Consider the following 72,089-nt stretch of genomic DNA (forward strand, 5'->3'; position numbering starts at 1 on the left):
CTGGCAGCCTCACCTGGCTCCAACCTGGAGGCAGTTCATTAGCTGGGCAGGTGTCTCTTTCTATTGGCTCCTTGAAGAGTCCTGAATTCAGTGGAAGAGGACTGTCCTTTCCAGAGAGAGGCTGGGCTTTGAGACAAGGATATATAGATATTGCCAAGCCTAATAAGCCAGTTCTTCCTAATTTCTAGACATTTCTACTGTTATATAATTTCCAGCTTCTGATATAATTAACACATGACCTTGTTTTTTTCATTCTCCCTATGTTTCACTATCCACCTCCTCATCAGAATGACTCAGCCTGATCCTTTTTATTAAATCTCTAGAGAGAGAGAGAGGTGTCAGTTTTTTTTTTTTTTAAAAAAAGATATTCCAGGCAATGTTCTTAGATGTGTTCCTATTTCTTAATCTGACCTCTATCACACTATTTTAAAATCAACTTCTTATGATATTTCCCATGATTCAGTTGGTGTTCGGAGATTTGATACTGAAGAAAAATAAAGAGCTGGTGCTTTCCCTCCCTGCCCCAACAATAAGCTTAGATCTCGAAAAGAAATTGCCTTGGTCCGGTGTAAGAAATTCGCTTTACAAAAGAATTATATAATTTCTAATTATATTCCTTGAAGTTATGAAAGGAGCTGGGAAAAAAGCTATCAGTCAATAAGCGATGGATATTGACCCAAGGCTAAAAATACTGCATAGCTGGATATTATTTTCAATTTGCCCTTCTGGTGGGCACAGAGCACAAAACAGAGAGAGCTCAAGGTAACAGCAGTAGGAGGCCCCCGATTCCAAAGCTGCTGAAGTCCAGTAATCAGAGTGAGCGATCAAGACCAACTTCTGCCTGAAGCAGTATTTTTATTTCAACAAAAGGAAAGAAGTCTTCCCTTGTGAATCCGCCCCATCCCAAGCACCTTGATCTCGCCTCCAGGAGCACAAAACATATTCAGAGCTACTGTTTCACAGATTTTAGGCGCAGATGGGATGTAAGTCCTCCAGCCACACCATGTGCTTATGCCTGAGGGGCTTTTGGAAGCTGGCTCAGCAGATATTTGTCACTGCTGTGCAATGACTGACCTCCTACCAAGTACAGACATTACTTAGATGTACCTGGCATGAACTACTTCACCTGCTTCAGATATGAATGCAACCACTTCTGTTATTTTTCCAAATGGATGCAAGGCTGTATATGCCCTGTGTGTATCTGCGTGTTAGTTGCTCAGTCATGTTTAGCTCTTTGTGACCCCACAGACTACAGCCAGCCATTCTTCTCTGTCCATGGAATTCTCCAGACCAGAATACTGGAGTGGGTAGCCTTTCCCTTCTCCAGGGGATCTTCCCAAACCAGGGATGGAACCCAGGTCTCCTGCATTGCAGGTAGATTCTTTGCCATCTGAGCCACGAGGGAAGCCCTAATTAGCTGTAAATGAAGCATTTTACTGTTCAGTCCATAAGACTAAACCTAGTTCCACACAAGCTATCTAAATTTCTCTATCCCGAGAATGTCATCCAGTTCCCAAAGTCCTACTTCCATTGTTGTGAAAGGCGCTCAATCGTGTCTGACTCTTTGCAACCCCATGGATTGTATGTAGCCAGCCAGGCTCCTCTGTCCATGGAATTCTCTGGGCAAGAATACTAGAGTGGGTAGCCATTCCTCTATAGGGGATCTTCCCAACACAGGGATGGAAACCAGGTTTCCCACATGGCAGGCAGATTCTTTATTGTCTGAACTGCCGGGGAAGCCCATTGTTGGACCACAACAAAAGAACTAAACTTCCAATCAGACCAATAGTGCCGTGTCTGTTTCTGCCACAAGGGATCGCTGTTGAACACTGGTGCTGCATCTTCCGCTGGAGGCTTCATTTACTGCTGTACCCAGATCCTGGAGGCTCAGACGGTAAAGAGTCTGCCTCCAATGTGGAAGACCCAGGTTTGATCTCTGAGTCGGGATGATCCACTGGAGAAGGAAACGGCAACCCACTCCAGTAGTCTTGCCTGGAAAACCCCACGGATGAAAGAGCCTGGCAGGCTAACAGTCTATGGGGTCGGAAAGTGTCAGACATGACTGAGCGACTTCTCTTTCTTTCTTTCTTTCCAGATCCTGGCCAGGACCATCTGGTACCCCATGCTCACAATCCAAGTTCATGGCTGCTGGGTCACAGTCATATTCTTTAGCAACGCTTCCCAACCACACCCTTTACACTGTGTCAGAATGAGCTCTTCTCTGCAAATACTCAGAGGTGGGCAAACCTCATGGCCTCAAGAAGCACTAAGAGAAACTTAGTTATAAAAATGCAGATTTCTGGGGTCTTCCTCAGAGTTTTGTGATTCAGTGTGTTGGAGATAACACATGAAGCCTGTGGGTGCCGGTTCTGTACAGATCGCCCTTTGAGACCCTTTGAGGAGCTTTTCCTGCCTGGGGCCTGGTGGGAGCGCAGTTTATAGTCCAAATGTCCTCTCTCAGCCTGAGTGAGTGACTCAGATCCAGGCCTGGTCACCTCCTGGATGCCACCCACAGTGGTGCCACAGGAGAAGGGAGCCCTGGAGGGTCTCGTGCCAGAAATCAGAGGCATAGCCAGGAGGTGACACAGCCTTTCTGCTCACAACACAGTGGCCAGAATGGGGCCAATGACCCCACTGGGACTGAGGCTGTAGACTATTTGTTACAGCAGCATAATCGAGCCTGTCCTGATGGATGACGCACCCAGAGGGTCAGGAACTCAGTCCTGCAGAGTAGAGAGTGGGGCAGGGTTAAGATCAGGCGGCAGCAATCGGTCCAGGTGACAGAGACAGGATGGGCTGTCCCTGAGTCACAGGCAGCCAGATGTCCAAAGAGTGCATGCAGACCAGGGTCCCATAGAGACCCCCTGTTTCCTGCACTCTCTCCAGCTGACCGTCTCTGCCTTCGATCACCATCCAGGCTGGCCCTACCTCCATAAATCTGCTCCCTTCTCCCTGGGGACCCCCATCGGCCCTCCTTACTGAGTCCTTTGAGGATCTGTGTTTTGGAGAATCACCGAACAGGCAGCTCCAAAGTCAAGCTCAATGGGGTTGACAACAGTCAGTGGTCCAGGGTTGAAATGCTGATGCCTTCTGGTTGCGTCTCCCTGCCCTGGCCTCCTAACTTGAGTCACAGTCACTCTGCTCTGGGCGGAATAAGAGGTCCTGGGGGAGGTTGGCTGGTTCTCAGCCCATTGCTCCCTTCTCCCACCTAGGTTGTCTGTCTCTCCTACTTCATTCTGTCCTACCACCTCCAGGAAACTGGGGTTTTCACATTCTCTTTCTTTTCACATTTTCAAGGCTCTACCAAGTCCTCAGACCTTACACTCCAGCCCTCATCTTTCTCTGGAGCAAAAATCGGGCCCATCAGTCTAACTCTCACAGTCACTGCAGCCAAGCTCAGCAAAGCACCTGGATCTCAGAGGAGCCTTCTGAAGGAGCCACGACTTTGTTCCCTGGTGGGTTAGGGGCCCAGGGCACAGACAGGCCTGAGCATCCCTGTGGGCGCTGCCCCCTACAGGCCACTCTGGGCATAGCAAGCACATGTTAGGAACATCCTCTTTCACTTTTAAAAAATTAATTCAGTTCAGTTCAGTTCAGTCACTCAGTCATGTCTGACTCTTTGCAACCCCATGAATCGCAGCACACCAGGTCTCCCTGTTCATCACCAACTCCCGGATTTTTACCCAAACTCATGTCCATTGAGTCGGTGATGCCATCCAACCATCTCATCCTCTGTCGTCCCCTTCTCCTCCTGCCCCCAACCCTTCCCAGCATCAGAGTCTTTTCCAATGAGTCAGCTCTTCGCATCAGGTGGCCAAAGTATTGGAGTTGCAGCTTCAACATCAGTCCTTCCAATGAACACTCAGGACTGATCTCCTTTAGGATGGACTGGTTGGATCTCCTTGCAGTCCAAGGGACTCTCAAGAGTCTTCTCCAACACCACAGTTCAAAAGCATCAATTCTTTGGTGCTGAGCTTTCTTTATAGTTCAACTCTCACGTCCATACATGGCCACTGGAAAAACAATAGATTTGACTAGATGGACCTTTGTTGGCAAAGTAATGTCTCTGCTTTTTAATATGCTGTCTAGGTTGGTCATAACTTTCTTTCCAAGGAGTAAGCATCTTTTAATTTCATGGCTGCAGTCACCATCTGCAATAATTAATTAATTACTGTTTTTTGGCTTATTTTTATTTATTTTTTAACTGAAGGATAATTGCTTTACCAAATTGTGTTGGTTTCTGCCAAATATCAACATGACTCGGCCACAGGTATACGTATGTCCCCTCCCTCTGGAACCTCCCTCCCACCTCCCACCCCACCCCACCGCTGTAGGTGGTTACAGAGCCCCAGTTTGAGTTCCCTGAGTCATACAGCAAATTCCCATTGGCTGTCTATTTTATATATGGTAATGTATATGTTAGAAATGCCCTCTTTATTCTGCCTCCATGGTCCACAGAGTTCATCCGTGAGTATAAGCTGTGTTTCCTCAATAATTTACTAAAGCCATGCGCAGAGCAGGCTCATCAGACGCTAGTCAAAAGAGAAGGTTTTCTTTCCTGGTTTGAAGAAAATGTCAGGAAACCCATGGCTGGCTTCCTGCTAATACCAGACTCAAATGCATTTCTCTTCAGCCCTGGAGGAAGCTTTCTGACTCTTTCTATTTAAACCAGCATCAGGGACAAGAAATGCTGAGAAATCCCAAGGCCCAGTGTTGCAGGAGCTCACTGAAGTAAGTAATAAACTCCTCTTCCTTTAAAAAAAAATGTAGTTTATTCCTTTGTGTTATTCAGTAGCTTTTAAAATTCTACTTAAACACCCGTTTTCATTACAAATACCCTCCTTAGAAGTCAAAGAAATTACAGCTCATTATCTGGCCTAATTTGCATGCTTTCCAATTATATACCTAGCAATGTAGAACACAAGAATACAAACGTTTAGTGGCAAACAATGATTTAAGTCTGGAATAAACAACTTCCTTTATTTTTACCACCAATGTAATTCTCTATTTTGCTGCCAGACACAAACAGGAGTGCAGATCCATTTTGGACAGGGGGGTTATAGATAGGCCTTTGCGGGGCTGTTTTATCCCTCAAAGCTTCACACCAGTTAAAAGGCATTTAGACAAAGACAAAACTCAGGCCATAAAAAATCCTTCTGTGTTCATCGGAAGTTCAGGTTGCTCTGTTGCAGAAAGTTTTTTTTCCTTCTTGGCAGGCTCTCTGTTTCCAGCCCTGCAGCCCTGCAAATTCTGGAATTTGAGGGCCAAGGGATGTTTTGCTGGTTTGAGCCAGGCATTAGCTGAAAGAGTAAAGGAGTCAGTAGGGTAATTGCCACTGAGCAGCAAAGCAAAGGGGGAAAAAAATGCCTGAATTGTACTCCCACCCCCTGGCCGCCATGTTGAACTTGGGAAGCTGGCTCTGACCCTCCCCCATCCCCTCTCCCCTACAGGAAGCCCCAGCTCACATCCCACTTTCACGGCCTGGCCCCTGCACGCAGGTCTGCAGAGCCAACTCCCTTTTGCTTCTCCCCAGTCCATCTCGCCAGTCTCCAGCTCCAGAACATTCCAAGCATCTGTGTTCCCCAGGCTGGCTGCCCAGGTAGAAGCCGCTTGAGAGAAAATGACTCATTCCCAGGGTCGCTCACACCGACAGCAGTGTCTGGTTTCCTGTCTCAGCTGGGTCCTCAGGGCTGCTTGGCAAATTGTCTTCCTCATTCTTCTTCATCATTCTTTTTGTTCCTCAACACTGTAACTCCAGACAGTCACCGTGTGAAGGGCTAAACAGGTGTATTCATTTCCTAGGATACAGTTGGACCAAGTCACCGCATACCAGGTGGCTTAAAACAACATGAATGCATCCTGTCATGGCTCTGGAGGCTGAGAGTCCAAAATCAAGGTGTCAGCAGGGTGGACGCTTTCCGGAGACTCTGAGGGGGCATCTGTTCTGTGCTTCTCTCCTAGGCTCTGGGGGCTGCCAGCACCCCTCCCTGGCTGGCAGATGCATCACTCCCATCTCCACCTCTGTGTTCACATGGCTTTCTTCTTTATCATCTCAGTGGGTGAGCCCAAAGGTCCCCCTTTTTATAAGGACACACTCCCTGGGTTTGGGCCATCCTGGTCTAGTTAGAGCTTCCCAGGAGGCATGAGCGGTAAAGAATCCACCTGCCAACGCAGGAGACACAGGAGACACAGATTTGACCCCTGAGTCGAGAAGATCCTCTGGAGAAGGAAATGGCAATCCACTCCAGCGTTCTTGCCTGGAAAATCCCATGGACAGAGAAGCCTGGCAGTGTACATGGAGTTGCAAAAGAGTTAATACAGTATATTAATGTATATATATGGAATTTAGAAAGATGGTAACGATGACCCTATATGCGAGACAGCAAAAGAGACACAGATGTAAAGAACAGACGTTTGGACTCTGTGGGAGAACATGAGGGTGGGATAATGTGAGAGAATAGCATTGAAACATGTATATTACCACATGTGAAATAGATCACCAGTCCAGGTTCGATGCATGAGACAGGGCGCTCAGGGCCGGTGCCCTGGGATGACCCTGAGGGATGAGATGGGGAGGGAGGTGGGAGGGGGTTCAGGATGGGGAACACATGTACACTCATGGCTGATTCATGTCAGTGTATGGCAAAAACCACTACAATATTGTAATTAGCCTCCAACTAAAATAAATTAATTAATTTTAAAAAAAGAGTTGGACACAACTTAGCAGTTAAACAGCAACAATCCAGTAAGACCTCATCTTGACTTGATTAGATCTGCAAAGACCCTATTTCCAAACAAATTGGTATTCACAAGGACCAGGATTCAGATATATTTTTTGGTAGGGGTAGGGGTGGGAACACAACTCTACCCACTATAATAGAGATCTGCTATTTAGAAGCATTTAAAGCGGATGATAGCTTTCTTTTCAAGAAATCATCATCTAACCCCTACACACATCAGATCATTTGCATTTTCCTCCCTAGAGGGAAGACCATGAAACATGGAATTCTCAGCCTCCTCCTCCTCACCCACGTCATCACATCCTCTACTCCCACGCCACAGTACCCAGGCCTGCCCTCACCTGTGTATCCAAGGCTGGCTGTCCACCACTGCCTCCCCTTTATCCCTAATTTACTGACTCCACTGAAAACTGACCTGGCGTCTCTTTGATTAAACGTCCCCTGAAGCACCCCTTGCTTCAAGGACACATCATTCCTCTAGGAACTGCTGACGTGTGCCCTTCTTGGTTCACCAGCTTTCTGCTCCCACATGGAGACCATCTTCAGCAGTTTCCCCACGCATGCAGAAGCTCACCGCTCCTCTTGCTGATGACACTTCACAAATAAATTGCTGTGAAGGTCCATTTTTCCAGCACCTGACGAATGTACTGGAAGAATGGCTTCTTCTTGGAGAAGCTTTACTTCTAACTAGCTTTGGGGGTTATTTTAGCATGCTGCATTCCTTGGCCATTTCTCCAAGAACCACTCACCAACACTCCCTTGGAGTGGGTAAAGTCTTCTAGGCCCCTGGTCTACCCTGTTTTTCACAAGCATTTAGGCTACAGTTAATGTTTTTTGTTGTTGTTCAGTGGCTAAGTAGTGTCAGACTCTTTGTGACTCCATGGACCGTATCCCTTCAGTCTCCCCTCGCCTTCACTGTCTCCTAGAGTTTGCTCAAACTCATGTCCATTGAGTCAGTGAGGCTATCCAACCATCTCTTCCTCTGTCATCCCCTTCTCTTCTTGACCTCAATCTTTCCCAGCATCAGGATCTTTTCTAATGAGTTGGCTCTTTGCATCAAGTGGCCAAAGTCTTGGAGTTTCAGCTTCAGCATCAGTCCTTCCAATGAATAGTCAGGGTTGATTTCCTTTAGGATTGACTGGTTTGATCTCCTTGCAGTCCAAGGGACTCTCAAGAGTCTTGAAGAGTTTGAAAGCATCGATTGTTTCAAAAGCACCACAGTTCAAAAGCATCAATTCTTCGGCACTTAGGCTTCTTTATGGTCCAACTCTCACGTTCATACATGACTACTGGTAAAACTATAGGTTTGACTATGTGGACTCTGTATAAAATTGTCAAGCAGCTTCCTTTGGGTTCTAAAGGCTGTGGAAGTGATCCTGAAGATGGGAAGTACTAGGTTTGCAAAGATGGTCAATAGAGAGCTTTAGGTGGACTGTGGGCTAGGGTCATCCTTAGAGCAGTGCAGAGACCAAGGATAAAAAGCAGACTGCCAATCAGCAACTGTCATTGTTAGTTCTCCTAAAAGGAAAATAAGGGGAGTTTTTGCAAACTGTAGCTCAATGAGCTTGGCATTGATTGTGGAAATAACTCTATAATGTACTATGGAAAGGGTAGTTCATGATCCCAAAGAAGGAAACAAGGACAGGCTTGTTTCATTTTCTTCTGTGATGGGGTTGGTAGGGTCTTTAAAGGAGGAGGTGAAGCGGCCCTAGACTCACTGGCCTTCATCCTGCTATGTCCCCAGATGTCATTCCAAGTGCCCTGCAGTTTCCATTCAGCACCTTTCATTAAGGACTACTGGGCTAGAGCTCAAAACTGGACAGAACACACTATGGATATGGTCTCATTACCTCCCAAGGTAATTCATTTCATCTTTCAGCTGCTCAGAAGACAAGAAAATGTCTTTTTCCTCCTATTAAGCCAAAATTAGGCACCCTGAGGCATCTACTTATGGCTATTAAGTATTTATAAGTCTATCATGTCAAAGCCATCAGTACCTGCATCCCAATGCTGCACTTCTGTCCACTTAGTCTGACATCAGAGGGGCTGGCAATGACCTCTCTCCATCAACCCCCCCCGGGAGCACCCCTCTCACCTAAGCACCAAGGCTGCTGACACGCAGCAGTAGCTGAGTTGTGACACCACATCTGGAGTGTATTGTTGGTGTTCTTGTTCAAGGCAGGACGTGACATCCTCTGTGTTGATTTTTCTCATATTCTGTTCTGTTTTGAGCTCCAGCTCAGTCGTTTTTAGTTAAGGAGCAATGCTGGAGATGTTCTTAAAATACAGATGTCTGGTCCTATCTGTAGACTATAGAGGCTGTGTACTAGTGGTAAAGAATCCACCTGCCGATGCAGGAAACACAAGAGACTCAGGTTCGACCCCTGGGCCAGGAAGACTCCCTGGAGTAGGAAATGGCAATGCACTCTAGTATTCTTGCCTGGAAAATTCCACGGACAGAGGAGCCTTGTGGGCTACAGTCCATGGGGTCATAAAAGCATCTGACATGACTCAGCAACTGAGCACCCATACACAGGAAAGAGAGATTATTTCCTCCATTTGAAGGACCAAGGGACACAGAACACAGGCAGCGGCCTGAACAGATGGCTGCTACAGATACACAGAATGTTCTGAATGAAAGGGCCTGTTGGGTCTGAGAAACACAGTTGTATTACAGTTATTGCCATCTTATCATCATCTTTAAGCAGGCACGTTTCTCAAAAGCATGGGCTATGAAAATTAAAAAGCAGTCAACAAACTAGGGAACAACATTTGCAATAACTGTAAGAGACAAAGCTAGTATTTTAATACACTCTGAGTTCATAAATGTCAACAAGAAAAACAGTGGGAACCCCAGAGGTAAGCATGCTAATGATGTCCATAAAGAACTGATGAAAAGGGAACTAGAAATGATGAAAAATATGGCAACAAGGTCACAGTGTGTCTGGTGCTCAAAGGAACAGAAGTTTAAGCAACACTGAGTTGGTGTTCAGAGTTGTTCAATGTTCTCCAACGCTGCTTCTGAAAATGGACCAGCAGTCGTTTCAGCTACGGCAAATCCACCATAAAGAAGGAAAATCGCGTTCCAAAAATGTATGCTCCAAATATTAATTTTAATAACATTTCATAGCTTTTTTAATCATGGAAAAATGGAAGTAATCTACCTGACCAATTGTAACCAAAAGTGGGGTCCAACTGCTTGCTGCTCAAAAGCCAATAAAGAGGCCAGGTTGGTGGAAGGCAAAGTTTGCTTTATTTTGAATGTGGAGGAAGACTCCTGTCCAAAGGCCAGCTCCCCACCCCCCACCCCGACAACCAGGGGACAACAGCTTTTATAGGCGGGGGGGGGGGGGGGGGGGGCGGGGGGCTGCCTGCGGAAACAGCACAGTCAGCTCCGACAGTCATCGTGAAATAGGTCATGCAGTGGTCAGATCACTGCCATCTTGATTGTTTTAAGCACAGTCAGTCTTCACTTCTGGATCGGTTTGTTTCCATTTCTTGAGACCACTTCTTGGAGTTGTGACAGCTTCTGTCACGGGTGAATTCTGGTCATCAGCAGTTAGCGTCTTCCACCTGGTAGGGGTTTCAGCATCCATAAGGCAGCTCACAGGACCTGGCTCAGAATATCATCAATCGTCCTTGAGAAGAAACTAAGGGTCTGTGACTTCGCTTAATGACTATTATTATTTGATCCCCTTTGGCTGTTTTCCTTTGTTTCTGCATGTTCACGTGTCTTTGATTAACCTTATTATTTGGCTAAAGTTTTCCCATGGACAAAAGGCAGGCAGAGGACATGGACGGTGACCATAGAGTCCTGCTCCGTTTCACAACCTGAGGCTGTGTAAATCACGGCCACCGCCTGCAGAAAGCTATCTGCGTTTCCACCTCCCCTGGGAGCTTGCAGGGTTTCCCGTTCAAATCTCTCACATTCTCAACCTTAGGACACTGTGATTGCGTGTCTCAGCACCATCTGTGAATTCCTCAAGGCAAGGATGCTTTCTGTTTATCTTTCTGTCCTCACTACCAGCCCAGTGATGACCAGATACTCAGTAAATCTAACCCACCATTCCTTCAAAAATAAAGTAGCCCAGGGGTTGATGATATCAGGAAAGATCACAGGTGTGTGTGTTGGGGGTGGGGGAGGGGATTACAAAACTTTGGGGATTTGTACATGTACAGATTTTGAAAGTTTGGGAATATGAAGCCAACAATATACCTTAAAAATATCAAATAAGGAAGCACAGAGATTTTTTTTAAAAACCTTATACTGTCCTAAGAGACTCATAGACTGATTCCTTCCATACAATATTCTCGAAAGATGAGCTATAACAGAAGTAATGATTTTGAGTACACAAGTATATGAAAATGTCCAAGTCAATAAGCAAGTTCAATTAATCAATAGAGTTAAACAACCATTAGACATAATTTGCATTTTTGTATGAAATCCATACAATTTCAAATATCAAGCCTTTCTTAAGCAAAATACTAAGTGGCTAGCTGTCTGTCATTGTAAAAAAAGAGGGAGTTTTATTCATTAAATGAATAAGAACAAAAATACATATGGAATACCCTATAACTGTTAAAATAATGTCTAAGTATGTCATATAATAAAAAAATACTTATGTGAGAATAAGTAGAAAAAAATCAGGGTTCTTGTGGTCATAATCATGAAAGAGCTCATATTTATTAAGTATCTTCTCTGTTAATTTCAATATATAAGATGCATATATTATTTCTTTTAATCCTTGCAATAATCCTTTGAGGTTCCATCTAATTTTTTTTTAGTTTAATATTTTTTTTTAGTTTAATTAATGTAGTTTAATGTAGTTTTTTAGTTAAACATAGATAGCATTTTTATCCCTACTTGCTGATTAAGAAGTCAAATCTTGGGGGTTAAGGAACACAGTCAAGATGACCCTCCTAGGAGGTTACCTGGACACATACCCAGGTTATCTGAGCCAGGTGGCAGCCTCTTAACCACCAGGCTCCCTATCTCTAGACCTGCCCCGGAAAAATACTGTACAAAACTTATCAAACTTTTCACCTCATTGTCTCTACTTCGTAGGACTATAGGGGAGTTCATGTTTCTTTTTAAAAAATCTTCTATATTGTCCCTGTATGACATTTACCATGGGAAAAATACTTAAAAAAAAAAAAAGGAGTGGCACTTAGTGGATATGTATTGACTGTGAAGGGGCTTCCCAGGTGGCGCTAAGTGGTAAAGAAAAGAACCTGCCTGCCAATGCAGAGAACGTCAGAGACTCGAGTTTGATCCCTGGGTTCGGAAGAGCCCCTGGAGGGCATGGCAACCCACTCCAGTATTCTTGCCTGGAGAATCCCATGGACAGAGGAGCCTGGCAGACTGCAGCTGGACACAACTGAATTAGCATGCACGCACGCACGCATTCACTGGGAAATGAGAATCTGGCTTACAATCCACCCAAAGGTTCTCCTTTGCCTCTGTTAGTTTGTCAGAGCTGGGTTACCAGGTGGGCAGATTTCCTCTCTACTTGGGGCACCAACAGAGCCAATAGAAGATTCTAGCTTGAGCAACTTATGCAAAAGTCGGAAAGTCTCAGAAGAAGTTATTTGATTGTCGCAATGTACGTGAGCTTTGCTGTGTAGTCTGGTGTACCTTTAGTGTCCTGAGATCAGGCATGCAGGGACTTCCTGTGCTCGAGGTCTCTAAATGACTTTACCTGGCCAGCTCAGAGATGAGCATTCTGCCAAGGTGAGTCCACAGAATGGGCTTTGAAGAGAGTTGCCTGTCCCAGTATAATTTCAAATTAAAAAACTCAGACCTAGATTGTGCAGACAATCATAGAAGGGGATTGAGTTAGGGGAGGTCTCTGGTCAAGTGTGGCCACCTGATGCGAAGAGCTGACTCATTTGAAAAGACCCTGATGCTGGGAAAGATTGAAGGTGGGAGGAGAAGGGGATGACAGAGGATGAGATGGTTGGATGGCATCACCAACTCAATGAACATGAGTTTGGGTAAATTCCGGGAGTTGGTGATGGACAGGGAGGCCTGGTGTGCTGCAGTCCATGGGGTCGCAAAGAGTCAGACACGACTGAGCGACTGAACTGAACTGAACTGGTCAAGTGTTCAAGAGGTCACGGCACAGTGCCACTGGACTTTTCTCTGATGCTGTTAATTGAGGGTGCCGGAACTTGCCTTTCAAAATGCATCACGCCAGGGAGTCAAATTCAAAGTCATGTCAGCAGGATACAGCTGCACGGGCTCCGGGGTGGCCGGGTAGCTACTGAACGTGACATAAGTAGTCCTGTTGGTATTTCATTGTAATTTACCATTAATTTCAAGCTGATGCCAATGAAATAGGACACTGTGACAGGCTAATGGTTTCCTGCCCCCTGCTGATGGCAGCTGGAATGTTTATTTTCCTAGCTGGAGACACTGATCCCGTGACCAGGGGTCAATTACAAAGACTACCCAGTGAATTGTGACTAATTTAAAAATATTTTGTGAAAATACAGTTGGGTTTGACGAGAACGTGATAAATGTTCACTGAGTGAACACTGAGAATTCTCAGTAGGACAGTAGGAATAAACAGTGTTTCTGGCAAACAGAGAGGAAAATGAGCAATTTTCTAGAGCCTACCACAAACTTTAATGACTTATTTGGGATTCGGTAAGATGGAGACACACTTTCACTTATTTTGTTAACTTTGACTATGGAGATACAGAAAAGAACCAGGATGAAAGATGGGCCGTAAGAAGGCCCAGGTCTCAAATATCTAGGTCTTTCTTAATGAGATCCTTAACCAATAACGGATGTGAGAGAAGAAGAGTTTAAAATGATTCATTTCTTTTACTGCCCATTTAAAAACATTATATGAATTAAAATTTCACTCTCTCACTAAAATATTTAAAACCTCTTCCAGCCCAACTTCTGCAGTGTCTTTCTAGAACTGCATAACCACTCTGCCCATCCTGGCTCCCTCCCACGCTCTGTGTCCGCACCGCATCACAGGACACTCTTTTCTGCTGAACATCTAGACTGCCAGGGAGTGCTCCCGACATACTATTTATAGCCACAGAACTCGAGCAAAGCGTCCTTTTGTTTGGCCACATCACAGGATTTCCTGGCTTCTGATCTGCAGATCTTTTTCTATCATGTGATTCCTGCAAACTGACCCATTATACCTCAATTTAACTTGTAAGTATTTTGAAGCCCAAAGCCAATTTCTTCTTCTTGCATCTTCTGTCCCACTGGTATTGCTTAAAGAAATTAAATGAGTTATTGCAAAAACAGTATCTCCTTTTCTTTCAAAAGGTGCAGCCAGAATATTTGCATGACCCATGGACTGTGACTGTTGAACATCATTTTAGCAATAGAGCTATATTGACATGTCTTGAGCAATCAGAAGTCAATCTTATTATCACATGTTATTACATCATGTTGTACATCATTCATAATAGTCAAGACATGGAAACACCCTAAGTGCCTGTCAGCTGGTGAATGGATGAAGATGTGACAGATGTTTGTATCTGTATCCCTCTATATATAACACGATGGAATATTATTAATAATTCAGCCATGAGAAAGAAGACAATCCTGCTATTTGCAACAACATGGATGGATCTTGAGGGCATTATGCTAAGTGAGATACCTCAGACAGAGAAAGAGAAATGCTATATGATATCACTTACTTTTGTTGTTGTTCAGTTGCTAAGTCATGTCTAACCTTTTGTGACTCCATGGACGGCATCGCACCAGGTCTCCCTGTCCCTCACTACCTCCTGGAGTTTGCCCGAGTTCATGTCCATTGAATTGGTGGTACCATCCAGCCGTCTCGGCCTCTCTCACCTCCTTCTTCTTCTGCCTTCAGTTTTTCCCAGCCTCAGGGTCTTTTCCAGTGAGTTGGCTGTTCATATCAGATGGCCGAAGTATTGGAACTTCAGCTTCAGCATCAGTCCTTCCAATGAATATGCCAATGAATACTGATTTCCTTTAGGATTGATTGGTTTGATCTTCTTGCAGTCCAAGGGACTCTCAAGAGTCTTCTCCAGCACCACAGTTGGAAAGCATCAATTCTTTGGCACTCAGCCTTCTTTATAGTTTACCTTTCACATATCACTTACTAGTGAAATCTAGAAAACAGATTACTGAACTTACAAAAACAGAGTAGAATGGTGGTTTCCAGAAACTGGAGAGTGGAGAATTGGGGAGACGTTGTTTACAGGTGTAAATTGGAAACAGTAAGTCCTGGAGATTGAATGCAGAGCATGGTGACTCTAGTCAACAACGCTATAGTTTAAACTTCCAAGTTGCTGAGAGACTAGATCTTTAATGTTTCCACTACAAATAAGAAATGATAATTATGTGATGTGATAGAGGTGTGTACGCTATGGGGGGAATCATACTGCAGTGTATAAAAGTATCAAATAAGCATGCTGAACACCTGAAACTTACACAGTGTTATGTCAGTTACATTAAAAATGTAGTAGAAAAGCAACTGATTAAAGAAGAAAAGAGCCAGACTGCCTCAAAATTACATTTATCCTGAGTGTTTGCTACTGTTGTCTTTAACCTTCCAAAGCCCCCAAATGAGCAATGAAAAGATTTTAATTGAAATGAAATTACAAATACACATTTTTCTTTTCATATTTTCCACCTCCTGCTCCATCCTAACTCCCCTTAGAGCAGATCCATAGCCTTGAGCTACAGAAGAAGAATGTGACAGGGTAAAAAATCATCAGTTCACAAAGCTGATATGAATCAAGTTTCTCTTTAAAACTCAAAGCCCTAAGGACACCAGAAAGGGTTCAGAGCATGGATCAAATGCTTGAGAAAGATGAATAGGGCTTCCTCAGAGGCAGGAAAGATCCTTCTGGACTGGGGGCAAAGGGGATGGGAAGAAGCCAAGGGAGTTCAAATGTGGGGGTCTCAAGAAGGGCTGTCTGAGGTCCAGCCATGGGGGTATCTGTGCCTTAAGGTGGCTTCAAAACAGAAGCCCACTTCTTTCCCCTGTGTCAATGCCAAGAGCCACACTGAAGGAGTCAGCTGGGTAGACAGATTAAGTCATGGGAGCAATGTCAGTGCCCTCCGGCCAGACCACCAGGAGCGCACATGTGGCTGAACACAGCTGGCTTTGCTGATGCTTTGCCATGTGTGGAGGAACCACGGGACCCCTCTGAAAGAGGTGCTGGAAAGGATTTATTCTAGAATCTGGGTGTGTGTTGGGTGATATGGGGGACGTTCAAGGACGTGGGGCTTCTATCTGGATGGGGATGCTCCAGGAAACAGGTGCAGTTCTCTGAGTGGGTGTCTCTGTGTAGAAGTGGGGGAATGCAGGGGTCCCAAGCTGTAACTGGCCAAGCAGCAGTGGTCAGGCACGTCAGCCACCAGAAGGGATGTTTGGTCATTTTGTGGCTTACACAGTGGCCAGGGTTTGTCTGTGTTCAGAGTGATTATGACCAACCTAGACAGCATATTAAAAAGCAGAGACATTACTTTGCCAACAAAGGTCCATATAGTCTAGGCTATGGTTTTTCCAGTGGTCGTGTATGGATGTGAGAGTTGGACTATAAAGAAAGCTGAGCACTGAAAAATTGATGCTTTTAAACTGTGGTGTTGGAGAAGACTCTTGAGAGTTCCTTGGACTGCAAGGAGATCCAACCAGTCCATCCTAAAGGAGATCAGTCCTGGGTGTTCATTGGAAGGACTGATGCTGAAGCTGAAACTCCAATACTTTGGCCACCTGATGTGAAGAGCTGACTCATTGGAAAAGACCCTGATACTGGGAAAGATTGAGGGCAGGAGGAGAAGGGGATGACAGAGGATGAGATGGCTGGATGGCATCATCAACTCGATGGCCATGGGTTTGGGTGGACTCTGGGATTGGTGACGGACAGGGAGGCCTGGCGTGCTGCGGTTTATGGGGTCACAAAGAGTCAGACACGACTGAGCGACTGAACTGAACTGAGACGTGATTATGGAGTAGACTTGTCCGATGGTCACAGAATGACCCTTGGGTGGTACTGATGCAATCAAATGATATTCAACAGACACGAGGGGCCAGCCACGAGAAACAGGCCACTGACAGCACCAGGCCAGCTCCCTTCACCAGCGGTCACCTGCGCACATCAATCCCCTGGCTATTCGAAGGCATACCTGCCCACGTTGATGGCCAAAATCTAGAGAGCTGGGTCCCCCACCCTCAGCTCCACCGAGACCACCAGGATCCAGGTGACTCACCCGGCCTAGGGACGCATCAAGCCCCCTTCCCAGGAGAGGGTACTGTCCTTAGGACAGAGACCACATTCAATTGTATGTGGCTGGGAAGTGTGTTTGCGGGTGTATTTGTGCATATAAACAGTCTGCATGAGAGAGAGAGACAGAGACGGACAGAGACAGGCGAGGCGGACGACGGACCACTTTAGCATCAGACGGAAGAGGTAAATGATCAGGAGAGGGTCAGTATCAGTGAGAGAGATGACTGGCTGCCCTGCATGCTTGACTCTGGAAATGATGGGGATCAAGGGCAAGGCGGACTTGCCAGCTTGACCTCAGAACACAGTCCTGGTCCATGAGCAGTCGTGGTGGCTGCAACCAGGACTCAGGAGAGTGAAGGAAGAGAAAGAAGGTGGAAGGAGACCAGCTGCTCTTGTCAAAGGTGGACACTGGGTCAGCTATTAGAAAAGAGGCGGGAAGAATAAAGGACATTTTCCCACCTGTCCTTGGTCTCCAAGTGTGCTCAAGCCGACTTCAGGTGGGCAGAGCACCTGCTGATAATGGACTTGGCTGGCAACACTGCTGGGCTCACTTAAGCTTGCTGCAAACATACACACACCATATTATTAATACACACACACAACTCAACAACGCACACCCCTCATTCACAAAATATACCCCTACACTGCACACACCGTACCCTCATACACATGTGCCATGCACACAAACATTTGTTCCTCAGTTTTCCTCTGGGTCTTTGAATTTTCTAGACCAAACCCAGCCTCTGTTTCTTCAGGAGCCCCGTAGAGCTAGGGAGCCAGAGAGAAAAAAAAATAGGCTTGCTTCTCTCTGTTTCATTTGTCTTTATTGTAAAAGTTCATGGAATGATGTCCTATTGAATAGAGAATAATCAGGGCTGGGTGTGGGCAGCGCAGAGGACTGTTCCCAGCCCTGTAGACTCTGGGAAATCATTGGTAATTGACAGTTTAGGCCAGCAAGCTTTCTAAGCATCTTTGTAGCCACCCCTGTTTCCGAGGTTGTGTGCTCCTCATTCTTAGCTCAAGAGTTAGGGTTCTTCTGACGTAGGTCAAGCCTGCCTCCCGGTAACAACTGCACAGAACATTCTTCTGCTTGCTTGACCCTGCACGGTAAGACCTGGCCAGACCCTTGTGCTTTGCTTATAGACATGACCCCTCTCCCTCCAGCTGGACGAGCATCCCTCATTTTTCCCTATGCTTGAAATAGTGGCGACAGGCACAGCAACTCCTTCCTCTACACAAGCAGTTAGTAAAGAATCAATAAAGGGGTCAGCGCGTGGATGTGCACCCAGGATTGCTCCCCTGGATGGGTCCTGAGGCTGTGTCTGCTTTCCGAGGCAAGCGCCCCACTTCTCGTGCTGTGAGAACAGAACATCTCTAAAAACTGGGTTTATGGCTCAGGAAGCCTCGTCCTGGGTCTCCAATGCTTTTCAAAATATTCACAGACTCCTCCTCTCAGTGGAGTGGCAGAAACCTACTTTTAAGATCTCCCAAATCCTTCCCGTAGGAAGTATCCTGAGAGCAGGCTTCACGGTACTTCCAGAGCTCAAGCAGCATGCAATGCCATGTGAGTGACACCGGATTCAGCTACTGGAATATACACAAGCTGAGGGGGTTCAGAAGGTCAGAGTAGAGCCACCAGGCTCCTCTGTCCATGGGATTCTCCAGGCAAGAATGCTGAAGTGGGTTGCCGTTTCCTCCTCCAGGGGATCTTCCCCACCCAGGGATCGAACCAGCATCTCTCACGTCTCCTGCATCGGCAGCGGGGTCTTTACCACTAGAGCCACCTGGGAGGCCCTCAAGCCCAGGAGTTGCGCATTTTTCTACACTGATGCATTTGACCTTTACCTGGACCTGTTCACGCGGACAAGGTTTTGGGCCAGCCTCCCTGTTCCGCATGCCTGAGAACTTCCGGCAGCATTTTATTCACTGTGTGGACAGGTACTAACTGTCAGCCCGTGCCTGAGTTTGGGGTCCCCTGAGGGCAGACTCAGTCACAAAGACTTGAGTACAAGGAGATGACTCAGGAGGTTGGGGAGGGCAGTGGGGAAGGTCATAGAGACACGAAAAAACCAAGAAAAGGCGCATGGAGGCAGTGTTACCTCTGCAGGCAGCTGGGGACCAATCCCACATCGTCATGTGGACCATCCTTTCAGGGAGCCCCTCCCCTCAACCCATGGGGTTTGTCCTGAAGGCTTTGGATGCCCAGAATTTCTGGGGTCCCTGAGTTTGAACTCAGCAAGGCCCACATTGCCAAGCAACATAGTGGGCAGGACACAGCTAAGAAGCTATCAGCAGGCAGAGACCTGTGTACTATAGCTCAGGGACATTCAGGGGTGTGTGTGTGTGTGTGTGTGTGTGTGTGTGTGTATCTCAGGCGGGAGCTGGGTGGGGTGTGTGTGTGTGTGTGTGTGTGTGTGTGTGTGTGTGTGTGTGTATCTCGGGCGGGAGCTGGGTGGGGTGTGTGTGTGTGTGTGTGTATCTCGGGGGGGAGCTGGGTGGTGTGTGTGTGTGTGTGTGTGTGTGTGTGTGTGTATCTCAGGCGGGAGCTGGGTGGGGTGTGTGTGTGTGTGTGTGTGTATCTCGGGCGGGAGCTGGGTGGGGTGTGTGTGTGTGTGTGTGTGTGTGTGTATCTCAGGCGGGAGCTGGGTGGGGTGTGTGTGTGTGTGTGTGTGTGTGTGTGTGTGTGTATCTCAGGCGGGAGCTGGGTGGGGTGTGTGTGTGTGTGTGTATCTCAGGCGGGAGCTGGGTGGGGTGTGTGTGTAGGTGTGTGTGTGTGTATCTCGGGCGGGAGCTGGGTGGGGTGTGTGTGTGTGTGTGTGTGTGTGTGTGTGTGTATCTCAGGCGGGAGCTGGGTGGAGTGTGTGTGTGTGTGTGTGTGTGTATCTCGGGCGGGAGCTGGGTGGGGTGTGTGTGTGTGTGTGTGTGTGTGTGTGTGTGTGTATCTCGGGCGGGAGCTGGGTGGGGTGTGTGTGTGTGTGTGTGTGTGTGTGTGTATCTCGGGCGGGAGCTGGGTGGGGTGTGTGTGTGTGTGTGTGTATCTCGGGCGGGAGCTGGGTGGGGTGTGTGTGTGTGTGTGTGTGTGTGTATCTCGGGCGGGAGCTGGGTGGGGTGTGTGTGTGTGTGTGTGTGTGTGTGTATCTCGGGCGGGAGCTGGGTGGGGTGTGTGTGTGTGTGTGTGTGTGTGTGTGTATCTCAGGCGGGAGCTGGGTGGGGTGTGTGTGTGTGTGTGTGTGTGTGTGTGTGTGTGTATCTCGGGCGGGAGCTGGGTGGGGTGTGTGTGTGTGTGTGTGTGTGTGTGTGTGTGTATCTCAGGCGGGAGCTGGGTGGGGTGTGTGTGTGTGTGTGTATCTCAGGCGGGAGCTGGGTGGGGTGTGTGTGTAGGTGTGTGTGTGTGTATCTCGGGCGGGAGCTGGGTGGGGTGTGTGTGTGTGTGTGTGTGTGTGTGTGTGTATCTCAGGCGGGAGCTGGGTGGAGTGTGTGTGTGTGTGTGTGTGTGTGTGTGTATCTCGGGCGGGAGCTGGGTGGGGTGTGTGTGTGTGTGTGTGTGTGTGTGTGTGTGTATCTCGGGCGGGAGCTGGGTGGGGTGTGTGTGTGTGTGTGTGTGTGTGTGTATCTCGGGCGGGAGCTGGGTGGGGTGTGTGTGTGTGTGTGTGTGTGTGTGTGTGTGTGTGTATCTCGGGCGGGAGCTGGGTGGGGTGTGTGTGTGTGTGTGTGTATCTCGGGCGGGAGCTGGGTGGGGTGTGTGTGTGTGTGTGTGTGTGTGTATCTCGGGCGGGAGCTGGGTGGGGTGTGTGTGTGTGTGTGTGTGTGTGTGTGTATCTCGGGCGGGAGCTGGGTGGGGTGTGTGTGTGTGTGTGTGTGTGTGTGTGTATCTCGGGCGGGAGCTGGGTGGGGTGTGTGTGTGTGTGTGTGTGTGTGTGTGTGTGTGTATCTCGGGCGGGAGCTGGGTGGGGTGTGTGTGTGTGTGTGTGTGTGTGTGTGTGTGTGTGTATCTCGGGCGGGAGCTGGGTGGGGTGTGTGTGTGTGTATCTCGGGCGGGAGCTGGGTGGGGTGTGTGTGTGTGTGTGTGTGTGTGTGTATCTCGGGCGGGAGCTGGGTGGGGTGTGTGTGTGTGTGTGTGTGTGTGTATCTCAGGCGGGAGCTGGGTGGGGTGTGTGTGTGTGTGTGTGTGTGTGTGTGTGTGTGTGTGTATCTCGGGCGGGAGCTGGGTGGGGTGTGTGTGTGTGTGTGTTTGTGTGTGTGTGTGTGTGTGTATCTCAGGCGGGAGCTGGGTGGGGTGTGTGTGTGTGTGTGTGTATCTCGGGCGGGAGCTGGGTGGGGTGTGTGTGTGTGTGTATCTCGGGTGGGAGCTGGGTGGTGTGTGTGTGTGTGTGTGTGTGTGTGTGTGTGTGTGTGTGTATCTCGGGCGGGAGCTGGGTGGGGTGTGTGTGTGTGTGTGTGTGTGTGTGTATCTCGGGCGGGAGCTGGGTGGGGTGTGTGTGTGTGTGTGTGTGTGTATCTCGGGCGGGAGCTGGGTGGGGTGTGTGTGTGTGTGTGTGTGTGTATCTCGGGCGGGAGCTGGGTGGGGTGTGTGTGTGTGTGTGTGTGTGTGTATCTCGGGCGGGAGCTGGGTGGGCCACCAACAGCGTCTACCTCAGCTCATTGGCATCAGTTCACAGAGCACCTGGTTAGCGTGTTTACGCCGAGTGTGTTTATCGCATTCAGAGTGATAGAGAAAATACCTCTTGGGTGGGTCAGGAAAATAGGATTTTCTAAATTAAAAACGAAGGAAAACAGGGCTGCTTTTATGTGCCACCTTTCTTCTAACTTGAACTTAATGACGCTGCCTTTTAGGATGCTTTGGGCTTTTATCCCTTCTCTGGTCCCCTGCCCCAGCAAACCAGGGATCAGAAAGATGAGCATACCCTGGAATGTTCTGAAAGCATCTTTTTCTTCTGTCTTTTTTCTGAGCACAATATCCTTCTGTCTGGCTCCCAGAGAGAGGGGCATGAGTAGGGTTGGAATTAACATGAAAACAGCAGAAAACCAAAGAGAAAAAGGTAATTTCAGCTTATGAAATTCAAAATAGGCTTTCGTGGGACTAGGGCACTCCACAGCCCTGAGTGATTGCGAGAAAAGATTAGCATCCCTTCCTGCAGCCTGGCTGGGTCCGCTGGGCACGGGCTGGCCTGGGAGGGGAGCCCACCCCTTGCTGCCTTTGGAGCCTGGGAGGGCACAGGCAGTTTCGATTTCCCTTTCCCAGACCTACCTGCCAGGGGAGGGCTTGTCTGCTGAAGCTAGACAGTCTTAGAGAAGCTTCCTGGGCAGAGGAGTCCTGGCTCTGATCGCTTCTGGGGACTCTGGGCCCCAGACATGGCTCAACACAGGTCAGAAGCCTGGGGCCGTGCTCAGAGGGAGTGTGATAGGTTTGGAGTGCGCTGGGTTTGAATGTTTGAGCCTCTCTGTTACCAAGGCCAGCAGGTCTGCTGCAGGCCCCACCACCGTGGCCTGAACAAGACTCCTCCAGGTCACGGAGGACAAGGCAGAGACTCGGGGAAGGGGGATGCCACGTGGGAAAAACAGAGTCCGGATGAGCTGGCAGAGAGCCTTCAGCACCAGAGATCAGCAGAGCACGCAGAGAGGGGACAGAGACATCCTTATTCTAGGGGACGCCAGACCTCAGGTGGGAGCGGAGACCCTGCCCTCCACCACCAGGGGGCGCCCGCGGCCTTAGAGAGGCGCCAGTGGGGGCAGGGCTCCAGAAATAAACAGGGACTTTCAGTTTCAGTTAATCACTCAGTCCTGTCCGACTCTTCGCGACTCCATGGACTGCAGCAGGCCAGGCTTCCCTGTCCATCACCAACTCCCAGAGTTTACTCAAACTCATGTCCACTGAGTCAGTGATGCCATCCAACCATCTCATCCTCTGTCATCCCCTTATTCTGCCTTCAGTCTTTCCCAGCATCAGGGTCTTTTCTAATGAGTCAGCTCTTCGCATCAGGTGGCCGAAGTATTGGAGTTTCAGCTTCAGCATTAGTCCTTCCACTGAATATTCAGGATGGATTTCCTGATGGACTGGTTGGATCTCCTTGCTGTCCAAGGGACTCTCAGGAGGCTTCTCCAACACCACAGTTCAAAAGCATCAATACTTTGGCGCTCAGTATTTATCCCCCAAAACTGAGCTCCTCCTACAGTGATTCTTTTAGATCTTGAATTAAACAGTTTAAAGGTAGATTAGACAGACAGTCAAGAATCTGCCTGCAATACAGGAAACCCAGGTTTGATCCCTGGGTTGGGAAGATCCCCTGGAGGAGGACATGGCCACGCACTCCAGTATTCTTGCCTGGAGAATCCCATGGACAGAGGAGTCTGGTGGGCTACAGTCCATGGGGTCGCAAAGAGTTGGACACGACTGAGCAGCTAACACACACATACACACACACTCATACAGATGTTTAGTGCGGGTGAATCTAGTTTTCCCAGTTAAATGCTTTGAACTGAGTGCTGTCAGAAAGTGGTTGGATATTTTCAGTACAAGAAATTGTGTCTAGACTGAGCAAGGCTAAAGCCGAAAACGGCAAAGAGAAGGCAGTCTCTTCTATTAGCCAGGTTGCGGGGCCAGAGGGGGTGCCATTCTTGTGGTTTGGACAACGTGCTCCTTCTCACCTATCCAGATGCGACCACGGAGAGGTCTTGGTCTTGCTCCACCAAGGTCACAGACGGGCATTGTCTGATGGTGATGTCCTCACATGGAGAAGCCCAAGGTCAGCTGTGTGTGCCTGGTCAGCTCCCAATGTCAGGGGCTGCTCTCCAACGAGACTCTGTAATAAAGGGACAGTAATGACATTAGCTGGGTAAGGATGAGCCTATCAACGTAGTACATTAGGGAGTGCACAAGCCAACTTTACTTTATAAGAAAATGTAATCTCTTAGGAAGAAGAAACTATGAATCAATAGAAATGAAATCTTTTTTTTTTTTTAATCAATTGGCTTCTTATGATTTTTAAAAAACGAAAAACAACATAGATCCAGACTTCGTAAAATCCTGCACAATGTATTTCAATTAGGTTAGAGAAGTTTATTGGAGAAGGAAATGGCAACCCACTCCAGTGTTCTTGCCTGGAGAATTCCATGGACAGAGGAGGCTGGCAGGCTACAGTTTATGGGGTCGCAAAGAGTCAGACACAACTGAGCGATTAACACACACACACACACACACACACACAGAGAAGTTTATGTTTAAAAGGTCTAAGCATTAACAATTTAGAAATACACATTAAAAATATTTCTCTAACCCACACTTATCACACAATTTTCCAGGTTTAGATACTAGAGTTTATCTCAAAGACAGTGATCAATACAGTTGAATCCATCAAATTCAAATCATATGTGTCAAAACACAACACAAATAGAACTGAAAGTCAGACATCTAATTTTAAAAAGCGTTTCAAACAAATATGAAAACTGGAAACATTATTAATATCTAAATATCTCATACACATCACTAGAAAAGCAATAAAACTTCAATAAAATGAACAAATGTGTGGTCAAATATATACAAATTATGACAAATGAATGATTAGTAAAGATTTGATAAATGTCTAGCTGTGTTAATAACCAAAGTAATTTAAACAATGAGAATACACAATTATAAACAATCACATAATAATAAGAGACACTGCTTTGCTGACAAAGGTCCATCTAGTCAAAGCTATGGTTTTTCCAGTAGTCATGTATGGATGTGAGAATTGGACCTTAAAGAAGCTGAATGCCAAAGAATTGATGCTTTTGAACTATGGTGTTGGAGAAGCCTCTTTGGAGTCCATTGGACTGCAAAGAGATCAAACAAGTCAATTCTAAAGGAAATCAGTCCTGAATATTCATTGGAAGGACTGATGCTGAAACTCCAATACTTTGGCCACCTGATGCAAAGATCTGACTTATTAGAAAAGACCCTGATGCTGGGAAAGATTGAGGGCAGAAGGAGAAGGGGATGACAGAGGATGAGACGGTTGAATGGCCTCACTGACTTAATGGACATGAGTTTGAGCAAACTCTGGGAGGTGGTGAAGGACAGGGAAGCCTGATGTGCTGCAGTTCATGGGGTCGCAAAGAGTTGGACATGACTGAGTGACTGAACAACAATACTTCTATGTACTAAACCATGAGTGATTTTTTAAAAGTGGAAAATGCCAAGCAACCATGAAAATTTGTCAAAATGAACACCCTGTTATACTGCTGGTCGAGTTATAAATTGTTCCTATATTCCTTGAAGCTAATTAGATTTCTAGAAATCTAACCTGAGAAATTATTTCAAACACAAGGATTTCTACACAATCCAGTCATGGCCATAATATTTAAAATGGGAGAAAAATTGGAAATAACTCAAAGAGTTAGGATGAAACAGATTATGACTTTCTTTGAAATGTAATGTTATGGATATTTTGCAGAGATTTCACAACGCTTTGGGAAATTTTTTCTCTTTAACATTTATCTGCAAAAAAGATACAGCATTGCATAGTTGTGGTTGACCTTTAAGTTGTGAAGCGTTTTTAGAGGATAGTTATTACTTTTATCATGAAAGTAACAAGTAATTTTTCATTTCTTATCTAACACGGTGACAAATGGCTGATTTAAAGAACATGAAGGTTCTGTTGAAGACGACATTTTCCTCTGTGTTGAGTTAAATGACTGAGTCTTGTTCACCTTAAGTAACTAGATTCTGTCTCCAGATCGAACCACATATTCAGAACAGTTTAAAAATAATTACAAATGATTCACTGTGTAAAACAGCTTGTATTTTTTTTTTTTTTTTGCTCTGACATATGTAGAAATCCTTCTCTTTTTGAGGAAAAATAATTTGGTCTTTATTATTCCAACACAGAGTGGGTGTCTGTCATGAATGAAAATGTCAATGTATTTTAATAACAGAATCCACCCTTTGGTATCACAAAGGAATTAATTATTCATGGCACCCACTGCAATGAGATGCTGTTCTCCTCCTGTGAGGCGTGCAGGCCTGGCATTACATTATTAATGTTCCCTATTTACAGACGCACATTGTGAAAGCAATTTCCCATAGACATGCTGAGTGTTTCATCCTGTTCATTTGGAACGATCGGGAAAGCGGTCATTCAACTGAATTATTACGGTGACGTTACAATTTTATGTGGTATTTTCCAAATAATCATGAAAAATTTAGCGGAGGAGTAAATCATGAAAACACGTTTTTGGAAATCACCACCAATTCTTGTGAACCTAAGAGTGTGAGTGAGTGATAGTTCCACAGTCATGTCTGGCTCTTCGTGATCCCATGGACTGTAGTCCATCAGGCTCCTCTGTCAGTGGGATTTCCCAGGCAAGAATACTGGACTGGGTTGCCATTCCCTTCTCCAGGGGACCTTCCCCACCCAGAGATCGAACACAGGTTTCCTGCATTGCAGGCAGATTGTTAACCGTCTGAGTCAACAGGGAAGCCTACTATTAAGACACATTTCTAAGTATAAAGACGGGTCACCTTAAAAAGTATCAACAGATACTTGCTTGACTTTGTCTTATAGTCTATAGACAACACATTAGAATATGTAATGAATCCATCCACGTTTTCCAAAGGAATACCCGAGACAGAGGTAGCAATAAAGTTATAAATGACAATCATCAATCAGATGAAATAATTTAGATGAAGCTTATCTAAAGAACCCTGTATTCCCAAAGGCCACGGGTGGCTCCTGGAAGTTCCTTGTAGGGCCTAAGATGCCTGCAGCTTTCTTGATTTTACTTCCTCCATCACCTGTCTGCTGTGATGCTACAGCTTCACATACCTGTGTCTCCATCCTCCCCCACCTTGTCCCCACCCCCATCAAACAGGAAAGCTGACTAGACCAGGAGAGATGCCCACCCCTGCTGGGCCAATTAGATTCTTTGTCCAAGGAATTTGGAACTTGACACCCAGAGACGAGTTGCCACGCAGTGCTGACCACTGGGCGTGTAAACTCGTTTTGATCCTCAATAAGGTACACATAGAATGACCCAATGGCCCGGCAATTCTGTTCTTAAGTACATGCTCAAAAAAACCTGAAAGACACACTCAAATCAGTACACACTTAAAGCAGCATTATTCACAACGGTTGAAAAGAGGAAATGATCCCACTGACTATCAACAGATGAATAAATACACAGTCACTGCTTCCACTTTCCCCCCATGCCTTCCTGGTGGCTCAGCTGGTAAAGAATCTGCCTGCAATGCAGGAGATCAGGGTTCCATCTCTGGGTTGGGAAGATCCCCTGGAGAAGGGAAAGGCTACCCACGCCAGTATTCTGGCCCGGAGAATTCCATGGACTGTATAGTCCATGGGGTCGCAGAGTTGGACACGACTGAGCAACTTTCACTTTCATTTGCCGTGAAGTGATGGGACCAGATGCCCATGTCCATATTTCTAGGAATGGGTAATTACATAGGCTAATGAGTGGGAGGAGTATTCCAGCTATTTGGGGGAAAGGATGGGGATTTCCAGGAATTGGACTTTCTGACCTTTATGGCCCATAAAGTTCACTTTATGAACTGAACTGAACTGAACTGATGGTCATGCCACTGGTGGGTTGTCGTTTAACTTGATGCTGTGTTCAGTTCAGTCGCTCAGTCATGTCCAATTCTTTGCGATCCCATGGACTGCAGCACACCAGGCCTCCCTGTCCATCACCAACTCCCAGAGTTTACTCAAACTCGTGTTCATTGAGTCGGTGATGCCATCCAACCATCTCATCCTCTGTCATTCCTTTCTCCTCCTGTCCTCAATCTTTCCCAGCATCAGGGTCTTTTCCAATGTGTCAATTCTTCGCATCAGGTGGCCATAGTATTGGAGTTTCATCTTCAGCATCAGTCCTTCCAATGAATATTCAGGACTGATTTCCTTTAGGATGGACTGGTTGGATCTCCTTGCTGTGTTACAATGATCATATTCTGAGGCTCAAGATTTTGCCATCATGGACCTGCTTGGTTCTAAACAGTTTACGTTATGTCCTTGGTCTACGTCATTCTTTTAAAAGGTGTGCTCATACAATGAAATGTTCAGTCATAACAAGGGATGATGTACTGATACATGTTACACTGTGGATGAACCTCAACATATGCTAATGAAAGAAACCAGTGACAAACAGCACATATTACCTGGTTCCTCTTATGAGAATTTCCAGAATAGGTGAATCCACAGAGGCAGAAAACAGATTGGTGATTGCTAGGGGCTGGGAGAGAGGGTTTAGAGAGAATAATTGTTAATGGGTATCTTGATCTTTGGGGGCTGCTGTAACAAGAAAGTCATCAAATGTTGGCTTAGAGAAAACAGAAATTTATTTCTCATGGTTCTGGAGGCTGACAGTCTAAGAATAAGGTGCTGGAAGGTTTGGTGTCTGGTGGAAGCCTGCTTTCTCGTAGAAGACTGTCTTCTATGTGTCCTCACAGGGCAGAAAGAGCAAGGGATCTCTCTGGGGTCCCTTTTACAAGGGCAGTGATCCCCTCTCAAAGGCCCTGCCTCCTCATATCATCAGGAGTATTAAGTTTCAAAAATGAATTTGGTGAAGTGAAAGTCACTCAGTCGTGTCCAACTCTATACAGTCCATGGAATTCTCCAGGCCAGAATATTGGAGTGGGTAGCCTTGCCCTTCTCCAGGGGATCTTAGCAACCCAGGGACCGAACACCAGGTCTCCCACATTGCAGGTGGATTCTTTATCAGCTGAGCCACAAGGGAAGCCCAAGAATACTGGGGTGAGTAGCCTATCCCTTCTCCAGCAAATCTTCCTGACTCAGGGAGAGGTACTTATCCTTAGGGGCTTCCCAGATGGTTCAGTGGTAAAAGAATTCACCTGCCAAGGCAGGAGATGCATATTCCATCCCTGGGTTGGGAAGATCCCCTGGAGGAGGAAATGGCAACCCGCTTCAGTATTCTTGCCTGGAGAATCCCATGGACAGAGGAGCCCAGTGGGCTACAGTCCATGGGGTCGCAAAGAGTCAGACTCGACTTAGCAACTGAGCATACATACTTCCCCTTTGTCCATAGAAACAGGTATAGGATTTTCTTTTTGTTTGTTTTTGGCCAAGCTATGCAGCGTGTGGAATTTTAGTTCCCTGACCAAGAATTGAGCCTGGTCCTCAGCAGTGAAAGCGTGGAGTCCTAACCACTGAATAGCCAGGGAATTCTGGGAATTTTCTTGCAAGAAGATGAAAATGTTTTGCATTTAGGAAGAAGTGGTGGTTGTACCACATTGTGACTATACCAAATGCCTTTGGGTTGCACACTTTAAGTAGTTAATTTTATGTAATATAAATTTCACTGCACTAACAAGCAATTCATGTAGAGTTGAGGTCAGGAGCTGGCACCTGGCATTGCCAGACAGATGCTAAACAAAGTTCCGTGGCAGCACAGGCTGGGAGCCAGCAGAGGAGATTGGCTGGAGATTGGTGGATCAGGCACGCAGAGAGGGCAAAGGCCGGCGGGCAGACCAGAGCCACGTGTGGCCAGTGACTTGTCAGTCCCTACAGTCGGTTCTCCCAGAATCCTCTGCATCCCCACGAATGCCCTGTTCTCTCAACTCAAATGGATCTCTGCTTCTTACAACCCAACGGTTTCAGGCTAAGACAGCCTCTTTCCAGCAAAATCCTGGGGAGCAGCGTCCTGGCCAATAGACCGGGCAGGGCCTGCAAGTCAGGGGTCACGGCCGCGTTGTTGTCTCTCTGCACCCAGAGTCTAACAAATCAGGTGCTGGACTGATGTTCGCTGAATGAAATCACTGAGTGGGCACTGAAATAATGATGATCAGGAGCTTTAAAAAAGATGCCCCCATAATGGGACGGCCCCTGCCAGAATCTAAGGTCAGAGACCCAGAGATTACAGACCTGGAAGCAGCCTGAGATCCGTCAGAACCCAGCCAGGGCAGCCACGGCCGGCAGGACCACAGGGCCTGCCCCAGGCGTGTGTCTGCTTAAGCGGAAATCCGATCTGGCAGAAGAGCCGGCCAACAGGAAGGAGCGTCTCCCGCGGCTCTTGCTTAGAAGTGACGTCATCTGAGACAGAACCAGAGCTCCCCATGGGCGATCCCTCCAGGAGAGGACCTCAGCTGCCTGTCCCGCTCTGTCCACAGTCACTGTGGGAGAAGAATCTAGGGACGGTGTGGTTAATCATAGCCACTTCTGCCTGCACCGGGCCCACTGCTGGAGCACCTCCCAAACCCCTCCGCCGTCCTCCAGCATCGTGCCTGAGCCTTAGCGCTGTGCACGCACAGAACCCTGAACTGTAAGCACTGTCTTCTTACAAGTCTCTCTCTCTTCTTACAGCTCTCTCTCTGGCCCTCCTTCCCTCCCTCTCTCTCTCCATCCCCTGATCACCCTTCTTCCTCTTCAGTCTCCCTGGGCTCTTTCCTCCACTGACTGCGTGCCCTGCTCCATTGCTTCAGTCCAGTCCGACTCTGTGATTCCACGGACCATAACCCACCCGCCTCTTTTGTCCATGGGGTTTTTCTGGCGAGAATAGTGGAGTGGGTTGCCATGCCCTCCTCCAGAGAATCTTCCTGGCCCTTCGATGGAACCATGTCTCTTACGCCTCCTGCATTGCAGGCGGATTCTTGACCGCTGAGCCACTGGGGAAGCCCATCTTCACATTTCATTAACATCTTGAGCTGGTGACAGTTTAGCCTCACTCTGGCCCAGAACTCTAACCCAAGCTCCAAACCCACAGAGCTAACCGTGTGTCAGGTCACCTGATACCAGCTGGTACCCAAGACAGCTGCCCAGGCCACTCATCTCTCCTCCTCAAATCTGTTCCTCACCTTGTTCCCTCAGCTCCTCAGTGAGAAATCTGGGGGCAGCCCTTGTTTCCTCCTGCTCTTTGCCACCTTCCCCTGCAGTCAAGTCCACAGCATGAATTAATTAGGCTTCTGAGTACTTCTTTTTTCCCCCTTGTCCAGAGATCTTTTTATTCTTTACAGGGAAAATAAATTGAATAAGAAAACATTTTTTGCACATTGACCTGTTATGCAACTAATTTAGAGTTAGTTAGATACCAGAGGGAAAAAATTCAGATAGGAGAGAAGCCTTTGAAAACAAGAGTAGTGCCAAAGCATTTCATCTTAAGTGGTAAGCAGGGGAGGATCCAGGTTTTGTGGGACCTGAAGCGATGCATTTTGGGAGATCTGTCAAATGTCTGTTAAGATTCCTTCTTATGTGCTTTATGTAGCAGGCCAAGAGGACCTGCAGTCCAGACTGGAGCAAAAGAACAGAGGCAGAGTGTCCTCCAGGAAACAAGAGTTCATTTGGAAAATTCCTTCTCCAGCATTCAGTTTTCCTGTTTGGGATTCTGTGTATAACAGAGTTCAGGGATGACCTTTGGCGGTTGCGGGTCTCTTTCCTTGCCATAAGATGCTGGAGGAGTTGGAAGGATGCAGGCTAGGTGAGTGAGAAGATAGATGGCTGTCCTGCAAGCACAGGCCCCTGGATGTTTCCGGACTGTTACTCCATCCACTCCAGACAAGAATACTGCAGTGGTTTGCCATTTCCTCCTCCAGGGGATCTTCCCAACCCAGGGATCGAACCTGCCTCTGTTATGTCTCCTGCATTGGCAGGTGGGTTCTTTACCACTAGTGCCACCTGGGAAGCCCTTCATTCAAGTCAAGTCAAACATTTCATCCACTCCACCCCCTGCACTACCTTGGCCAAAGGGCTTCTCATCGCTCTCCTCCTGACCGGGTGCCATCAGAACAATATCCAGAAAGCTCAGATTTAACCCCTGCTTAACCCCTGCAGCCATGAAATAAACAGACACTTACTCCTTGGAAGAAAAGTTATGAACAATCTAGACAGCATATTAAAAAGCAGAGACATTACTTTGCCAACAAAGGTCTGTCTAGTCAAGGCTATGGTTTTTCCAGTAGTCGTGTATGGATGTGAGAGTTGGACTATAAAGAAAGCTGAGCGCCGAAGAATTGATGCTTTTAAACTGTGGTGTTGGAGAAGACTCTTGAGAGTTCCTTGGACTGAAAGGAGATCCAACCAGTCCATCCTAAAGGAAATCAGTCCTAAATGTTCATTGGAAGGACTGATGTTAAAGCTGAAACTCCAATACTTCGGCCACCTGATGCGAAGAACCAACTCATTGGAAAAGACCCTGATGCTGGGAAAGATTGAAGGCGGGAGGAGAAGGGGGCAACAGAAGATGAGATGGTTGGATGGCATCACCGACTCAATGGACATGAATTTGGGTAAACTCCGGGAATTGGTAATGGACAGCGAGGCCTGGCATGCTGCAGTCCATGGGGTCACAAAGAGTCGGACACAACTGAGCGACTGAACTGAACTGAACTGAACCCCTGCTTGAAGTGATCCAGGATTTTGATGCCAGTCTGCAGAAACAAGTCCAGGCTCCCTGATCCAGCATCTTCATGGCCCTCCTTATTCTGTCCCCTCTCCTCTCCCCTGGAGTTCCTCTGGGCAGGTGTCTCAGCCCCCTCACATCCTAGGAACAGTGGAGGACAGTTTGGCCCCTTCAGATCATCCATCTTGATGCACCTGGGCCTTTGCACCCGCCACTCCCCAAATCCACGGCCTCATCCCTTCCCTGTCTACTTGATAAACACCTGCCACCTTTCCAAGAGGGTTCAAGGACCAGGATTCCATGCAAGTGTTCACAAGCATTTGTCACATGCTGTGTGGAGCACAGTGGACCCAGGCCAGGGCTGGCCTTCTAGAGCTGCCGCTTTTGTGTAAGGAGGACACAGACAAAGGATGTGGAATTCACTGAGTGCTGCCAAGGGACGTGTCAGGGAAACCCTGCCCAAGATGGCCAATGATCCAGTTGACAGGTGCTGTCCTCATTTTAGAAGCAAAAGTCTCATGTCCCAGGAAATGGCTGGTCAAGGAGGAGGACCCAGAAGGAAAGTCAGTGTTAAGCGGAAGAGATGGCAGGAGGGTGTGGAGAGGTTTCCAGGTAGCTGACCCTGCCCGGGTGAAGGGGGAAGGGTTGCCTGAACAGGGCAAGTTCGAGAAGCAGAAGAAAGCCTGGTATGACTAGGATGAGTCAACCTTTCTGGAATAAGCCCTCTGCCCTCATTTGCCACATCTAACCCCCAGAAATGACCCTTCTCTCCTCTGAGGTCCTACAACGCATATGCGTTTTAAATAATTTAAACAGTTTTAAATAGGCTTTTTGTTGTTTAAACTATACATCCAGGAAAGTCTAAAATAATGAATGAAAAGTGTGTATAAATGACTGCATAGCAGGACATGAACATTAACTGCAAACGGTAAAGAAATGAAAGTTAGAAATATATCACATGGACATTTTTAAACTTATGACTTCATTTGCTAACTTGACCAATTTTCCTATAAGTGACTTCAGGCCAGAGCCCATTGCCTAAGCCCACGTCTCTGGGGTTAGTAGCATGAATGTAGTAAACATTTGCAGGATGGATGACACTTGAATTGTGCTTGTTCATTCCCAGAGCACCTTTCAAGCACCCACTGAATTAGAACCGAATCAAAGCAAAGTTATTTTTATATGACAAGCAGAGAAGCGTTAATCCCAAGGATGTCAGTTTCCAAGTCTCCCTGAGACACCAGGAAAGCAGAAGGCAGGAGACACCCAAGGCCAGGAGCATTTAGAGACAAAGCATGCTTGTGAGAGAAGAAAGTTATCATGAGCTCAGGCTTTGACGAAGAGTCTAGACCAAACTGAAATGACGTGGGGCTTTGTTCTCTCTCTTTGTCCTCAGACTCTAAGGCCCAGGAAGACAGAGAGCATCTTGGTCTTGTTCACCTCTGTGCCCTGAACTTCCAAGAGCAGATGCATTTGACAGCTTTGCTCAGCCTTCCCCCGCAGCAGTCACTTAAATAAAAGCTCCTTGTTCAAAGTGTTTGTCTGTGAGCTGGAATCCCACCCCAGATCTGTGGCTCAGGACCTGCATCTGAACAAGTTTTCTGTCCCATGAGTATTACCTTTCGAGAAGACCTGTTTTAAACAGCCTAGGTTGGCTATAAAATCAATTAGCACTGAGGCTTCCTTCCCACCTGGAAAATGTATCTTTCATCTTTGAACCCCCTGCTCAGGTGGTCTTTGTATGAGAAACTTCACAGACATCTCCCCTGTTGCCATCACTCCATCTGCCAGTCTGCCCTATGCTCACCCTTCTGTTGAGACATTTATCACACAGAGACTCAATTTGGTTTCCCTGCCTGTCTTGCCCACCAGATGGGTTAGCCAGACTGAAGTCCTTGAGACAAGAGAAGGAATCTTATTTTTCTTTGCATCCCAGGTTCAGTTCACACACTGAACTGATGAATGATTTGCCTGGTGTGTGCTGGCTTGTGGGCCCTGCCTTTGAGTCCCTCATTCTAGAATCCCAAACTTCACCAAGAGAAGTTTTCCTTCCCTCCTTCCCACCTTCCTTCCTTCTTTCCTTCTAATGGAAATGCAGAAGCTCAAGAAATATTCCTTTGGGGACCCAGCCTACCAAAATTATTTTTGTACTGTCATAATTAGGTAGAACATATATTCAAAATGAATAAGCAAATTCCCAAGGTGATTCCTCAAAAGGCAGCAGTAAAGAATGCCATGGCATTTTCGGGGGCTTCAGGATTCCGTAGCCTCTCCCAGGTAGCGAGGAGAGTGGCCACTTCATCCATCCAGTAGTAATGTTTTCTCATCCATGTGAACCTCTGAGGAAGTGATGAAAAAATCTAGGGATTCAAATAGAACAGGATGTGTGTGACATCAGGCTTGGTATTCATGCTGCAGTCCTTACACAGATTGGCATCATGTACTGGGGCTATGAGCTCCTTCAAGACACCAGCTCTGCCTTGGACATCTGAGTGTGCCTTGGCATTTGACATAGCATCCAGCTCAGAAGAGACTCACAGAAATGCTCATCTCCATTGAAGACAAGTGGACACATGGTTCCAAGTCAAGTCCAACTCTCTGTGTGCCCCAAGCAAAGCACACAACCTACGCTAGATCATTGTCTTTGTTACAAAGCGATGCGGTTAAAACAGCTGCATCGTCTCCAAGGTTACATACCATGGACAGCACTAGAAGAATTACAGCCATCTTCTTTGATTTGCTCACTTCTGCCTGAAGTGCTGGTGAAATTGCTGATAATTCATGTGAATTAGTAAGATGTTACCATTTTGATAACTGAAGTATAGAATGATCACTAAATAACTAATGTTCTCACTATAAGGATTTTTTTTCATGGTTGTTTATAAAATTCAAAAGGAAACCCTCTTGGAAAAGTAAAATAGAAAAGATCTCCTTAAATACGTCATTTAGCAATGCAGGAGGATGTACTTTATATCTCTCAAGAATGTCCCCCAAAGGACTTTTTCTAAGTAATCCAGTGAATCTGAACACTGCTTTATAGACCAAAAGGTGCTCAAATCAGGTTGTGCTTAAAAGTTAGCTGGGTAGCTTTGTTTTCTTAATACAACCCCATGTGAGGTGTTAACTAATGCACACGGAGTCTTTTTGTGTGTTATCCTTAAAAAAATGTCCCTTTTTCTGGTTGATTCAGCCATGAGCCAGTGCACATCGTGGGCAAGGGGATGGTGTCCTGGATTTCAGCCCCTGATGGCCTTCTTCACCAGGTGCCTTTGTGCAGTGTGCAAACTTCACAACTGTGCATGGCAACCTTGTTCTCAACTTCCCCCACAGATTCTGATTAAGGGATTTGGATGAAGCTGTGATTAGATAGTTTTAGCAAGTTCCTCAGATGAGTCAATACACTAGCATATTTGAGAACTGCTACTTTATTATACATTTGCTCAGCAATCATATTTATATACAATGCATCTTTGCACTTAGTTATCAATGGTTTATTATAGCTCTCTAGTAAGTCAATCCTGAATATTCACTGGAAGGATTGATGCTGAAGCTGAAGCTCCAGTACTTTGGCCACCTGATGTGAAGAGCTGACTCACTGGAAAAGACCCTGATGCTGCAAAGATTGAGGTCAGGAGGAGAAGGGGACGACAGAGGATGAGATGGTTGGATGGCATCACTGACTTGACGGACATGAGTTTGAACAAACTCTGGGAGAGAGTGAAAGACGGAGAAGTCTGGCATGCTGCAATTCATGGGATTGCAAACAGTTGGACATGACTTAGCGACTGAACAGCAACAAAGTGCTTCCTACATGTAAAAGAAGATGAGTGTGTCTTCTGGTTGAAGCTATGATTTGGAAATTTTCTTATGTACTGTATAAAATACCTCTTGAGTCATCGCTATAGCTAAGAAGCACCAACGTGGATCTCATTGGGACCAGACTCTGCTATGAACTTAGCTGGCTCAGTGAAGCAGCCTGGTGTCAGCATGCCCTCCAAGCCCTGGGCACGTGCTCCCCCCCCCACCCTGGGAGGAGCCCCTCTCAGCTCCTGTCAGCACAACTCCTGCGATGCCCTACTCTGCACCTGTCTCTCTGGGCCAGCGGTCCCCTGGCGATAGGTCAGATGAAGCCTCCTGGGCAGAAGTCATCCCTAAACAGAAGAAGACCATATGTGCTTCTCTGTCTTGATAGATGTTGCACTTGGACTTCCACGAAAAACTGTGGCCTGCTCCGGTAGCTGGAATGCCAGCAGCCAAGCCCTGGCCCCTCAGCCCCGCCCGTTGCAAGGAGCGGCAGCTGCTGTGTGGATGACGAGCCTGCAGGAGCGTGGAGGGAGTCAGTAGCAGTGTGGACCCGGAGGGGCCTCTGTCGGCAGTCAGTCAGGGAGTAATTAAAACGGTAGGGCTGAGGCCTGAGTGAGCTTCACTGCCCATATGTTGCCAGAAACTCTGTGCTTTTGAGAGAAGATGAACACTGTGTATCTTCTCCTGCCAAGGAACAGGGTGACATGGTATGCCCCAGCTGCCACCCCAAGAGGAGATAAAAGGAGTCATCACATCCCATTGACGGTACTCACTCCCACCTGAATACGGCAGTAAACTCGTTATCTGTATTACATTTCATCTAGAAAGAAGTCTGGAAGTTGTCATGATAAATGTTTTCAATCTTTTTTCTATCCTAAGCATCTCATACCACTTTCCTACAAAAGATGCTTTGAACACTCTTTGGAAGGGAATTTTTACTTCACTTGGTAAATAGCTTGTCTGATGTCAGTTGATATCTCATTCATTCCCTTCAAAACATGAGGCGGCATTCACTGAAATATACAAAGTTAAAAGATGCTACATGTGCATGGACCACATAAGCAGCTGGAAAAGAGCTAGCCTCCTAAGGCCCCTACTCAGCTGTGAGCCTGGGCAGCAGCTGGCTGATGGCAGGCGTGTCTTGCTGAGTTAGGGATGTGCCCACAGAGGGTGGGCTGGGAGAGAGGCATAACCTGCAGAACTGGGGCTCTCACCCCCCCACCATGGAGCACAGATCCTTGGCTTTACCCATCAGACTTTCATACCCAGAATTAAATCTGAAGTGTATTAAAAAAAAATAGGAACCTTCCTCAGTAAGTTAAACATAGAATTACCACTCTCTCCACCTTGAAGTGTATGTCCAAGAGAAGTGAAAACCCGTGTTCACACAACAGCTTGTACATGAACGTTCACAGCAGCACTATTCACAATAGCCAAATGGTAGAAACAACCCAACTGCCCATCCATTGATGAGTGCACAGACAAAATGTGGCCCACTCATATAGTGGAATATTATTCAGTCATGAAAACAAATGAGGTCCTGACACATGCTACAGTACAGATGAGCCTTGGAAACATGATGCTTGGTGAGAGAAGTAAGCCAGTTACAAAAAACCTGTATTATGTGATTCCACTTACATGAAAAGTCCAGAATAAGCAAATACATAGAAGCGAAAGTAGACTGTGGTTGACAGGAAGCTTGGGGTTTGGAGGGATGAGAATGACCCCCTTAGTGGGTTGGGGCTTGTTTGAGGGTGATGAAATGATCTGGAGCCAGGAAGTGGTGATGGTTGGGAAACATTATAAATGTATTTAATGCATTTGAATGCTTTAAATGGCTGACATGGTGAATTTTATGTCGTGATTTTTGCAACCAAAAAGAAGGAAAAAGATAAAGCATAAGATGCACAGGCCCAAGGATAGTTGAGCCTCCACAATAGGGGCTCAACTGTGGGGCTCAGCAGACATGACAAAGATGCTTAATGGATGCAGGACTGAAGGACATTCTGCTGTTGACTTTTGGACTAGCCTTTCGTCCTCCCTTTTTTCTTTCTTACTTCTTTCCTTCTGTTTGTCCATTCATTCATCCACCCATCTACTCATCCATCTCAGTTCTCCTCTCTAAAGGACTGGCGATGATGCTAATCAGCTTGGTTACACTGTGATCCCACACCTTCCTGCAAATTCTTGGTCATAACCTCTCATTATCATAATTACTTGTTTGATCATTCATCTTGCCCACTAGAGACCAAGTCTACCTTAGTTCTTGCCTAAATCTAGCACCTAGCAGAGTGTCCAGCACAAATTGGCACTCACCAATGATGAACTGCAAGGAGATCAAACCAGTAAATGCTAAAGGAAATCAACCCTGAATATTCACTGGAAGGACTGATGCTGAAGCTCCAATACTTTGGCCACCTGATGTGAAGAGCCGACTCACTGGAAAAGACCTTTATCCTGGGGAAGACTGAGGGCAGGAGGAGAAGGCGACGACAGAGAATGAGACGGTTGGATAGTATCACTAACTCAATAGACATGAGTTTGAGCAAACTCCAGGAGATATGAAAGACAGGGAAACCTGGCGTGCTGCAGTCCATGGAGTAGCAAAGACTCGGACGTGACTGAGTGAACAACAGCAATGATGAACCAATGGCGGGATGTTCACATGAAGTCTGTTCATCCCTCTGTGAGCTCCAGGTGACCCGCCCCTCCCCATCCTGTGCAGTGATCTACACACACACAGCCAACCGCTGTGTGGTTGGCTTCCTTCTATTCTCCCTACACCCAATCCTCACCTGCTTTCACAGCTTTCCTCCAGGCAGGTTTAATTAAATTGCAGTTACTAAGTCACTCCTTGAAATTCAGATCAAGATCACCTTGGCTGGGATTTTGGATGCTAGCAATAACATTTAACACACATTTAACAAAATGTTCTTTGGTTTCCCTGTATTGAGTTAAAAAAAAAAAAAATAAGGAAAGAGAGAAAGGAAAGGAAGGAAGGAAGAAAGATGCAAAGAAACAAAAATACAAAAACACCATCCTGTTCCGTTACTTAGGAACAAGAAGTGTTTTCATTTAATGTTGTTCAAATAACATGCAATCAGCAGCATCACTGGGGAGATTGTTAGGATGCCAGTTTTCAGGTCTCACTCTGGACCTACAGAGTCAGAAAAGCTGAGGAGGGACCCAGCGTCTCATGTCCCTAAAGCCCTCCAGATATATTCTGATGGCATGCTCAAGTTGGAGAACTGCTGCTTTCGGGCAATGATTCCTAATTCTGGACATTCATCAGAACCACATGAGGAATTCTAAAAACTAAGCCCCCTGGAGACTCCGGTGTGACCCAGGACCAAGACCCTCTACTTCATGATGATGGCCCATGGTTTGCATCTTGATAGAGAAATTGCCAATATAGTGTTGGATCACAGAGTCAAAAATGAGAATTATTGATTCAGGAGAGGACCTAAAAATGATCTCATTATTAAATGAGAAGATGGAGGCTCAGATAGGTTAATGGACTGTCTGAGGTCCTGTTGCTTGTGTGTGAGCCCAGGACTCTGGCATTCCCCAGGCCAATACTTTCTTGTTGCAAGTTGATACATTTCACCCAAGCTGCTTTGACCCTCAGCCTCTGCCCTTTGCTTGAGGACAGAAGATGCTTTCTGAATGGCTTTCACTCAGCCCCCGGGTCGGGTGGACCCTGTTCCACGGGCGTGCACCTGATACCTGAGCTGACGGCTCTGCATCCCCACGTCCCACACTCAGCACTCCTGGCCTCTCCTCATCCCACCTGCACATCCTTCTCAGGTCAGCCTCCCCCGGGAGCTCCCCGTGGACACCTCCTGCATCCAGCTCATGCCCTTCGCCCTTCTAAAACACCTCCCAGCTCACCCTTTCTGCTGCCATGCTCCCCACTGGGACCAACTTTCTGTGCACATCCTTTCCTCTAGAGTGAAAGCAAACACGCGGGTGTCAGGCAGGCTGAGGGGCCCAGAAATGCGGCATCTGTGACCTGACCCATGATGCCTGAACCTTTAGAGATGACCTGAGGCGTCCACAACTATTCCTGTAGCCCCACCCAGCACGGCACTTTTAAGCAGCTGCCTCGTCTGGACAGCACTTTCATAAGTTATATAACAGCATTTCCCCATGCCTGTCTTTTATGAATCCATTTACTTTACTAAATGTCCCCCTCACCCCCAAAGCTGCCCCATCCTCTCTCTGAGACAGCTGTGTCTCCGTCTCCCCCCGGGTGGCCAGCACTCCCCTCTCTTCCTGCAACATCTTCTGACTGTCCTTTCCTCTCCTCTAGGACAGCACAGGAAAGGTCCCTGAATTCTATGTGCTGTGGGAGACCCTCACTCAGATTTCCCCTTTGCCTCCTCCAGTATCACTGACCTTGAAGTGAAGTGAAGTGCAAGTCGCTCAGTCATGTCCAACTCTTTGCGACCCCATGGACTATACAGTCCATGGGATGCTCCAGGCCAGAATACTGGAGTGGGCAGCATTTCCCTTCTCCAGGGGATCTTTCCAACCCAGGGATCGAACTCAGGTCTCTCACATTGCAGGCAGGTTCTTTACCAACTGAGCCACAAGGGAAGCCCAAGAATACTGGAGTGGGGAGCCTATCCCTTCTCCAGCGGATCTTCCTGACCCACAAATCGAACCGGGGTCTCCTGCACTGCAGGCGGATTCTTTACCAACTGAGCTACCACGGAAGCCCATCACTGACCTTAAACAACTTTTTTTTTAACCTGTGTCAGAACAAAGATGCTAAGTTGTGACCATTAACGGTTGTTCTCGAGCAATTCTCACCCAAAACTGTGAGTATCTTTCTCACAAAGGTACATGTTCCATGATTGCTACATAAGAAACACGGAATAGCTACTGCGTCCTGGTAGAAAATCGTATGCCTCCAAATGGTGTCAGCTTGCTGTTTAATGCCGCTACTGAAGAAGAGAGAAGCGTCTGTCTTTAAGTCCTAAAACTAAACATGGAGTTATGATTAGAAATCATTATTGTCATTCACTTCAGTCCCTGGACAGGTTCTAAAAGGTGTTGGAACAATTCATGTCACCCCCAGACCTTAGGTTCTCATTGTTGTCGTTGTTGTTCAGTCACTAAGTCATGTCCGACTCTTTGTGACTCCAGGGACTGCAGAATGTCAGGCTTCTACCATTCTCCAGTACCACGAACCAAGGCTCCTTGGAAATGCGATCCCGAGCCAGCAGCAGGAAACTGACAAGATGAATGTGAGCTTTTTGCAGAGCCAGAGGGTAGGAAGTATAAAATTAATAAATAAACTTATGTCAAAGAGGCACAAGAACCAATCGAAAGAGCTCCCTATAGCCAAAATCCGAGCAACTCAAACAAGAAAATAAAGTGAAAGTCGCTCAGCTGTGTCCGACTCTCTGCCACCCCATGGACTTCTCCATGGAATTCTCTAGGCCAGAATACTGGAGTGGGTAGCCTTTCCCTTCTCCAGGGGATCTCCCCCACCCACGGATTGAACCCAGGTCTAAGTAGCTTTGAATTATAATCCAAAGTAGATTATAAATACCCATGAATCCATGCTGATATAAATGATTGAATTAATGAGCAAATGGGGGAGAAGATACAAATCTCCTGTCCATAAGAATTCTGAAAAATTATGTACATACCCCATCCTGTAGCAGGGAGGAATAACTCCACATGTGTTGGGTGTGGGCTCCCAAGGTGACATCCTTCAAAGGGACGGTCTGAGAGGCAGCAGCTGCAGCCAGATCTGAGTCCTTGCACACCTGGCCACTCTAGAAATTGCCCTAGGCAGTGCCTACTGGGGGCAGCAGAGGCAGTTTTCCCATCTGATCTGCTCTTAGAATGGTTTTGTCCATTATTCCTGGAAACTTGGCCTCCTTGTTGTTTATAGAACTTGTTGTTCTGTAAACTACCTAATGTATTTTTTCAATTTTATTGAAATATAGGTGATTTATTTTTTAGCTTTATTTTTTAATTGGTAGAAAATTGTTTTCCAGTTTTGTGTTGATGTCTGCTGTACAACAACATGAACCAGTCACAATTAAATATATAATATATGTCTTCCCTCCTGAGCTTCCCTCCCCTCCCCACATGCTGCCCCTCTAGGTCATCACAGAGTGCCAGGCTGAGCTCCCTGTGTTATCTAGCGACTTCCCACTATTTTACACATGATTGTATATATATGTCACTGCTTGAAGTATAGTTGATTTACAATGTGTTCATTCGTGTTAATTTCTGCTGTATAGCAAAGTGAGTCAGTTACAATATATGTATATATACATACTCTTTTTTCATATACTTTTCCATTATAGTTTATCACAGGATATTGGATATAGTTCCCTGGGCTGTACAGTAGGAACTTACTGTTTATCCATCCTATATACCCTTATATCTTTTACATAAATTCCTTTTATTTAATAAGTTAAAGACATTTTCTGTCACATTTCACTAAGAGCAGTGATACATTCAGCAAGGAAAGATTAGGTGCAGGAGGTACAATGGCATACTTGAAGGAAAGATGAGCCCAGAAATTAATATAAATACAGCAGGAAGTGTAGCCTATTATTGACTATAGAAGTAATTTGTGTGTCTGTGTTTTAAAAGAGGATAAAATAATAAGTGTTAAGGACAATAACAAAACTATAGGGTTTTTAAGGGGTATAAGCATGACAAAATTCTTGCCATAATTTGAGATAGGATACAGTGAATTACTGTAGAATTTTCTAGGAAAAAAAAAAACTTATGGTTAATTGAAAACTTTATTGGCAATCACTAGGTTAATGAAAATATAACATATGACTCGTCAATAGAGGGAAAAAAGAGGAGAAAGGTGACTATAGAAAACTTCATTAATTTGATAAAAAGAAGAAAAAGATGAAAATGAAAAGAGGAAAGAAGGTAAGTAGAAAATCAACATAAGATGGGAGAAATTAGTCCAAACATATCATAATCTCAATAAACAAATGGATTAGACTTGCCAGTTAAAAGATAGGGATTAGCAAGTAAAAGCATTTTAAATTGTAGCTAATATTGCTGAAAAGAAACACAAGGAAACATAAAACTGCACAGCAAAGTTTAAATAAAAAGATAGGAAAATGTGTACCTTAAAAATGGTGTGATAAAAGGATAGCAATGTTAACATTAGACAAAAGAGAACTTAAAGTAAAAAGCAGGACTTCCTCAGTGGCTCAGAGGTGAAGAATCTGCCGACCGATGCAGGAGACACAGTTTCGACCCTTGTCTGGGAATATCCCACAGGTTGCAGAGCAATTAAGCCCATGTGCCTCAGCTATTGAGCCTGTGCTCCGGAGCCCACGTGTTGCAGCTACTGAATCCCATGTGCCCTCCAGCCTGTGCTCCACAAGACAGGCCACTACAGTGAGAAGCCTGCACACCACAACTGGAGAGGGGCCCCCACTCGCCACAGCTAGAGAAAAGCCCATGCAGCGTGAAGACCCAGCACAGCCAATAAATAAATAAACAAATATATTTTATTTATAAAAGGTAAAGTAAAAAAAATTAGGAGGGATAAAGAAGGACACTATGTATTACTAAATGTATTATTCTATATTGCTAATAGGAACAATCCGATCAGAAGAATCACATATTTGTATACCTTAACCATGCCACCTCAAAATATACTGAACTTTAAGCCTTGAGAGAGATTTCAGCACTTTTGTATTAGAAATCGGCCTTCAACATGCAAGATAAAAATTATAACCAATAAAATTAAAATGAACAGAATTTATATAAAATCTCCCATCACTCCAAGCATACAATAGATATTATTTTCAAGAACACAGTGAAGATTTTATAGACTTGATTATGCATTAAAATGCAAAGAAATTTATAATAAATTTCAGAGAATCAATAAAATGCAAATCATGTTCGCTAAGCATAAAGCAATAAAACTGGATATTAACAGTAAAAGAACTTTGTAGGTAACACTTTTTCCTCCCCAGAAATGGGGACACTTGAACATACATTTATTAATAACTCATGGATTATGGATAAATTCACAATGAAAATTATAGAGTATCTAAAACTGAACAGCATGAAAATACTATCTATTGCAAAACTTGAAAGATATAGCTAAATTGGTACTTGGAGCTTAAATTACAGCCTTGATGCATTTATTAAAAATAGAATTCTTAAACAAATGAGTTTTGTTTCAAATTAAAAGGAAAGACACTCAAGCTTAAAAAAATAAAAAGAAAATAAAAACATAAAAGCAGATATTAATAAGATGAAAAATAAACAATAAAAAGAACCAATAGAATCAAAAACCAATTGATTAAACAGTCAGTAAAATAACACTGATCATTTAAAAGGAGAAAAGAGATATGAAACAAACAAGGAATAAAAATGGGGCTGGAACGACAGTATAGTGGAGTGGAGTTATTTAGAAACCATGAGACTGCTGCATGCAACTTTATACCAACAGATTTGAAGACAGTAAAAATGCAGATTTCCGGAAGAATATAATTAAACATAGAACTCGGAACACCTTTCACAGTGTCACATTGCAAACTAAAATCCAGAAAGACAAAAAGCACAGAAAGGAGGACACGTGGTTCCTAGTCTCTCATCGCCCTCACAGAGCACCACACTGGGGGCAGCTGATGCCACTGGACACGAAGTTTTCCTCTCCAGCGAGGGCACTGGTTCTCCTGGCGATGCCTTGTGTGGAGCAACTGCAAGAGCCATCAGGTGTGTGTGGTATAAACAGAGAAGGCTTGGGTGCCAGGCTCCTAGGGGAGGCAAGACAGCCGGACAGTTCTAGGGGAATGAACCTGGTACTTAAGGGGAATTTGTCTAGCAGCCACCGTCCCCCAACCCCATGACCCCTCCCTTACCACCACCAGAGAATGGGACCCCACCCCTGGGGAGAAGACCTTGAAGCAATTCCCCTCCCAGAGAAAGGAGGAGCATCTCTCTGTTGCTCTGTTTCCTGGGTCTTTGAGGCCATCCTGCTTGCTTCTCCTCTGTTGCCAACACCAATCCACAAAGGAATAGAAATTGTTTTTAATATTTATTTATTTGGCTATTTATTTATTGTGGCATGGGGGATATTCATTGCAGTATGCAGATCTTTTTTTTTTTAATTTGTTTAAAGTCGTGGCATGTGGGGCCCATGTCTCCTACCAGGGATTGAACCCTGGACTCCTGCATTGGGAGCATGGAGTCTCAGCCACTGGACCACTATGGAAGTTCTAGGAATTTTTATTAAAATAAAACACATTAAAACACACCAATGAACTGATTGGAAATCAAAAGATTCCTGTTTGAAAAGACAGCAGGATCCAATGTTTCAATGGCACATTTTGCCACACTTTCATAAAATACTTATTTTAAATGACAGTTGAAGAGACTGAAAAAACAAGGAAATCCTCCAAATTCACTTGAAAAATTAACATGCATCTTTTTCACCAGCTGGACCAGGGAGTAGAAAGAAAAGAAAAGATGGACCACTCTCATTTATGAGGGTAGATATGATCATTTTAAACAAAACTTTGGCAAATCAAACTACACTGTATAAAAAAAAAAAGCATAATGCAGGTTTAGTCCAGGAATGTATATTTCAAAAGAGGAAAATGTACTATTGAAGTACATTCATGTTAAGGGAATAATAGGAAAGCAAAAAATAATCCCAAAAGAAGTACCTAGGACAGTCACAAAATTCAACACACATTTGTGATTTAAAAACTCTCATGGAACTGGGAACAAGAAGAAACTTTAAAAGCCTATAGCTCCACTAATCCTAATGCATTTGGATTAGGATTAATCCTAACTAACCATTAGGAGGGTCTCTAGAAGCATCGACACTAAATACAGAACAAAGGAATAGTATCCTTTATCATTGTGGCAATACAAAAATGTACCCTGGCTCCTAGCTAAAGAAATAAGAAAAGAAAAAGAAATAAGAAGTTTAGAGTTTGGAAAGGAAGACAAAGCACTATCTTTATTTGAGTATAATAATTTATATAAAAAAAAATTCTTAAGAGAAGGTCCAGATAAGCCATGAAGGTTAATAGGGGAGTTTGGCAGAATTGCAAGACAGTCAGTGTTTAAAAGGCAGTAACAGCCCTATTACCAGTGTAGTAAAGTTAGAATGTGTAATAGAAGATCTCCAGACCACTGCTCTGGCCACAGGGTGAGGTGGTCAGAACGGCTCTCCCGCAGAGGACAACTAGAGACTTGGGCAACATGCAGAGCGTAGCTGTCAGATTCTGGACGGCACACGACGTAGCAACTCAGCCCCGAGGAAGGGGCAGCCAGCGAGGCGACCCTGCCATCACCTGGGCTCCCTCCCAGGACCGGGTGTCATGGCGGGGAGACCCCAGCAGAAGCTGCTACTCTGGCACAGTCAAGAAGCCGCTGCAAAATAGCAAGAATTTTTGAGTCAGGGTACCTGAGAGGGAGGAGCTACCCAGTAACGAGTATGGAATCTGTGTAGGCATCCCTCTGAGTCTTTGACTGAAAATCAGACCTTTTTTTTTTTAGCGATTACCTTCTTAATGTGGACTATTTTTAAAATCCTTATTGAATTTGTTACAATATTGCTTCTCTTTTATGTGTTGCTTTTTAGGCCATTGGGTATGTGGGATTTTAGCTCCCTGACCAGAGATCAAACCAGCACCCCTTGCATTGGAATACAAAGTGGCACCCCTTGCATTGGAAGACTGCCAGGATGTCCTAGATATTTTTTAAAATGGATCATAATTGAAGGTTTACTTTTGGGTATGTGTGCTCAGTTGCTCAGTTGTGTCTGACTCTTTGCAACCCCTTGGACTGTAGCCCGCCAGGCTCTTATGTCCATGGAATTTTCCAGGTAAGAATACTGGAGTGGTTGCCATTTCTTCCTGCCAGGGATCTTCCTGACCCAGGGATCAAATTCGCATCTTTTGTGACTCCTGCATTGGCAGGTGGATTCTTAACTTCCGAGTCACCTGGAAAGCCCATTTTAGGGTATAGATATAGACATAAATGTTTACACTTAAGTATTAATAAAAAGATCAAACATTAGTGACCTAGTGCCCCAGCCTAAGGATGAGACACTGATACAGGTAATCCCGCACGCAACATTTACACTTTTTGTTCTGAGTTTAAATTATTCAATGGCTACTCAGAGAAGAGCTGAGACAATCGCATGTTGAGGGCCTTCCTGAGGTCCCCTCTCATGTGACTTCTCACAAGTCAGCAAAGACAGGAATCGCTGGAAGATTTTCCAAAATTAATCCACTCCCAGGTTTTGCATCCAGAAATTTCATATTTTTCCTAATGTGAGAGATACCAGCAAAGGTATCCCCTATTTCTTTATGCTCACAAGTTCCTCTGGAGTGAGTTTTCACAGTTTATGGAATGTGGGGAAATGGGAGGCTTGCCAATACTGTGACATTCAATGGAACATTCTCTCCAGGATAAATCCTCATGGCTCTTAGGCATTCAAGTCTTTCTCATGGTAGTTGCACTCAGAGTCTCTTCACCTTCTGCTCAGTACTGTAAATGTCTGTGTTATAGGGTTTTCCACATTCCTTATACGATTGTTCCTCTGTAGTGATTCCTCATGTCTCTTCTGAGAGAGGAGCGTTCCTGAAGGCATGTGTGTAGGTGGAAACTTCACAAGGCTGATTGAGAATGATTTCGGAAAAAAAGAACAGTTTCCAAGTAGTGATTTAAAAAAAAATCTCTCAACACTTACACAAGGCCATGTGTGTTAGTTGCTCAGTCGTTTCCGACTCTTTGCGGCTCCATGGACTGTAGCCCGCCAGTCTCCTTTGACCATGCGGATTCTCCAGGCAAGAATACTAGAGTGAGTTGCCATGCCCTCTTTCAGGGGATTTTCCCAACGAGGGATTGAGCCCGGGTCTCCCGCATTGCAGGTGGATTCTTTACCGTCTGAGCCACCAGGGAAGCCCAAGAATACTGGAGCCTATCCCTTCTCCAGGGGATCTTCCTGACCCAGGAATTGAACCAGGGTCTCCTGCATTGCAGGTGGATTCTTTGCCAACTGTGCTACCTGGGAAGCCCCAAGTGGGTGCTTAGCCCAAATCAAAGAGACTCTACTGGGAGTAGAGTGGAGTGGGAGCTGGTCCCACTCCAAAGCCAGGAGCCTGGGGCCAAGGACTATTCAAGTTTCCTTTAGCCAGAGTCCAGAGACTTTGTTGAATTCATGGGGTATCCAAGAGAGACTTTGGAAAAGCCAAGCCTATCTTATACAGGATATAAGACAGAAAACCTACCAGACAACAGTGTTCCCAGGAAGTCCCTGAGGGGACATGAGCCAACAAGGTAGTAAGAGGTGTGCCAGCTGGCGGCGGGGTGGGGTCCAGGAACACTGAGAGGGACAGAGGTAATTCTCCTCCATTTACCTGTGTTGGTGACGGGAGATGCCTTTAGGCCTGGGCTCACTGACAGCACTGGGAACCACAGAAACCAAAATAATAAATGAAATGGTAGCACCCAATCGCCAGAAGTCAGGTGCATTATCACCACGATCATCGAGGTTGGGAAGCGAGCCAGAAGGGTCAGCCTGGCAGAAAACTATGGAGATATTTATTTCAACATGGCTTCCCAAGGGGAAAGTAAGCAGGCAGACAGCAAGGGTAACACCAATGTCTGCAAAAAGAAGAATAAAAAATGATCATTAGGAGATTGGAGGAAATCCCCAGTATGAGGTCAGATTCTTCACTGAGGACCCAGTTTTGGGGACCAGAACCCAGTGACTTAGGGAGGAGTTGGAATTTTCACAACATTCTCATGAGATGAGTACCTTAGTTATCCTTATTTTACTGATGAGGAAACTGAGGCTGGTTGAAATTAATTTGTCCAAGAATTACAAGCTAAGAAATGGCACAACCTGCTCATCCTATGGGCATAAGTGTATAATACTCATGTAAGTGCAAAAGTGGTCAGCCAAGGGCATAAATGTTTTAAAATTTAAAATATGCTCTAGATTACATTTTTAAGAGGTTATAGTGTTTCATACTCCTACCAGCAAAAAGGAAATCTTATCTCTTTTTTATCCTCTCTCAGTTCAGTTCAGTTCAGTTGCTCAGTCACGTCTGACCCTTTGCAACCCCATGAACTGCAGCACACCAGGCCTCCCTGTCCATCACCAACTCCCAGAGTCCACCCAAACCCATGTTCATCGAGTTGGTGATGCCATCCAGCCATCTCATCCTCTGTTGTCCCCTTCTCCTCCTGTCCCCAATCCTTCCCAGCATTAGGGTCTTTTCCAATGAGTCAGCTCTTCGCATCAGGTGGCCAAAGTATTGGAGTTTCAGCTTCAACATCAGTCCTTCCAATGAACACCCAGGACTGATCTCTTTTAGGATGGACTGGTTGGATCTCCTTGCAGTCCAAGGGACTCTCAAGAGTCTTCTCCAACACCACAGTTCAAAAGCATCAATTCTTCGGTGCTCAGCTTTCTTTATAGTCCAACTCTCACATCCATACATGACCACTGGAAAAACCATGACCTTGACTAGACGGACCTTTTTTGACAAAGTAATGTCTCTGCGTTTTAATATGCTGTCTAGGTTGGTCATAACTTTCCTTCCAAGGAGTAAGGGTCTTTTAATTTCATTCCTGCAATCACCATCTGCAGTGATGTTGGAGCCCAGAAAAATAAAGTCAGCCACTGTTTCTCCATCTATCTGCCGTGAAGTGATGGGACCAGATGCCATGATCTTAGTTTTCTGAATGTTGAGCTTTAAGCCAACTTTTTCACTCTCCTCTTTCACTGTCATCATGAGGCTCTTTAATTCTTCTTCACTTTCTGCCATAAGGGTGGTGTCATCTGCATATCTGAGGTTATTGATATTTCTCCTGGCAATCTGATTCCAGCTTGTGCTTCATCCAGCCCAGCATTTCTCATGATGTACTCTGCATATAAGTTAAATAAGCAGGGTGACAATATACAGCCTTGACGTACTCTTTTTCCTATTTGGAACCAGTCTGTTGTTCCATGTCCAGTTCTAACTGTTGCTTCCTGACCTGCATACAGGTTTCTCAAGAGGCAGTCAGGTGGTCTGGTATTCCCATCTCTTTCAGAATTTTCCACAGTTTATTGTGATCCACACAGTCAAAGGCCTTGGCATAGTCAATAAAGCAGAAATAGATGTTTTTCTGGTTCTCTCTTGCTTTTTCGATGATCCATTGGATGTTGGTAATTTGATCTCTGGTTCCTCTGCCTTTTCTGAAACCAGCTTGAACATCTGGAACTTCATGGTTCATGTATTGCTGAAGCCTAGCTTGGAGAATTTTAAGCACTACTTTACTAACGTATGAGATGAGTACAATTGTGTGGTAGTTTGAGCATTCTTTGGCATTGCCTTTCTTTGGGATTGGAACGAAAACTGACCTTTTCCAGTCCTGTGGCCACTGCTGAGTTTTCCATATTTGCTGGCATATTGAGTGCAGCACTTTCACAGCGTCATCTTTCAGGATTTGACATAGCTCAACTGGAATTTCATCACCTCCACTAGTGTTGTTCGTAGTGATGCTTTCTAAGGCCCACTTGACTTCACATTCCAGGATGTCTGGCTCTAGGTGAGTGATCACACCATTGTGGTTATCTGGGTCATGAAGATCTTTTTTGTACAGTTGTTCTGTGTATTCTTGCCACCTCTTCTTAATATCTTCTGCTTCTGTTAGGTCCCTACCATATCTGTCCTTTATTGAGCCCATCTTTAGACCTGGCTTATATCAACAGTGAGTGAAAATAGATGATCAAATTTAATCTCAACTTTTCAAACTTGCTTATCAACTGGTTGGATTTCTTCTTCTATGTATTGCCTGACCATATTCATTAACAATTTTTATATTTGATTATAAATTTTTTGTTTCTCACTTTCTTGTTGTTGTTCAGTTGCTCAGTCACATCCAACTCTTTCTGACCCCGAGGACTGCAACACGCCAGGCTTCCCTGTCCTTCACCATCTCGCGGAGTTTGCTCAAACTCATGTCCATTGAGTCGGTGATGCCATCCAATCATCTCATCCTCTGTTGTCCCCTTCTCCTGCCCTCAATCTTTTCCAACATCGGGGTCTTTTCCAGTGAGTCAGCTCTTCCCACCAGGTGGCGAAAGGATTGGAGCTTTAGCTTCAGCATCAGTCCTTCCAGTGAATATTCAGGACTGATCTCTAGGATGGACTGGTTGGATCTCCTTGCAGCCCAAGGGACTCTCTGGTGTCTTCTCACTTTAGTGAAGATCTTTGTAGATTAGTGCAATAAATCTTATGTCCCTCCTAGCCTATAGTTTGCTTGTTTACTTCCCTATGATTATTTTTGCCATATATAAAAATGTTCATTTCCTCTGCAGCCCACCTTACTGTGATTTCCACATTTGTCATTCCACTCAAAACTGCTGCTTTCATGGTCCCCAAGAGCATCTGCTTCACCAAATTTAATATGGACTTTTCTGTCCTCTTATTCAGCCCAGTTATAAATATTTCATTTAACCTCGCAGAGCCTCAGTTTCATTTTTGTACATGAATATGAGAAAAAAAAAAAAACAACTCTCCCAGCTCTACAAGTTGGTCCCAAATCATTAAAAAGCATTGGTGCTTAGCACCTGGCCCGGCGTCTCCCCTTATTCCTGGTCCGGCGTCTCCCCTTATTCCTGGTCAAAGGCCCACCCACCTGTTGTCTGCGTGCTCTGGCCCCAGGATCCTGGGGAAAAAAGCTGCTATTCATAGGAAGGAGGAGGAGAAGGACTTGGAGAAGAAGAAGAAAAAGAAGGGCTGGAGGGAAAGGGGAGCGGGGAGCAGAAGGAGAAGAGGGCTCAGCACTGATGCTGGCTGGGTGTGTCCCTGGAGCTGTACTGATCGCTTCTCAGAGCAGCACAACCTGGGGCTTCCAAACATGAATATATCAGCAACAACAATGAAAATCTCCAACACTTAGGGGGAGTTGATCACTCCCAACCCCTCGCTGAGTGCTTTGTGAGGAAGGATGGCATCCGAAGGGGGGCTTGGCCTGCCTGGCACCCGGTAAGTGCTATGTGTGACCTGTGGCCCCGATCACCACTTTGGCTCCTCCTGTTTTACAGGCGATGTCTTCTGAAACCACGCATCTGCTTCCAGGCAGATGGGCGGGGACACCGACCATCTGTGCATTCTGTCCCCCATCAAGGGGCCTGGGAAAGCCTTCTTTCCTCCAGAATGAGTCAGCAGGGACCAAATGGAACCTCGTGGAAAGTTCTGTGCACAGGAGGAAGCCTTTCTGCTGCACCTACACTGAGAACTGAGGCTTAGGGGTAGAACCCTGGCCGGGAAGCACGGTGCATTTGGGCCGCACTGAGGTGGCCTAACATTTCATTCAGAACAGTTCACCTTGAAATAGGAATCTTCAGCTTCTGTTGATGCCTGTCAACAAGAGCATCTCTCAGTGTTCTTCCACCAGCGTCTCCACTCACTTCAGATGCCAGCCTGACCCAGCTCCCTACCCTCAGGAGAAAAGTGCTCCTCTGAAACAGACATATGTACTCTATTAAACAGAGAGAATTTTTAGAAAACATCCGCTCAGTATTCTGTCTGATTCAGAAGACACAGCTCCAGTTTAATTCTCCATAGAAAGATAATAAGGGAACAGCCCCAGAAACAAGCTTGTAGATAGAAAGAATGGAGGCAAATATTAAATTCACACTGAGAGGGAAAAAAAATCAAGCTCGTTATTGAAGGAAATCAAATCAGTAAAGCTGGAGATAAACTTGAGCAACCTCCTAAGAGCACAGAGGAAATGAATAAAGAGATTAAAAAGATGAGAAAAATAAGATAATAGAGGCAGAGAACTAACCAAAGTGATCCTGTCCGTGAATAAAAGCTGCTCCCGACAAAGAATGCCCTAGAAATGAGAGTGATACAATAATAAAAGGTATTAAAGAAAACTTTCCTGACCTGAAAATGGACTTGCCAGCCAATTCAGGGAGGTAGTTTCTAGGCAACATTAATGAAAAGAGATGGATACGAAGACAAGACCTGCAATATTTTTTTTAATAATTTCAAAAAGAGAATTCCTTTGAGTTTACCCTCAAATAAATGAATGCTGGGGGGGTTGGCCTAAAATCTCTCCCCTGCTGTATTAAATTAAATCTCTATTGCCAAGAGGCTATAGAGAAACAGTGGCTGAAGCAAAAAAGTACATGGGTCAGAGATGACAGACCATGGGGAGATACAACAAACAGATCATTTGTCATCTTCTTCAGATTTCTGTGTGTGTTTAGGGGTGTGGGTTCCATCAACATGGCGCCAAATTTGACAGCTTACACAGGAAACATCTCCTAATGTCTTGGATCTAAGACGCAGCTTTAAGAGCAAGACTCTGATGCCTGGAGAGGCCAAGCCCACAAGCCTCCCCATCAGATGGTCTGACCTTTACTTTTGGCTCATGTTAGGATCTCAGGGCACCCGCCCACAGCCATCTTTGGGACTGGAATTATACTTTGCAAAATGTGTGTCACCAGGGGCAGAGATCTAGTTCCCACTGACATCGTAGGGGTGAGTGTGCTGACGTGTCACAGTGAACCAGACACTTGCTGGGGAGGTTTCATTTGGACCCACCACACTTCAGGTGTCAGGCTGGATACAGAGCTTGTTGTTCAGTCACTCAGTCATGTCCAACTCTTTGTGACCCCATGGACTGCAGCACACTAGGCGTCCCTGTCCTTCACCATCTCCCTGAGCTTGCTCAAACTCATGTCCATCGAGTTGGTGATGCCGTCCAAGCATCTCATCCTCTGTCATCCCCTCCTGCCCTCAATCCTTTCCAGCATCAGGATCTTTTCCAATGAGTCAGCTCTTTGCATCAGGTGGCCAAAGTATTGGAGCCTCAGCTTCAGCATCAGTCCTTCCAATGAATATTCAGGACTGATTTCCTTTAGGATGGACTGGTTTGACCTCCTTGCAGTCCAAGGGACTCTCAAGAGTCTTCTACAGCATCAGAGCTACATCTACACCAGTTTCAGGCCCCCATGGATCCCAATGAGCTCTATCTGCAAGAGCCTCTTTCCAGAGTCCAAAACACTGATTCTGAACCCCAGTTCTGTTCTGGAACCCCAATGTTTGTGAGCCTCTGCTCCTAGAGAAGATAGAAGGCCACAGAAGTCTACGGAATGGCCCATCACCTGGACCTCCTCACCGTCTTCCTGACCCCTCAGACCCCAGGAATGGTCATTCACTTGAAAAGTGGCTGGAAGTTGCCTCTGCCCTTTGAACTTGTCCATGAGGTAAAAAATCCCAGCTATCAGTCCCAAAGTTTGGGCCAGTACCAATACCTTCACCAATGGAGAACACAGCTGGAGGCTTTCTTGTTCAGCCCTGCTTTCAAAATGCCCCTTAATTATAGCATTCTTTTTATTTACACATGGCTTCTTCTCAATTGCCGTCCTGTGCTGACATTTTTCTAATCTGAAATGTTTAACTTCAAAAGTTATTGTGGCAGTAGAAAAAGCAATTCAGCATTTGAAACACTGAATAATTAAGCAATGGCCCATTGACTTACCCACTGCCATACATTAGGCGTCCTCTTCTCATTTACCATCTTAGTTCCTAATGAGTTTATTCTCAAACTGGTATTTACTGACGCCTAGAGAACAACAATTCAGAAGCATCCAGAGGCCCATCCCAATATGAGCCAATCCAAGCTGAGTTATTCATAATTTAGATACCTCCTGGGTGTTGTGTTTCATGCCATCTTTACTAAATGAAAACAAAAAGAATTAGAATTGGAGAAAAGAACCAGGTTCTGGGTCTGATAACTGGGAGTGGATCAGTGCTTCTAACAAAATCAGTTCTATTCTGATAGTTAACATTCAATTCCTACACACTGTGTGTCATTTAATAAGTAAACCGCTGCTCTTTTTAATGAAGCCAAAAAGATGATGTATGCCATCTGAAGCACAATTATACCCCCAGAAACAAGGAAAGAAATGCTAATTACGAAACTGTTCACATGGCAACTGCTTGATAAATTAAACTGAGGAAAACAGCCCTGTGTCTCTTACCCATTCTCCTTTGTGTCTGGCAAAGGCAAAAGATATGAAAAGACAAATTGACATCTCATTTTGGGTGTCAGGTGGCCTTTTTTATAAGGTGAGTCTCTTGATAGCCCTAACTATGCTGATGGCTGGGACCAACACAGCGGACACGGACATTGAGAGGGGACCCCTCATGGAGTAAATATCCTGAATCTCTTCTGGCTAGCTTCTTCCTCTAGCTGCCAAGTACCACTACCTCCAGTTTGTCCCTAGGGATTGCAAAGTCAGGAGCTCTCCATTTCTGGGGAAATTTGACAGGGAGCCATAGGAATGAAACATCAGTCAACTCTGGGATTGCGGTGTGGGTGTCGGAGTGCAGCAAGGTTGTCACTTCTGGTCCTGACACTGTTCTGACAGGTATGGAAGAGTCAGTCTTCCATGGAACCAAGAGACCTCCCAAGAATGCTTCACGCTCCTTACTGTAAACTCTGAGAGGGTCTCTGCCCACCATCTGCCCATCTATGGAGAGTTCATCATTTTTTTTTAAAGTAAGTATTGTTTATTTGACTAGGCTGGGTCTTAGTTGCAGCATGTGGGATCTTTGGTTGAGGCATGTGAACTCATAGTTGGGCGTATGGGATCTAGTTCCCTGACCAAGGATTGAACCTGGGTCCCCTGCGTTGAGAGCATGGGGTCTTAGAAACTGGGCCACCAGGGAAGTCCCTGGACAGTTCATCTTTTCTTGAGGATGATCTACCTCTTTGTTGGCAGCCTACATCCACTTTATCCTTCTCAGGCCATGGGTTGTGGGTGAGGCTGACTCTGTCTCAGATTTTAGGACTGAACATGGATCCTGGAGGAAGTCAATCAACACTTTGTATCCCCTGGTTCAGTGATGGACCCACGACCCAGAGCAGGCTTATTAGAACCAATGTGATTCAGTTCCTCAGCTTTTGTTTGAATGACTGGTTGGAGGACTTTTCCCCCACTGAGTATATACATCCTGAAATTTGAACAACCATTTTTTAGCAAGGTGATATTCCCTTTTCTAATTCCTAAAATGGATAATATTTGCAGATGATACCACCTAATGGCAGAAAGCGAAGAACTAAAGAGCCTCTTGATGAAGACAAAAGAGGAGAGTGAAAAAGCTGGCTTAAAACTCAACATTCAAAAGATGAAGATCATGCCATCTGGCCCCATCACTTCATGGCAAATAGATGAGGGAAAAAAATGGAAACAGTGACAAACTTTATTTTCTTGGGCTCCAAAAATCACTGCAGACAGTGACTGCAGCCATGAAATTAAAAGACACTTGCTCCTTGGAAGAAAAGCTATGATGAACATAGACAGCATATTAAAAAGCAGAGACGTCACTTTGGTGACAAAGGTCCATATAGTCAAGGCTATGGTTTTTCCGTAGTCATGTATGGATGTGAGAGTTGGACCATAATGAAAGCTGAGTGCCAAAGAATTGATGCATTTGAACTGTGTTTCTGGAGAAGACTCTTGAGAGTTCCTTGGGCAGCAAGGAGATCAAACCAGTCCATCCTAAAGGAAATCAACTCTGAATATTCATTGGAAATTCTGATGCTGACACTGAAGCTCCACTCCTTTGGCCACCTGATGCAAAGAACCAAGTCACTGGAAAAGACTCTGATACTGGAAAGATTGAGGGCAAAGGAGAAGGGGCCGATAAAGGATGGGGTGGTTAGATAGCGCCATTGATTCAATGGACATGAATTTGAGCAAACTCCAGGAGATAGTGGAGGACAGAGGAGGCTGGCAAGCTTCAGTCTATGAGGTTTCAAAGAGTCAGAGATGACTTAGTGAGTGAACAACAGCAAAGCAACTTAATTAAGTTTTGAGTTTTTTGGTATTTTGTTGTTGTTTTGGAGGAAGAGCCATATGATCACACGTAGAATCTTTTTCCACTTTTGCAAAATCCCAGTGAAAGGCACTGTTTGGTTGATTGATTGTCTTATATTCCTGCACGTGTATGAGGATCCGTTTAATGTATTCTATGTGGGTTTTAGTGTCAGGAAAATGTTTCTTTTCAAAACCATGTTGGTTTTGTCTGATCACATAATGAGAAATGTAAAACTTGTCTTGGTTTCCTTATTTCCTTGGCTGTCAAGAGGCTACAATTTAGCTTTCAATTGGATTAACTAGTTGATTGTAAGTTTCTAGAATATTTTTTTCTCTTTCCAAAAGAGTTCTTAGTTGTTAATTTAAATGCTATTTGCCTGAAAAAGAAAGGTGTGAAATAAACATGCATTTAGTATGATATCAAACATTTGCATTTTATACATCTATATATGTAAATCATGAAAAATTTAGGACTAACTTCTCTATAAGGTTTCTCAAGAAACTTATAATTGATTATAGTAAAGCAGACTGAATGTACAATAGCACAAAGTGTAAATCATTTATGAAAAATGCTAGGAAGGACTAGTAAAGGGTTATTCTCATTATCCTTTCAACATCTGTATTGTTCAAAGTATGCAGAAGCCTGGCATTTGTAATGAAAACTGTAACAACAGAATGCTCATGGCTCTGTGACGAGGAGAGGCAACAGTCTGCTTGTGTCATGTTTGTGCTTGATTTATAGCATCAGCGAGCCTACAGGGTAAATTCAAAATCCCTTATATCCAAGACCCTTTTAAGCTGACCCCTGCCGACTCTCCCACTGGTCTCCTAAACGCTATGCAAACAGAACCACTCATGGTTTCAACAAAGTTCATGTGGCTTCCAAAAAAACAAAAACAAAAAGAAATCAGTATTGTTATGTGAGTATGATTCACTTTTGTTATAATAAAAGAAAGAATGTATAAGGGAAAGCATAAAAGTATACACATACACAGGTAAATGTAAAGTTAGCTCCAAGTGCTCAGAGACCTGATAGTAGATTAAACAGCAGCCACTGAATACCATTGCTCTTTGCACCTGGAGAATTCGTCCTTTCTGAGGGATGCCCTTCCATTACCGAGACTCACCACATGATTCCTGTCTGCCAAGTGTCCAGGCAGAGGCTGGCTGTGGGTGCAGTGGCAGGAGGCTGTCATGAATGAGCTTAAAGATACTTTTCAATCAAAGATTCTAGATTCCATTTTCACTCTACTGACAATTTCAGCCTTGTCCTCTGGATCCTGAACATAGAAAATCAATGTCAAAACAAATTAAATACATGAGGCTTCTAATAAACAGTTCCCTGGTGGCTCAGATGGTAGAGTCTGCCTGCAGTGTGGGAGACCTGGGTTCAATCCCTGAGTCAAGAAGATCCCCTGGAGAAGGAAGAGGTAACCCCTCCAGTATTCTTGCCTGGAAAATCCAATGGACAGAGGAGCCTGGCAGGCTATAGTCTATGAGGTCGCAAAGAGTTGAACACGACTGAGCGACTTCACTTTTTTTCACTTTCTAGTAAACAGTATCTCTGGATAAAATGAATCTAGATTTAAATTCTGTTACATAAATTCCACTAAAGAAATCTTCTAAGGAAGAATTTACGGTGCAGATTGTTAAAAATGAGCAATATTTTCAAAGGCAGGCAAAAGAGTTATACATTCTCTTTTTAGCTAAAATCAGATACCTTAACTTTGCCTATATTTACAAGCATTCGTCATACTTCTTCCTTCGAAGGGCTTCTCTGAGCTCCCGCCAACTCTGGAGGCCTCTTTGATGATTTCCTTTCTGAAAAATTTCTCAGTTCAGTTTTGTAGACATGCTTCAATAGTTGACAAACACACACACGAAAACCATTACAAAATTTCACTCTGTAACGTACTGTCATTACCCAAAGGAACAGTTCAACCTTGCATTATGAAAGGAGGTATTTTGGGGTTTGCATCAGTATTTGTATTCATGTATAATTCAGGGCTGCCTGACTGCTGGGTTTCCTAGAGTTGCAGAGGATGGGAGATGGGGATGTAGGATTTGAGAGTGCGTCTAAATATTTTAAAGTGAATTACATAATGGTGGGGGATGGGGAAGCAGCAAAATAAAGCTTTTATGACTGGCAAAGTGAAGATTTTTCTTTATGAAGTTAAAAAGACATTCATTCGTGGGAGTGTGGGTAATAAGAAACTTCAGTGTGCCTGAAGTCTCCATGTGGGTGATGAAGTCAAAGTCACTCCAGAGACAGCATGCTGTGACCTACAACAGTTGTTTTCATATTATCTAAGAATTTGAGACCAGGATGCCCTGCTTAATAAGTTTCTATGCTGCATCTGTCCCAAGGCAATAGATGTACTTTATAGTTTAAAAAGAAACAAGAGCTCATAAATAAACAATGGGTCTAATGCAAAACCCTTCAGGCTAGAGATCCAAATCAGAGCCAGCCACTCCCCGCCTTCCCTTCAGTATCTTTAGAAAAAGCCAATCTTGTTCAACACTCAGCATCTCTGAGCCAGGAACTTGAAATGCTGCCCTTCCTCATCCTTAGAAGCAAGTTGACTGCAAAATCCCACAAAGAAAAGGAAAACAATTAGTAAAATAATAAGTGAGACAAAAAAATAATAAATGCAGTGTTCCAGGCTCTGCTTTCCCTCCCACCGCTTTATTTCTTGTTACAGGCGTGATCGCAGCCAGCCCCAGGTGTCTTCATGGCAGAAGTCCCCAAAAGCTAAACTGACATCTAGTTCTGGGATTCTCCAGAGGCTCCTGGACTCCTGTCTTCCTTCGCTGAGGGGAAGAACGCCTTCCTAGCAGGGTCACAGATGAGACCTGCCGGGGTTTCTGCTGTGTCCTCCCACAGTGATCAGAAGGCATTGTTAAAATGGAGCTGGACTCTGGGGGGCGTTCCTGGGGACAGAGCCCCTGTGTCCCCTGCCTTTTGTTTGTAGAAGAGCTTTAGCCTCCGAGGACTTCCCTGAGTTCCAAAGAACCAATTTAATCAGAGAAGTAAGAAAATGGAAAAACAAGAGAAAACAGACAAGCAAAACCAAATAGCAATCAGTTCAGTTCAGTCGCCCAGTCGTGTCCGACTCTTTGCGACCCCATGAATCGCAGCACATCAGGCCTCCCTGTCCATCACCAACTCTCGGAGTTTACCCAAACCCATGTCCATCAAGTTAGTGATGCCACCCAACCATCTCATCCTCTGTCGTCCCCTTCTCCTCCTGCCCCCAACCCTTCCCAGCATTAGGGTCTTTTCCAATGAGTCAACTCTTCACATGAGGTGGCCAAAGTATTGGAGTTGCAGCTTCAACATCAGTCCTTCCACTGAACACCCAGGACTGATCTCCTTTAGGATGGACTGGTTGGATCTCCTTGCAGTCCAAGGGACTCTCAAGAGTCTTCTCCAACACCACAGTTCGAAAGCATCAATTCTGCAGCGCTCAGCTTTCTTCACAGTCCAACTCTCACCTCTATACATGACTACTGGAAAAACCATAGCATTGACTAGATGGACCTTTGTTGGCAAAGTAATGTCTCTGCTTTTAAATATGCTATCTAGGTTGGTCATAACCTTCCTTCCAAGGAGTAAGCATCTTTTAATTTCATGGCTGCAATCACCATCAGCAGTGATTTTGGAGCCCAAAAAAATAAAGTCTGACACTGTTTCCACTGTTTCCCCAACTATTTGCCATGAAGTGATGGGACCAGATGCCATGATCTTAGTTTTCTGAACTTTGAGCTTTAGGCCAATTTTTTCACTCTCCTCTTTCACTTTCTTCAAGAGGCTCTTTAGTTCCTCTTATAGTTCAGCTATAAAATAAAGCCAAGAACCTTTAGTGCCTCCTCCAGGATATAGATAATATTCTGAGTCATGTTCTTGAGCTGTTTTGCAGATGCTGAAACCCCCACCAGGTGGAAGAAGTTAAGTGCACACTGGACACCAGCACACAGACCACAGGCTGGTTAGAACCAGCAGGGTGATGGTGGAGATTTCCCAAAACATCACCCTGCTATCTTACGACCAAGCAATCAGAGGAATGTCCACCAGCTGATCATATACCTACAACCCTCACCCTTAATGTTGCTTTAAAAACCCTTCCCCAACAGCCACTGGGATGTCTCGGTCTTTTGAGCATGAATCATTAATTTTCCTTGGTTGGCCCAGCAACAAACACTGTAGTGTCCTTCACCACAACCCAGTGTAAATAGATTGGCTTTGCTACTCACTGGGTGAGAGGACCCAAGTATGGTTCGGTAACATTATAAATGTCCCTAAAGACCCCTCAACCTTCTAAACTTAGAGACAATGATGCCCAGTAGAGTTGTACAACTGATAATTTTATACCTAGAAAGAAAATTATTCATTTCACTATTTAAGATCAAGTTTCCATCACAACTGTCTTTGTTGTTGATGTTTAATAGCTAAGCTATATCCAACTCTTTGTGACGTCATGGACTGCAGCATGCCAGGCTTCCCTGTCCTTCACCATCTCCTGGAGTTTGCTCAAGCTCATATCCATTGAATTGGTAATGCCATCCAACCATCTCATCCTCTGTTGCCCCCTTCTCCTCCTGCTTTCAATCTTTTTCAGCATCAGGGTCTTTTCCAATGAGTCAGCTCTTCTCATCAGGTGGCCAATGTATTGGACCTTCAGCTTCAGCATCAGTCCTTCCAAAGAATATTCAAGGTTGATTTCATTTAGGGTTGACTGGTTTGATCTCCTTGCTGTCCAAGGGATTCTCAAGAGTCTTCTCCAGCACCACAGTGACAAAGCATCAGTTATTCAGTGTCCATCCTTCTTTATGGTCCAACTGTCACACCCATATGTGACTACTGGAAAAAGCACAGCTTTGACTATACGGACCTTTGTCAGCAAAGTGATGTCTCTACTTTTTAATATGCTGTCTAGGTTTGTCATAGCTTTTATTCCAAGGAGCAAGTGTCTTAATTTCATGGCTGCAGTCACCATCTGCAGTGATTTTGGAGCCCAAGAAAATAAAATCTGCCACTGTGGAAACAGATTTTCCATTTTTTCCCCATTTTTTGCCATTAAGTGATGGGACTGGGTGCCAAGATCTTAGTTTTCTGAATGCTGAGTTTTAAGCCAGTTTTTTCACTCTCTTCTTTCACTTTCATCAAAAGGCTCTTTTGTTCTTCTTCACTTTCTACTTTCTTAAGAAGCAGTAACAGGTCACTATAAATTTCCCTTCATGCTAAAGAATATTTATTGACTCTCAGATTCTCCAGAGTAGAACCCCCCAAACTTCATGCTTTCAAATGAGGGATGCTAAGTGTGTTGAGGCTGAAGAACTTCACATTAAGATCTGTATCAGTGGTGTCACCAAATGACCACCATTCAGATTGGGAAATGCCCCAGGATTTGGTGATCTCCATAAGTATAGCTGTTATTATAAGCTCAATGATGAAAATTCACAACGAAGTAGATTATATTAAGAGAAAGCGTAGCAAAGTTTCAACATTTATCCCTTGCTAAATATTTTACTATAGGTTAATTATCTCTACTTTGATTTTATTTATGTCTTTTGTATCTTTAAGATGGAAATATACTGTACAACAGTACACTACTGTACCTCTCTTCCCAGCTCTGCATTCAATGATATCAAGTTGATTGATTGAAATTGATATTATTGGGATTGCTTACACCAAAGTAATCAGCAAACGGGCTTCCCATGTGGCTCAGTAATCCACCTGCCGATTCAGGAGACTCAAGAAACATGGGTTCAGTCCCTGGGTAAGGAAGATCCTCTGGAGAAAGAAATGGCAATCCTCTCCAGCATTCTTGCCTGGGAAACCCCATGGACAGAGGAACCTGGCAGGCTACAGTCCATGGGTCCACAAAGTGTCAGACACGACTGAGCAGCTGAGCACACACACAAGCAGTAAATACTACAAATCAGGGCACTTTTCCCTCACTAGAGATCCAATTGTTAGACATTTACTAGCACACCACTGATCTCCAACCAAAGCACAGAGTGATAATTTTAGGAAGAAGTACATGTTCTGAGACCAGGTTCTCAGGTAGAACTTCCTGCTGGCACAACAGGTCCAGTGCAGGGCTCTTTGTTCCTAGCACTTGATGGATGAGTGTGCAAACTGAGAGCTTTGAGTCCCACCTCATCACGATTGAATGCCCCAGACTGATGGTCAGAAGAAAGCAGAATGGCCAGGAGCTAAATCAGCAGGAAATCAATGCCTGAGAGATGGAGCGGTCTGTTTTTACACCGACTCAAAGCCCAAGTTGACCGATGTTCATTAGTTTCTGAAACTTTTTTTAAACAAAAGTTTTTGCAGCCGTGCAATACTTAAAACAGATGCAAGTAAAGCCGCCCAGTGACAAAGTGGGAGGGAGCCAAGCTCACTGGCTCTGCATTTTCCTTCTAGCTTCCAGAGGGACCAAAAGGGGGCTCCTCATCATTGGGGTACATAGCTGGGAAACCTCGGGAAGAAAGAGTGAAAGCTGAGAACAGTTGATTGCTGATGTTGAACAGCACACAGCAGCCTTGTTTCCACCCACAGAGGCACTTTGCTTTCCCCAGAAGTTGTTTGCAGAGGCGGCTGGTTTCACCTGATAACTCGAGGTCCTCTGCCAAGAGGATCTGTTTCAGATGGAAAGAAGGCTTTTGCTTAATGACTTCTAGGCCCAAGTCAGAAGCCTGGTTCCCACACTGGCAGCAGGGAAGATGCTTACCAAGGTCCACTCTGGCCCCAGGCATAGCATCCTCCAGGGCAAGTGGGTGGACGTGCATAGGAAGCCAGGAGAGACCATGCCGGATGGCTAGAAGTCTCAGAAATGTCTTGTTCAAACGTGCACACAGCGCCTTGTAAGAAAAACCCCAGCCTTACCGACCATCTCAGGGAGATGAGTAAGATCAGAGATGAGCCTCGGAAAAGATCCAGGACTGTCAGATGAGCCAGGGAGGTGGTGTCTGTGAATGGAGTGAGGTTACCCACAGATCTGCGCCCAGAGGAGAAAGAACCACATACACGTGCTGAACACTTCCCAACACTGCCCGTATCCTTAATCTTGACAGTCATCATAAAAGTCACACACTTGGTTAATTTGTGGCCTTCATTGCTTTCATTCAATGCTGTTAGAATCTCTAATTCTGAACCTCTAAGGCGTAAGAAGAGCCATAGTCTATGCTGTCTTCACCTTACCAGGGTCTCCTGCATTATAGGAGCACTCTTTACCAGCTGAGCTACCAGGGAAGCCCTCATATTACCCATGTGAACATCATTCATGTCTTGTGTCTTTCCGCCTCGGTTCTAAAGCACATGGTAGTATCCAGAATTGACCATGGTTGCCAAATTTGCAGATATGTTTATTTTCTTAGAACCTCCTTAGCCTTCTTGCATCAAATTTGCATGCATTTCTCAGTAAACAGTTTATACTCTGCTGCTCCTTGAAACTCTGATGAAGCCTCTTTTTCAACAAGTCACCATTCATAGGGGTTTCATACCTTTTCCTACCAACAAGCGGCTTACCCCCAATTCCCCGGCTGCTGCCCACTGCTGCTGGTGCTGGTGCCAACTCTAATGGGACACAGAAAGGAATCAGTTAGTATGAGAAAGGACGGGGGATTGTGAAGACTCGATCATGTTCCATCAAACTTCCTCAACATAAATTCAGATAGAACGACTCGGGTTTTGTACATCAGTCTCTTGTGAGTCGGGATAATGTGTGTCCCTTCATTCTGCCTGCATACTTCAGGTAAAGTTCACCCTTTTTAGGGTAACTGAATTGGAGGCTTCTTCGAAGAGGAAAGCTCTGCATTTATTTCATTCTGTCTTTACTAGGCACAGCACTCTTGTCCCAAAATTTAGACTCTCCGTGGTGTGGAAAACTCCACTTAAGCCTAGAGCCCCAGACTGGACTTCACTCCAGTCCAAGCAAAGAAGCCTGAATTGAGCCACTGACTCAGGTACTGACCTGGTCCCTAACAGGATGGACTTTGATATCCAGTCAGCTAAGGCCCCTCCTGAGACGGGCCTCCAGGTAGATGGAGAAGTGTTAGAACTTGAACCCTACACCCCGGAGCTCCTTTCACAGACAAACACATCCGATTCCAGTTTAAACAAAACCTGAGCTACAAAAACATTCTACCCCCGAGGCTAGGCACACACAAGCAAGGTGAAGCAAAACAGAGAAAACCTGTCTGCCTTGTCTTAAACACTCTGGGCTATTTACCTCTTTCATCCTTAATGCCATCTCTGTATAAATATTTACCCGGGAGGCCACTGCTGGTGACTCACAAACCTTCTTCCATGAAGGGAGGGGGGATGTTTTTCCTCTTTCTTCTATCGTGGCTGCCTCTCAATGGGAAAAGCAATGCCCATGAGGCTACCTGTCTCCTACAGGTGAGCCTAGACCTGAGAGTCCTGCCCACCTTCCTCTCAAAAATACAAACCAGTGTCATGAGACATTGACAAAACAAGTGGTGCATCAGCAAGTCTGGATGACATTTTCATTGTTGCAATCTAAATGTGCAGTATCTAGTTAAGAGAAAGCTTTTCTTGTTTGTGTAAGTATTCCAGTACACTTCTGTTCTCCCCAAAGCTCTGTCCCCTGACTGCCACATAAGGTCTTAGATAATCCAAGAAAATGTGTTGTTGGACATTACCGTAAATTCTCCCAAGATAAGAAATCAACTTAATACATTTTTACCCGTTCTGAATCATAACTGTCGTCATTAGTATAAAAATGCCAGGTTTGGTCATATGGTCATTTACAGAGAAAGAGAGAATGCAGGGGTGGGGGTCAGGGTGAAATTACTGACTCTACACGAAAAGCATTCCCAGATTGCACAGTGAGTAAAGAAGCTGCTTGCAATGCGGGAGGCCTGAGTTCAATCCCTGGGTCGGGAAGATCCCCTGGAGAAAGAAATGCAATCCATTCCTGTATTCTTGCCTGGAAAATTCCATGGACAAAGGAGCCTGGTGGACTATAGTTCAGGGGGTTGCAGAGTCAGACATGACTGAGCACACACACACAGAAAAAGCAATTAAAAAATTAAGAATTGGTGATAGGATGGACAGCTTAACATTTGTCACTACAATTCTACATAAACCCTCTTCTTGCTAGATTCTGACAGCAAATGATCCATGTTCCTCCTTATTTTTCTCTCCTCTAGCTCCATTGTTTCTGCAAAAGCTCATTACCTTTAAGTTCTCATGTGTTTAACTCAATTTAGAAGTAAAATAACACTAGCTGTCATTTATTGAGTGTGCAGGCAATGTCACCTCTATGACTTCATTAATTCCTCCAACCAGCAACGCAAAGAGGGGTGAGAGACCCAAGGTCAAGGTGGTGGGGTGACCCACTCACAGCTCTGGGGTGACGGATCCCAGCATCCATCGTGTCACCTCCAGAGGACATCTGTGGGCACCAAATGGGCTTGGCTGGATTGTTTTGGCTTGGTATTCTAAGGAAAGACACAGGGAGTCTAACCTGCTGCTGGATGTCTTATCTTTCATAAAGCAAAGATAGGAGGTTCTACCAAGTTGAGAAGAAAGGAAGATGCAGCATTGAGTGAATATGCAGTTCAGCTTGAGTTCACTTACTTCCACTTACATCTGCTGGATCATCAAAAAAGCAAGCGAGTTCCAGAAAAATATCTATTTCTGCTTTATTGACTATGCCAAAGCCTTTGACTGTGTGGATCACAATAAACTGTGGAAAATTCTGAAAGAGATGGGAATACCAGACCACCTGAGCCGCATCTTGAGAAACCTGTATGCAGGTCAGGAAGCAACAGTTAGAACTGGACATGGAACAACAGACTGGTTCCAAATAGGAAAAAGAATATGTCAAGGCTGTATATTGTCACCCTGCTTATTTAACTTATACGCAGAGTACATCACGAGAAACACTGGGCTGGAAGAAGCACAAGCTGGAATCAAGATTGCCAGGAGAAATATCAATAACCTCAGATATGCAGCTGACACCACCCTTATGACAGAAAGTGAAGAACTAAAGAGCCTCTTGATGAAGGTGAAGGAGGAGAGTGAAAAAGTTGGCTTAAAGCTCAACATTCAGAAAACTAAGATCATGGCATCTGGTCCCATCACTTCATGGCAAATAGATGGGGAAACAGTGGAAACAGTGGCTGACTTTATTTTTCTGGGCTCCAAAATCACTGCAGATGGTGACTGTAGCCATGAAATGAAAAGACGCTTACTCCTTGGCAGGAAAGTTATGACCAACCTAGATAGGATATTAAAAAACAGAGACATTACTTTGCCAACAAAGGTCCGTCTAGTCAAGGCTATGATTTTTCCAGTAGTCATGTATGGATGTGAGAGTTAGACCATTAAAGAAAGCTGAGTGGCGAAGAATTGATGCTTTTGAACTGTGGTGTTGGAGAAGACTCTTGAGAGTCCCTTGAACTGCAAGGAGATCCAACCAGTCCAACCTAAAGGAAATCAGTCCTGAATGCTCATTGGAAGGACTGATGTTGAAGCTGAAACTCCAATATTTTGGCCACCTGATGTGAAGAGATGACTCATTTGAAAAGCCCCTGATGCTGGGAAAGATTGAAAGCAGGAGGAGAAGAGGACAACAGAGGATGAGATGGTTGGATGGCATCATCGACTCGATGGACATGAGTTTGGGTAAACTCCTGGAGTTGGTGATGGACAGGGAGGCCTGGCACGCTGCAGTTCATGGGGTCACAAGGAGTCGGACACGACTGAGCAACTGAACTGAACTGAACTGAACTTCCAAAGAAATAAAGATTCTAGACTAGGAACTATTCAGGACTGAAAACAAAACTTGCTTTTTCCCCTAGACACTGATTGAAAGTCAGTCGATTGATCAGGCAGAAGCAATGTCAACAAAACAGTGTGTTTCAGTAGTTGCATATGTGGCTGAGTATTGGTTTTATTCATCTGTAAGGTGGGAATGTTATCATAAACCTGTGTCTCTAGTGTGTGGCCAAACTGATGCATTTAGAACTCCTTGGCAATCTGGATGGAGCAGCATGTCACTGGTCATTTCATGTCAACATTCTTGGGTTCCATTGTATTCGTTCAAAATCTACCAGAGCTGGGCATTGTGAATGCAGCGAGCTTGCTTGAGAGGCCTTCCTAAAGAGAACTTCAGTGAATTAGAAGCAGATAAGCGATATCATCAATTTAGACAATTTGGGCAATTGTCTGTAGACAACTTACCCACATTACCGCTTATGTTTAAATGTATTTTTAAAATTAATTAATTCATGTAACAAATAGGTCTTGTGCACCTGCTGTGTGTCAGGCACCATGTTAGGCACTGGGAATGTAGTAGCAGATGAAATCCACATGGGTTTCTGCTTTGTGGCTCCGACAGGTCCGCACATCTCATCTCAGGGCTACAAAGGTTGGGGTAGACTGCATTGAATTACAGTGACTTTTCTTCCACTGGCACATCCCCCTTGGAGGAAAGTCACAGAGGAATTTCAGCATCAACTCAAGCTGGACTGGATGGACATGAAGGTCACCCCTTAGCAGGAGTCTGTGATTTTACCATGATTCGGGGTCTTCTTGCCTGGTCTGATCATTGACTCTTACCACGCGTGTTGCCTGTCCAAGACATGGTTATGAGTTGGTGTTACAAAACTGGGGACTCAATTCAAGAAAGGTGCTCACACATGTTGCTCAACTAAAGTGTTTTCCTAGAGATTTTTCAAATACATGCATGCTATTACCCAGGTTACTTCCACTTAATGAACACCTAGAGTTGACATTTCTAAAAATGCTCGAACAGTCAACAAGTTGAGATTTGGGGAAGCTTCTTGACCACCGTGTGAGATTGTTCTTCAGTGCAAAAGAGCTTTCAGTGTTATCCATTTACTTCTGTGCTGGTCCATGTAGCTCATCCATGGAGTGTGGTTTGGGAAGACAAGTAGAATCTGAGTAAGACAGCCATGGTCCATCTGGGAAAAAGTCCCATTAATGTCTGATAGATGTTGAGCAACATCTTTTTTGCACACATTAGCTTTACCATGAGCACAGAACTGTCATTTCTGACATTGTATCTGACAGCTGTGTAAAGGTCTGTTGGTGGTGGTTTAGTCGCTAAGTCGTGTCTGACTCTTGCAACCTCATGGACTGTAGCCTGCCAGGCTCCTCTGTCCATGAGATTCTCCAGGCAAGAATACTGGAGTGGGCTGCCATTTCCTTCTCCAGGGAAACTTCACTACCCAGAAATCGAACCCAGGTCTCCTGCATTGCAGGCAGATTCTTTACCAACTGAGCTACAAGGGAAGCCCTAAAGGTCTACCACTGCCATTTAAGTACTAGCTGCCACTTCTTGATTTTCTAATAATGTGACCTTTAACTTTTATGTAATATTATTCAGATAAAAATGATTCCTATCTGTTTTCTATCACTGTGAACTCTAGCCTTTAGAAACTGAAACTGGTCTTTTTGTCCCATTAATTTTTCCTGGGATTTTACTTTCACGTAATTTTTTTCTTCTTTTTCTTTGTTTGTAGTCAATGATTATACCATTGTCCTTATTTGTGTGTATGTGTGTGGCTCTTTTAATGATTACTTTCTACATGAGGCATTTTAGATATGACTCTTTTGTTTTCAGGGACCTTTGGTGTGAACTGAATTATATTCTCTACCCTCAAATTCATATGTTAAAACTCTAATCCCCAATGAGACTGTATTTGGAAATAGGGTCTTTTAGCAAGGAGATCAAACCAGTCAATCCTAAAGAAAATCAACCCTGAATATTCATTGGAAGGACTGATGCTGAAGCTGAAGCTCCAATACTTTGGCCACCTGATGGGAATAACTGACTCATTGGAAAAGACCCTGATGCTGGCAGAGATTGAAGACAGGAGGAGAAGGGGACAACAGAGGATGAGATGGCTGGGTGGTATCACCGACTCGATGGACATAAGTTTGAGCAAACTCTGGGAGATAGTGAAGGACAGGGGAACCTGGTATGTTGCAGTCAGTGGGGTTGCAAAGAGCTGGATATGACTTGGCGACTGAACAACGATAGGGAGGTAATTAAAGTTAAATGAGGTCCTGCGGGAAGGGCCCTAATGTGGTAGGACTGGTCGTTATAGGAAGAGGAAGAGATACCAGTCAACCAATCATAGAGAAAAGGCCATGAGAGGCAGCAAGGAGGCGGCTGTCTGCAAGTCAGGAAGAGAGGCTTCAACAGAAAGTGAATCTGCTGGCTCCTTCATCTGGGACTTCCAGCCTCCAGAATGGTGGAAAACACATTTCCGTTGTTAAACCACGTGGTCTGTGATATTTTATTGTGACAACTCAAACAGGCCAATACAGTCTTTAAAAATATACATAAATGGATTATGGTTTTCAATCAGTTAAATAATTTTTTTAGGGTTGTCAAACAATTACTTTTAATTTATTTTGCCATTATGTTCTTTTTAATCATTGTTGTTGCTGTTCAGTCGCTCAGTCGTGTCTAACTCTTTGCGACTGCAGCACGGCAGGCTTTCCTGTCCTTCACCATCTCCCAGAGTTTGCTCAAACTCATGGCCATTGAGTCGGTGATGCCATCCAACCATTTCATCCTCTGCTGCCCCCTTCTCCTTTTGCCTTCAATCTTTCCCAGCATCAAGGTCTTTTCCAATGAGTCAGATCTTTCATCAGGTGGCCAGAGTACTGGAGCTTCAGCATCAGACCTTCTAATGAATATTCAGGGTTAATTTCCTTTAGGATTGACTGGTTTGATCTCTTTTTAATCATTTCCTTTAAAATATTTCCCTTGTCTCTTGCCTTTCCTGTGTGACTTAAGTCTCATTTCTTTCATCTTTGCAGCTCTATGGAGCATAGTTTAGATGTCAGTTAAGACAATGGAGATAGAGTCTTTAAGCCATTGTAACAGAGTTGACAGTTTAACCTATGGGAATATTTGATTGCTTGAGAAAAAAAAGGTGCAGCAAAAGAATGGAAAGAAAAAACAGAGGACAATCTTTGGGGGATGTGTACATTAGACAGAAGAATGAAGCTTTAACAGAGACGCTGGGAGCCCAGATGACCTGGAACCATGGGTACGACAGGGAGAGAGAGGTTTCAGAAGACAAGTCTGGTTACTGGCCCCAAGGCTTCAGGGGGACCAAGCAAGGTTTAATCGAGAAAAGATCCTTGCAATCTTGAGAAGTCACCTTTAGCTAAGAGGTAGAAGCAAAGGTCAAGGCTCCATGAGTGCTGAAAAAGTGATTATATTAATAAGTAACCTCAACTATTCTTACAAGACCTTGAGCAGGAAACAAGAGGAGAGAAAAAAGTTTGCAACTTCAGAAAACAGCTGGCGTAAGGCCACAGGAGAGACCAGGACATGTGCATTCATACTGGAGACAAGACAGACAAAGCCAAGTGAAGAAGGTATCTTTCATGGAGCACAGACCGAAAAGAAAAATGTTAATAGCTTTGGGTCCCACCGAAGAATGAGCACCATGCTCCCGTCATTCCTGACTCGAGGGTAAGCATTAAGCATGGAATTCATAATAAGCCAGACCCCATTAAGCTTCCCCTGCTGATGTCAAGGGCTCAGAGCAGGGACTGCCAGAGCCATCTTGGAGAAAATCAATTATCATCGCAGGAGGCAATGAGGGTCGTCTGCAGGTCCATGCCGCCATATATAAATCCATTAATCCGGTGAGAGTCCTGCAAGAGTCTAAGGATGAACAATGCAGCACTTGGGGGTGAGATCCTTCATGTTTCTTCCTCATCTGTGTCTCACTCTGAGAGTTTTGTTTTGTTTTGTTTTAATTAAAAATAATGTTTTAAAAGCACAAAAACCCCACATACTAAAATTGTACACACCAAGTATTGGTCTAATCTTATATCAATTTATTTACAATTAAACAGCACCGTGAATCCTCACCTGGTTAATCAAACGTGCCCAGAACATGGTTATTCAAAGTACCTAGTGCTCCTGTTCAGTTGTGACCAACTCTTTGCGAACCATTGACTGTAGCCCACCAGGCTCCTCTGTTCATGGAATTTTCCAGGCAAGTATACTGGAGTGGGTTGCCATGTCCTACTCCAGGGGATCTTCCTGACCCAGGGACTGAACCTGAGTCTCTTG

At 45.1% G+C, this 72,089-nt stretch overlaps 2 long non-coding RNA genes across 2 annotated transcripts; one reads left to right on the forward strand and one right to left on the reverse strand.

Moving 5' to 3' along the window:
* Window positions 1–29,999: 29,999 nt before the first annotated feature.
* On the forward strand, window positions 30,000–36,115 carry LOC145506211 (uncharacterized). The gene is made up of 2 exons (XR_014053629.1): window positions 30,000–30,242; window positions 31,182–36,115. It is a non-coding gene; the product is annotated as an uncharacterized LOC145506211 (long non-coding RNA).
* A 23,869-nt stretch (window positions 36,116–59,984) lies between these two features.
* LOC145505325 (uncharacterized) lies at window positions 59,985–65,430 on the reverse strand. The gene is made up of 2 exons (XR_014052936.1): window positions 65,262–65,430; window positions 59,985–64,567 (listed from the first exon to the last, which is right to left on the reverse strand). It is a non-coding gene; the product is annotated as an uncharacterized LOC145505325 (long non-coding RNA).
* Window positions 65,431–72,089: the final 6,659 nt, after the last annotated feature.

Source organism: Giraffa tippelskirchi, chromosome 5 (genome assembly GCF_054371585.1).
Source record: "Giraffa tippelskirchi isolate mGirTip1 chromosome 5, T2T-mGirTip1v1.2.pri, whole genome shotgun sequence".
Taxonomy (NCBI): domain Eukaryota; kingdom Metazoa; phylum Chordata; class Mammalia; order Artiodactyla; family Giraffidae; genus Giraffa; species Giraffa tippelskirchi.